The following is a 72,089-nucleotide window of genomic DNA, read 5'->3' on the forward strand; positions in this document are numbered from 1 at the left end:
GCTCACACAACAGAAGGAGAAAAGAGCTGACTCCTGACAATGTATCTTTCTGCTAAATGATCTTTTGCTAAAGTGAACTATACACAAGAGAATTGTTTCAATTTCTGTCCACATTAGACTTTCTGTGCATAAGTTACTTGCAATTGTAATGAGGATGTCTGTTTATCTTAGCTCTCATACCATAGCTCTCTGTTATCCTATTACATATTTCCACTGATTCCAAACGGTGCTTGTTGTGAGCCCTCAAATGTTAAACATGTTTCTGACATGTTGTAACATAGCTACCCTCAAGAGCTGAGACAGTCTGAGCATTTCAGTATCTCAGATGATCAGAGACTTTATTTTTGCAGAGATATTCAATAAGAACGGTGTTGAAAATCACTCATCCTTAGTACAGCAACAGCATTTTACTGACAGTGTATAAACAGATACGACACAGGCTCAAACCATTTTGAAAATACTTGTGGTCTGAATGTTTGAGCTCAGAGGGGATCAGTAATGAGGTACTTTATAAAGGAGAGGCAAACAAACACGCTACACATTTGCGTTCTTCCCCTAGCTATTGATCGTGTGGATTTTTCAAGTGTGCACTAAAAATTATTTTCTGCTGACTCATAACTGCTGTCACACAACATTAACTAACCAAACCTGGCAAGCAGCTATTATATGGAGGTGGGGGCACAAATAAATTTGTACCAGTTCTGTCAGAGGAATTCCTTACAAATATAGCACTGCACTTATTTTTTCAGACTAGCTAGACTGCCACAGAATGGAAGGAATAGAGGTCAAGGTGCTTCTCTTTTTTTTTTTTTTTTTTGGCTACCGTTCTTTTTCTTTTCTTTTTGCTTTCTTCTATCCTTTTGTCTCACCACAAATCAATATGGAATGAGATTGGCTTGCTGGACAGCAAGCTGGTACCTGATGAAAACAAATTTGATGAGACTGGATAGCAAAAAATTGAATGAAATCTTACATGGAGAAAATAGTTAAAGGATATTAACCATGTTGTTAGACCTCCTCAAAGAAAACATTTGAAAAAATCTTCATGGCTTTCAGTATCCAGCAAGTTACTCAGTAAAATATAGAGGATTATTTTTAAAAACAAATACTATAGAAAAAATATTATTTTGCCTTTGCATTATATAAAAGCATACAATTGTTAGTGGTGGAACAGTATTTACTGCATTCAGCTTCTACATTAAAAGAGTTGTCATATTCATGTCATAAATAAAACACCCACCTACTCAGCCTTAAATACCCACAGGCCCACTTTTCAGTGACTGATGACGTGCTCTATCTGCGTGACTACACTAAAGTGAGGTTTATTGTGTGTCATAATAATGCATATCAAAGATGTATATCATGAAAGCATAAGGGGATCTGTGATGTGTATCGTTCTCTGCAGTATTCCCAAGCCTGAGGGATTAGTTGATGTAAACTGTGCAGGGTCTACACCGTTTGTGGATGAGTTAGTGAAAAGACAGCACAAATGAGAGCATCCAATATGAAATAGAGAAAAATGATTCAAGGCTATACTGACTTGCAAAATGAACTGTGCCAGTTTGCACTGTTGTAAGTTCTTCTTTCCTTTATGGAATTTCTTTCTTCCCTGATAACGAATTTTCTGAGTGACAGACTCATGCTTGCATAGCAAAAAGCTAACATTTGTATCGCCCAGTTTGACCTCCACTCTATCACTGGCCATTTATGTTTCACCTAGCCGTTTTGAGAACTTCTTTAAATATATTTTCTTCATCTTGTCTCAAATCTATATTATTTGTTTAAATAATTTAACTGTGGAGACAGGGGGATTGAAAAATGACCATCACAGCTGGTGTTCTTTAACGTGCTTGGAAACAACTACTGAATGAAGCAAGCTGCTGAGCTGGATGTCCTGCCAAATAACCCCAAACACTGAGTAGGTGAGCTGGGTCCTCAGCAGAAGATAAGCATTAAAATGTTCATGTATTATTCACAACTCCAGAATATTCCAAATCTGAAAATTTGTAGTTAGCCTCTTCTCACAGAATTCCTGTGTCATGAGCTAGATGCGATTTAAACATTTTAGTGGCAATTTATCCATCACTTATGGTGATTTAAGCAGAATTCTTTACAGCTCTACCACAGATTTCTAAAATATATAAACAGTGTTTAATCCATGAGGCCATTTGTAAAGAAAAAAATAATTTATGTTCAATAAACAAAAAATCACTCATTATTTATAAAAGTCATCCTAATTTCATAGAACAATGACAGTAAAATCAGAACAATGTGCTCCTATTTACAATGGAATTTTTATAAACCCTTTTCCTGCTAAGTCATATATGATGGGATTTTTAGCTGTTTCACCAGAACTTGTAGAATGCAGGCTGCTCAGAATAGCGAGTGACTTCCTCCTAATTCAGTAAGCTGTTCAACCATAGAGCATTGACAACTGCCTTTGTGAAATCCACTATGAATTGACTTGTGAAAGTCAATTAGAATTCAGTGTTTGGTTAGAGATTCTTATGCACACAACATGCATACGCCAAGTCAGTCAGATTCTCTCAACACAGACACGTGTAGATTTATTTTACCTGCAATTTGTTTATTTACCCTATCGTGGAGTGAAATCCTTGCAATGGTTAATCCATTGTCCTTCAGCACTAGAGGTGCTGAAGCCCCCCTAGAGGTACTCAGCCCTCTGCTGCTGCTTTTCATCAGCAAGCAGAATTCCTGCCTATAGATAATTGTATCACAATGTGCAGTAAATCCATAGTGGCAGAAGTAGTCTAGACCCAGCTCAGTACTTCTATTTTCCTTCTTACTGAGCAATGAAGAATTGATTCCTCCACCCCTCGTTACCACCAGTCCTTCGAAGTCAGATATTGCCAATCCATGTCAAAATGGCTGGAGGCTTTTAGGGGCACACAATGATCACAACACAGCTGCCACAGGTTTCATCAATGCAAGCAGAGGGTATAAGGATTTTTGTTGTATGATAAGTAGTTTAACTATCACAGTGTAGAGCACAAAAAAAAAAAAAAAAAAAAAGTGACAATCTAGATTGTCTTAGATAAGAGAAAAAAAAAAAAGATGGATTGCATCATTTAGCTATCATGAGGCCAGAAAATTAAAAATAAGCAAACAATAATACAAACTGATTCCAAGCATTTCTTTTCAGGATATGTGCTTAACAAGCTGTGAGACTATATGTTTTCAGGCTATTCAAGCCTTGTTTTATTCTCTAGACTGCTCTGTAGCTCTGTTTCCCTGCTCCTTCTGTTTCTTCGATCCCATTTTTCCCTTCAGCATGGCAGATGAAATTGTTTGCAGCATGCTTTGAAGTCACTACTGTCACAAACCTTGTTTCTTTTGCTTTTGCACTTTGGAAATAGAAATGTGGCCCTTTCCACCACTATTACCAAACAAAATCAGCCAACTGTTTCTGACTGGTGTCCCCAACTGCTTGGTGCTGGGGAGCAGCAAAGGCAACCTCCCAGCCAGGGCCATGTTACCACCTGGCCTGGGAGTGTGGCGAGCAGGCACCTCTGCTGGGGACAGGCCCTGGTCTGGATCATACTGCCTGGTCTGCTAACTAGTGACTGGGAGAAGACTTCTTCCAGTGCCACAGTAGTACTTCTGAAAGTGTACCGCAGCCAAATTTTTACTAAATGTAGGGTTTAATACTTTCACTAATATACTAATGATATTTTTGAAAAATCCTTCTTTTTCTGGTGTCCCCACCTCCTTTTGAGTCTGGCTCAGAATGCAGTTAGAAATGCTGAATTATATATTTTAATAAGATCTCAATACATGATACCTAGCCACAGAAATATGAATTGTGTTCTCTTGATACAGAGCCTGATTTTGTATAGCCTCCATTACGGTGCAAATACTTTTCATTTCTGCTGTGTTGATACTCTTGTCAATATCTCTCTTAATTTTCTCTGACACTCTTCACACAGAAAAGCTTTTCTTGTGTCTTTGATTTACCTCTACAAACTGTCGTACATGACTTCAGGTGACTGAATTTGCCCTATTTCTCCCTTTATTTTCTGAGAAGAAAACTTCAACATTACAAGCATTTAACACATAAAAACAAAACAAAACAAAAACACAAGATTTCCACGTAACAGAAGTATGAGTAAACAATGCTGCTGCCCATTCTGCTCTCCTTTTACAGAATCACTTTTTAAAATGCCTGAGGCTAGAGGGGACCTCTGGAGAGACCTGGCCCAACTCCTGCTGCACCAAGGCCACCCAGAACAGGGGTGCCCAGGACCATGTTCAGGCAGCTTCGGAAGATCTCCAAGGAGAAGACTGTACGACCTCTGAGCAGCCTGTGCCAGGGCTCAGTCACCTGCACAACAAAGGATTGCAGCCTTACTTGTCAGTATTATAAATAGATGAGCACATTTCTGGCCAGTATGTTGTTGCTCTCTGGGCAGTAATATTATGCTTTAACTAACAAAAAAATGAGCATTTATTCACATAGCTACACAAAAGTGTCAGTTTATTACTTTCACAATGGAAATCGCAAAACCTAATATAGAAAGTGAAGAAATCTGGGTATATGTACCATGCTTGTGCCTGATTGTGTCTCTGCTGTCTTGTAGCCACCACCACTGCCAATAAAATTCAAAAGATAAATTGCAAGATGGTAGATAATAACATTCATCTAGCTCATCAAGCATCTTCATATGGAATTTGGTTTCCTTTTTTTAATAAAAAAAAAAAAAAAAAAGTCTTCCCCAGGTGTGTAGGAACCACGTATCATTTTTATAGATAAAAATCTTTTGGGGAGGAAGCTGTCTAGAGGCAGAATTTCAGTTATATACTCTAGTGCACATTCATATTTGTTAGGTGCTTAAGTGCAGCTCTGTATCTCGTGTCATTATTTTGAATGCATGGGCACCACAGTGCAGAAGCAGAGCTGGTGCAAAGGAAGCATTTATATCTTGTGCAAATGTTCCTGTGTGGCAAATGTACAGTCTCAAGGTCACAGCTTCATTCAGTGGGTTGAGAAGGAGTCTGGCTACCGAACCTGGACAAGCAGGACTAGATTTTAAGAAGGTTTTTGCTATGCTCACGGTTATCTCAGAGATAGAGAAGTAGGCTGGCTTGCAGAAGAGGAATAACACGGGTAAATTTCTCCTCTTTTACTTCTCAGCAAAACCAACCAAACAAACAAAAAAGCAAACCAAAACAACAAAAAACTACCATCACAACTCACAGACTAAAGGAATTTAAGAAGAAAACTCTAATTCTAGAAATTGTTTCTTCAAGCATGTGCTGTGCCCTGGGACAGAGAGGACCTGATTAGGAGTGTGGGGTGCTAGCTGGAGGTGACAAAAGGAGATGAGGGGCAGCTAGGGCCGGCTGGTCCTGGGAGTGTGGGGTGCATCTTATTAACAGGCTTTTTGAGGAGTCTGTAGCTGTCAGCTCTTCTAATCTGTTAAGTGAAGGTTTTAAGAGGCATGGATATTGGTACTACTTGTTTTCCTCCTGGAGAAGATAGAGAAGTTGCAGAAGAGTATTGAGCTGTCCTTACCTGGGAGGCAATGCACTTCCATGCCTGTCTCAGGCACTGGCTGTATAACCTGGAGCCACTCTAGTGCTGGTGTGGCTGGAATAACTGCAGTGCAGTGTTAACAGCCACAGGAAAACAGAGCTGTACTTGCTGCTGCCCTTTGCTGTGTATGGAAAGTAGCAGGTAGGAGCATCAGTGATCTGTTGTGTTTGAATTTATTAGTGTTTAAGGTTATACTAAGTATTGGGCATGTGCTGAGATGCAATTTGTAATTTTTCTTCTTCCCAAAAATATATATAAATGCCATTAACCTGTCCCCTGTGTATTTTTTCTAACTTCCTAATTTACTGCAGTGGTTTTACAGGGTCCTTTTATTATTACAATGCCTAGGTGTAGGGGGAGAAGTTATATCTCGTTCTTTGGTAATGAAACCACTCTCTGTAGTCTGGTGACAGCTGAATCAGCTTCTCTTCTTATATAGGAATATATTTTTGTTATGATGGCTTCCACCCACCCCCACCCCATTCTTTTCTTTCTCTTTTTTTTTGGCAAGCTTTTCTCAGGTGCTTCTTTTAGTAGGAAAGGAACATGCAGCTGAAAGCATAAAACTCAGAATAGATGTGACCTATAATCAATATTTTCTTCTTCCTATTTCCTAAAAATGTTTTTTCCTGGACGCTGCATGCTGCCACTTTCTTGATGCTCTCTGGCTGCCTTGAATGCTGCTGGCTACGAAGGGAGTCCCTGATATGTCTGTAGCTCTCTCTTCAGGTGGGCAGTGCTGGAGAGGAGGTGAGTCTGGGGATGGAGACCTGGAAGCTGTTCCAGGAAGTGAATCTTATTGGATTTATGAGAAGTGGGATGAAGACATGCAAGCCAGGATGGTGAACTCGAATGTGCAAGTCATTTTCCCTCATCAGCTTACAAAGATTATAATCCCCTCTTATCTGTCTTTGAATCCTTTATCCTTGCCACACTTCTTTGCCATGCTTCCTATTGTCATCTTCCAATTTTTCTTCCTGTCTTCCATGTTCATAGTCTTTCTGTAACTTAATATCTCTTCTACTAGTTTAAAATTATTTGGAAAAGCTGTAATATTTCTTTTCCTATTGTTCTTCTGCACTTCTGAACTGAAATATTCTCCAGGCTGTCAGGAGCCCGCACCTGCCTTGGATAGGGAGATGCCCACCTGTTAATTAACATCAGCATCTCACTTGGTGCAGGTTGTTAATGCCTGTGGAGGTGGGAAGTCCTCTGGTTGCCTGGCTGAGGGCTTGGGGATGTGAAACTTGGAGGTACTATGGTGAGAGAATGGGTAGGGAGGGAGCATAAGTCTTTCAGCCAGGGGTGGGGGGGTGTTTAACTGGCCTAGGTGCTGGTGGAAACACCAAGAGCTCTTGCCTCTGACCTCCCTTGTGCTCTGCACTGTTGTCAAGTAACTGTCACCACCTGCAGGTGTCCTAACAACTGAAACATCTAGCCCTTAGCTGCTGGTGTGCATCTTCAGGACGCCTTTCAACCACAAGCTTTCACCTTCCCGAGTTGCATTTGAGGTTCTAATGCTACAGAAAACAGGACTTGTCCCAACTAAAATTAATTCATTCCTTTTGATTTTTTTTTTTTGTTTGATTACAAACCTAGTTATTTAACAAAAAGCCTGGATAGTCTGATTGTAATGTTAAAGCTTGCAAAAGCTTGAATTTAAAAAGTGTATGGTGTCTCAGGAAGAAATGTGTTCCTTTGAGAGTGTGTCTCTGATGGAGATAAATGTTGGATTTGGAAAATGTTCTTCTGTTGGAAAATGTTGCATTTAGGACAGCAACTACATAGTCTTGTTTTATAGTTACATGTGCAGGTTTCATAAAAGATGTGATCAAGTGTATTTAATACAGTCTCCCCCTATTCTGTTTAGAAACTGTCTCAAAAATATCCAAGAGCAATTACTGTCCTCATGACCACAAGTAAGTACGTTGCTGCTGGTTAAGAACAGAAACCCAAGGATGTAGCCCTGCTTAATACGTCTTATGATCTGTAAAAGAAATTGTTCTTTGCTTTTCAGATGGCTAACTTATCTCTTTACTTGGTGTTAAAAGACACTTTCAGGAGCATTTCCCTGCTGCTTCTCCATTGCTCTCCCCTTTAAAAAGACAGACACGGAGCATCTGTTTTGACAGAAACATTCTCCCTTGCATTTTTGAATCTACAGCTAATACTGTATTGTTCTAAAATTAGGCTTACAAAAATTTTGTAGTCCTTCTCATTTTATACTTTAAACTTTATGTTGGGGAGGGTGGGAAAGGTCTGGTAAGGTTTATTTCTTGTAGGCCTCTTAAATTTGCTGCCCCCTGTATTTGAGCCTGCAAAATCCTAAATCACAGTAACGGGATGCCTGGAATGGGCACTGGTGGAGAAGAAGAAAAATACAGCTGATAGAGGTAGTATCTGCTATTTCTAGTTCCTGACAGCCCAGGAGTTTTCTTTTCCTTATTACCCAAGGACCGTTCTCATTGTTTCTTTCTTTTCTACTTGCAGCTATCAGTTCTGTGATGACTTAGAAACAAAAATACAAAGTAATGATATCCAGGCTGGATGGACATTACTAAAATTAGATAGCAATTTGACAGGAAACTCATCTGCATGATTGCCCTTCTCTGCAGTAGAAGATCGTAGTAGCATGATTGCAGTCATTTCTGTTGGTCAGTGTTGTTAGCATTAATGAAACTACCTATGGGGCAAGCCAGGCTTTAAGCAAGGTTTTCTCTGGAACTCAGAGAAACAAGAGAAGAAATAGTCTCCATGATATTTTGCTATAGCAGTTTCACATGCTATTGGTGGCATGCAACACAACCAGATTTCATATTTGGTTTTAGCTTGTGGTGCTATCTTCAGGGTTTGTTAGTTGAGAGCTACCTCTACAGAAAGCTAACTTCTATTACTTCCCACTTAATCCTTCCTGTAAAATAAAAATCATCTTCCTATTCTCTTGCAGTTAATTGCTTAAGTACTTGCATTTTTATCTCTGATCTGAAGATTCACTGTCAAGTGATACTAAATAGACCTTAGCTCTGTTAATTCTGTAGTCAAGATACCTAAATGGTACGATAGCTATATATAAAAGAGCATATGTTTGGTTGGTGCTGTCTAGAACAAAGACAGTGTTCTTCTTTATAGAAAATACAGTTAAAATTGGTCATGGTATTCACCCTTCCTGTCATTAAGCCAGCTGATCTAAATCTCTGTTCAGGAGGGATACTGCTCATAGGCTGATAAGGTGACAGCGCTTGTGTTTCTTTGGCTTTATCTAGAAGCCCTTAGCGAGCTCTGTATTTGAGCTAGAATTCGTGACATCTTCCAAGCTTTTTCTTTTATTTTTCTTTTCTTTCCTATTAAGAAAAATTAATTGCTCAAGTCCTTGAAATGTTTACTTTTCATCATTGTGGAAGATACTGGGGGATGCACTCCTAATCCCTTAGGTAGTATTTGCTTTATTATTGCACTGTAGTGAGATAGGGTCACTCTGTGTTACAAGTAATAACAGAATATAAATTAAGGCAACAATAACTGCAAGAGCAGAAGATAAAAAATAAACTTGGGAATTAATCTAGTAATTGATGGGCATTTTATATATTTATAAAATGCTTGTGACTATGCTTAAATATACCTTTATTCTGATCAACCAAGAAAGTGTTTTCAAATATTAAGCATATATGATTCACCTGGGATGAAAAAAAAAAAGGGAAGAATTTCATGCTTTCAGTGATAAGGTTGAAAAACCTGAATGGACTACTAACTGTATCTTGCAGTGGCCATGAGATGGTTAATTAGAATGCAATAAAAGCACAAATGGTGGTCCAAACTAGGTGTTTCTGCGTAGTTCTTTAGTTTTCTTTCTGAACCATTCCATGTCCTCAGTAAATCTCTGGATCGTCTTCATGGATATATCTGAATGACTGATCATAGGAAATGTCTCATGAGCTATCGCAACTTAGAAACTTGAGGTTATGAACTGATAACTCAAGTAGACTATGGTGAGTGTTCGACGTGGTCTCTGGCAAACTCCAGTCACTGAAAGACAGCTCTTGAAACCCAATATTGCCTCTCAAAGGCACATTACAGGAGAATGAGGAACTAGCCCTGTCTCCAACAAGCTTGTTTCCTGGATGTCATATTTGGTAGTTATTTTCTTCTGGTCTTACCGGTAACCAGGCCAATGACTTCTAATCGTTTTTGTTTAGTTGTTGTTTGAATGTATGGCCAGTTGTCCTGACAGATGGCTGCGACCTCGCTGTATTACCCTTAGTTCCTGCCAAGCTCAGCTTTATGGGAGCCTGAGCCATACGTGAATGCTGCTGTGTGTTGAAAGAAGTATTAACATGAAAGGAAAATGATCACAGATGAAAGCCTGATATATCATGATATACAAGTGTTTAATATAGTACTCTGAAGTCAAATATAACATTATCATTTAAGTACGTGCAAGGGAGCATATTCTACTTCTGCAGTATAAAAGCTTTGGGATTAAATTGATTTGAATAAATTAAAGGCAAATGCAGTCTGGGGTGATGTTATCATATTGAAACGCCTAGTATGCATTCTGCAGCAGATACTGTGTTGATGTTGACTGATAATTCTAGTAAAAGTTCCAAGATATAAGGACTTCTGGGAATCTTGGTTACATCTGGTAATCAGGGAAATGGTGTGTTTAAATATAAGCGAACTGTTAACAAGAGATTAGAATAATTTGCTGTAGAAACTTTTTTTCACTAAACTGGTAAATCAGATTGTTTAATCTTATAATTTAACAGCAATAGAAATCTGGAAAAGGGGAGATTGGAACCCATTTATTTAAATGGCTTACTTTGTAGCAGAATGCATCATCTTAGGGGCGTGATGTTAAATCTGCATCTAAAAGTCTGAATTTTCTCAGTAGCTTGTTCAGTTCATAATTTCCAAACTAAAACCTCTTCACAAAACACTGAATTGAACTGTTAAATTAGTTGCATCCCTAAATTCTTATCTGGAATGTTTCCTGTTTCCTTAGCAGAGGAAGGAGAGGGGAATGACTTTTGTATTTCTCTAAACATTGATTGCTTCCTTAATAACTAGCTGGATTGTTACAGATGACCATAGTAGCTATCTGAAAAGCAGAACTAGAAAGCCAAAAATATAAATCTTCTAACAATATTATTGTTACTGTCTCAAAGGAAGATTGAATACTTCAGTTAAAACACTGATACTATTTGTTTTTGAGTCAAACACTGAGCTTAGTTGCTGTTATGCTTGTTCTGTAAATAGATTATATTTTCTTTACAATAGATCAATGTTATTTGATAGCAGTTATTCCTTTCACTGTTTAACTTAATGTCTCCATTAGAGCTGACTGTATTCAGGAATCTCTCCCAAACTTTGCTTGGTTTATTAAACAGGTACTTTACATCTTTAGTCTAGATTCTTTACTTTTACAGAATGGGTAGTACTATTGACTTGAGTATATTGCTGTTTTTTGAAAGAGATCACTACGTGGGGAATGAAATTAGTAGGGGGTGCTGGAGTGAATTTGGGTGAGACAACATGTGGCATCTTATTAAGCATCTATTAATTACTGCACTGGATGGGATTTGAAAGTGTAGAAACTACCAATGGATTACTCACATTCATTCATTAGTCAGTAGGTCTGAAATATTCTTACTAGCATTTGTCATCACAATGCTACAGGCAAAACTTTTTGTTTTAACCAGTGTTTACATGCTTTATTTACTGTATAACTTTGAGTTATCAGTCCTGCCACTTCTAAAAATAGTAATGACATATTATGGTTTTAGGCTTATCCACTACTTAGAGTCACTATGAAAATGTGAAATGGTTGCATTCCTACTGACTATGCTATTATCTTATTTCCTTCCTCTAGCATACTGTTTATGAAATACAGTAAAAATATTGTCCTTGTATTTGATAGGACTACTGTAGGAATCCTTCTTTCCTTGAAAATGCCTAGTTGTTAGTAATTTTAAAAATATACAATCTCCAGGCACTGTGCTACAGCATCACGCTCCATCAGCACGAATATGTATTTGATTACTGCAGGTACAAACTGTGCTTCTGATAAAAGCCTTGGTGTCAATATTGTATCCTGAGGTTTGACTGTCTTGTACCACTCAAGCATAGAAGTGTAGAAGAAGTAGAGTGGGGGGGGGAAAAAAGGAAACTCAAAAACATGTATAGGAGCGGAGGTAGAAAACTTTTTCTGATAGGGCAGGCTCATCGTACTACATGTCTGACCTTCTTAGCTCTCTTTCACTTCCTAATTCTCTGTTAAGAGAATAACGGGCTACTGGGAGAAAGAAATAGAAAAGCACCAGACTCTGCCTCATCTTTGCCATATTCTTCTAGTGTAATGACTTATGGTACATTGGCATCAGCTGTTAGTTTTTTAGATTTAATTTGAAATAGCCATAACATAGGCAACCTCCGTCGGAATTAAACCTTTGTCTTATGATTATTTCTTGTAGGTCCTGTATAAACATATCAGGCTAAGAAAACTTGTGAAAATCCCTTTCCTAAAATGTTTTTTTTATCTTTTTCCACTCCCTAGCTTTAACGAATGGAGTGTCAACTCAGCTGAGAAGAATATAAAGGATCTGCTCTTTCATGTACGGTAAGAGAAGAGCTCCCTCTCTAGAATAAATACACATCTGAACAGTGGCACGTAGAGGTATATTTTCTGTCACTGACAATGTCAAGGGTGTGAGTTGCTCATTTTATCTTCAGTAAGACTTATGAAGAGTTATGTCCTTTGGGGGAGTTACATTTGGTGAATATGTTATAGGTAAATGACAGACTTTGAAATTGGGCTCATAAGGCTTAAGTTGTCAAGACTGTGCTCTTTGATTTGCTTTGTGTTCTTTTTGTTTTCATGATCTTTCTTTAGTTAAGCTATTTAACTTTATAAATATGGGTTTTCAATTTGTTTAACTATTTATCTGGACCATGAACATACTAGTAACCTCTACAACAGTGGTTGAAGCTTTAATCTGATTTATAAATCAAAAAATCAGCTACCTCTAATCTTTTCCATGTTTTCTTCTGGAATGTGAATTACATTGATTGAAAAAGTTTTCACTAGAGATGAAAACAAACATATTGCTGAACAATGGCAGATTATGAAAAGCATTAGTTAGTGCTTTATTAGAAACAGCTACAAATTTCAAAAGGCCAGGTGGCATAGTTATATTTTGAGACAGTGACTGCTTGCTTGTAGCTTCTACTCAGTTGGCACTTTTTGCTGTTTGGTGCATTCAGACTACAATGAATGGTACCACCAACAGAAGCTATTTGGCAGCAAGTCTAAAACATAATACTATTTTAAAATAACTCAGAAGTAAATAGTCCTTTATCCTTGTCACAGTGTTTGTTTCCTGCAAGCTGGAAAACCATAAACAACTTGGGGTAAGTGAAGCAAGTTTGGTTGTGAATGTAAATCTTACAGATGGCTTAGGAGCTGATCCTGTACAAATCAGGACACTGAGATCATTGATGCTAAGAATTATTCTATTCCTCTTCTGACTTTTTCATAATAGATCTCAAATGAAATGTTAATGAATTATTAATTTTGGAAACTAGTACATTCTGACCTCTTCCTTCTTATCTCCTTCAGTATTGCCCTCACACAAAGACATCTGACTACAATCTGTTGGCTGTGTTTATTAATAATGACTTTTCTTGCTCTGTGCTGTTGTATTTCTCAATGTTGTCAAGTCTGGAAAAAGCTTTCAGTTGCTTATATGCCACTTCAGATTGTTTTCATGGACTCAGAAGCCTTGATTATGTTGGGTTATCCTTTGGCTTTACCAGGTTCAGATCAATGTTGGCTGGGAATATATATATAGAGAGAGAGAGATTGCAAGTTTCAGACACTAATTTCTGTCTAAGTTTAATTTCTCTTTTTAAAGTACTTTATTCCATGTTGTCAGCTAATTAGTATATCATGGTGGTTTGTTTTGTAAACTGAAGAAAGTGTTTCTCATCATATTCTCATCATATTCTCTCTATGCCTGGCAGACCATATTTATTTCAGATATATCCAGTGATACCTTCATTTTTTTCTATATCTGAGACTTGGTCTCATTCTGCATAAGATAATACCTAGCATATGAATAGAGGATTTAAAGAATTATAGTAGAAATTAAATTATCAAACTTCTATGTACCAAGGTAAGAAATAATTAACCCAAATTTGCAAAAAATAAATCACTTAACAGCAATAATATTTCTCAAAACAATATTTAGCATCCTAAACACATTGATATGCACTGAAATAGGCAAGTGTGGGAAAATGGGCTCTTAAAGTCAGTCCTGATTTCAAAAAAAAAAAAAAAAAAAAAAAAAAAAAGGTAGTCCTTAGGAAGGCAAATAATTAAGGGTTATGCTACCTTACCAACTTCACTTGGTGTTATAGCAAGTTGGGTTTTGTCATATGCCACAAGAAAAAAATTATTACTGAATTAATTCACTGCACAAAATAGTCCCCTAATATGAAGTGTTACCAACTCTTTCCTAGGTACTTATTGACCACTGCTAGTCAGTATCATTAATTGAACAGCAGCTCCCTTCTGCTGTTGTCTGAATCTATTCTTACTAATTTCACTAACACAGTATTTCTGGCCAAAAGAGTTGAGTAACAATTCTCTAAGATTAATCATCAATTAAGCCTGGAAAGTTGACATTACACAAACTGGTATATGCAGGTATTTAGGGCTGTGTAGTTACGACATAGCCTTGCTTAGCTGTGTGAAGGAGGCCTGTTTCTAGGCCATTTTAATGAAGCTCCTGAAAAGTTTGTCTGGCAGAGGATTATATGTTTTTATTTAATGTCTGTGACTGGACAGGAGAATGGAACAGACATTTTGCAAGCACGTAGAGATGGGTGGTGTTGTAAATACTTCAAGTTTCTGAAGGACTTCTCTTATATCAAACTGGATACTGCTCCTGTTTTTCCCAAAATCTCAGGAAGGCAAGTGATGCATCTCCAACATGACATTTTTACATTTAGATGTAAAAGGTCATTTATCTCTCTTCTCTCAGTAAGTGAAAATTTATTCACATGTCAAATCTTTCATGTCAGGGAGAATTCAGATTGTGGACTCAAAACCTTTTCATGTCATGTTTCTAATTAGGTCTGTGACTCAGTCTCATGAATAATATATCAAGCTGCATATTAACATCTAATCCACCTAAATCATCAATTTATAGTAAACCTTGGCTGCAGCAACTTTATTAAAAAGTCAGAGGCTGCAACATTTTTCCGGTAGCTGTTGGAACTTCTGTAGTGTCTCTGCAAACTTACAAAGCAAAAGATTAATTTCATGTTGTAGTATTTGGGGGTGAGTGAATTTGATTAAAATCATAACAGATTTCTAAAAACGACTCTTAGGCACAAATTATTTTCATTTGTAATCTTGGGAGGAAACAATTTGTGCAGGTTCAGATGCAAGTCCTTTGTATGGTTAGAATAGATTGTGTTTTTATTTGTAAGAAACTGGTTTGGTTTATACCCGTGAGTGCTGCAACTAAAAGGTACCTGCTAATGCATGATTACAAGAGCTTTAATTGGAAATGAAATCACTTGTCACTTGACCTCATTGGCTTGGGCCTCAGTTATGCAGCGTAGTTTGAAGGATTGTCCCAGCTCTCTTATCAATATGCTGGATGGGACTGTTGGGTACGTAGCTGGTATTTTGTTTGTGATCATGCTGACAGTTATTGTCAAACAGCTTCACTCAATCATTTGGTGTTCATCACCAATTAGTCATTTGACAGCTATAATTTTTCAGTGCTCTGGACTGTAAATTATCTTTGCAAGTGTCTTTAAAATGTCTCAATTTCCCCACTGTTTGTTTTCTATCACCTAGTTCATGATAGGTTGCTGGCTCTGGCACATGCTTCCTTCCTACTTGGTTTTATAGACAGAATGATGTATTCCTGCTACTCCTTCCTTTCTGCCTTTTCCCTGCTGTTCTCATCCCTTCTCCAAAGAGTTGGGTTTACAGGAGGAGGCTTTACTTGGTGTCTACTGTGTGTTTGTGTATCAGAGCAGGGAGAGAAAAATGGAACTTAACAGTTGCTGTTCTATACCTGGTTTTTCAGTCTTTCCAATTGTTATTCCATTGCCACATCTGTTGACTTTCACGCGGTCAGAGAGCCTTTGAAAATGATACAGCTTAGATGTAGCTTCTGTCAGACTGCATCAGAATAATCAGCTTGAAAAAGACAGGTACCATGTGCTCGACTCTTCGTGCATATGCATTCTCTCTGCTGCATACATGTTTCTTCTGAGGTTGTGATCCACTCTATTGTAAAATACTGCACTGGAGATCTGTTACAGTGAGAACACTTGTGACATATCCTTAAAATATGAGGATTTTAATCTTAGTGCGTGGTCATGACTGTTCAACTAAATCTAGACAAGTTACCAGATGTGATCTGATTGTGCCTGGGCAAATTTGTTAATGAGTATCTTGTATGGAAGTGTGAGGTGTTAAAATAAGTTTGCTTTTGTTTCAGATAGAGGGAAACCTGGCTTCCAGATAGGATGTGATAGCAAACATATAGCCAATATATGCTGAACTGATAAGTTTCGATGTAAGTAACTTGAGAATGGACTGTTAGCAAAAATTGGTGGAAAACTGTGATTAATATTTCCAAGATGACTTATCATAGAATCATAGAATATCCTGAGTTGGAAGGGACCCATAAGGAGCATCGAGTCCAACTCTTGGCACCACACAGGTCTACCCAAAAGTTTAGACCATGTGACTAAGTGCACAGTCCAAACGCTTCTTAAATTCAGACAGGCTTGGTGCAGTGACTACTTCACTGGGGAGCCTGTTCCAGTGTGCAACCACCCTCTCGGTGAAGAACCTCTTCCTGATGTCCAGCCTAAACCTTCCCTGCCTCAGCTTGACACCGTTCCCGCGGGTCCTATCACTGGTGATTACAGAAAATAGGTCAGCGCCTGCCTCTCCACTCAACCTCGTTAGGAAGCTGTAGACTATGATGAGGTCTCCCCTCAGCCTCCTCTTCTCCAGGCTGAACAGGCCAAGTGACCTCAGCTGCTCCTCATACATAATCCCCTCTAGGCCCTTCACCATCTTCATCGCCCTCCTCTGGACACTCTCCAACAGTTTTACATCCTTTTCGTACTGTGGTGCCCAGAACTGCACACAGTACTCGAGGTGAGGCCGCACTAGCGCAGAGTAGAGCAGGACAATCCCTTCCCTTGACCAACTAGCGATGCCGTGCTTGATGCATCCCAGGATACGGCTGGCTCTCCTGGCTGCCAGGGCACACTGCTGGCTCATATTCAGTGTGCTACCAATCACAACCCGCAGATCCCTCTCTGCGGGGCTGCTCTCCAGCATCTCGTCGTCCAGTCTGTACGTATAGCCAGGGTTGCCCTGTGCCAGGTGCAGGACCCAGCACTTGCTCTTGTTAAACTTCATGTGGTTGGTGATCACCCAGCTCTCCAGTCTGTCCAGATCTCTCTGCAAGGCCTTTCCACCCTCAGTCAAATCTACAACTTCTCCAAGTTTGGTGTCGTCAGCAAACTTGCTCAAAACACTTTCTAGTGCTACATCCAAATCATTTATAAAAACATTGAAGAGGACTGGCCCTAAAACGAAGCCTTGGGGGACCCCACTCATGACCATCTGCCAGCCAGATGTGGCCCCATTTACCACAACCCTTTGAGCCCTGCCCATCAGCCAGTTGCTCACCCATTGGATGATGTTTTTGGTTAGTTGTATGCTGGACGTTTTGTCCAGTAAGATCCTATGGGAAACTGTGTCAAAAGCTTTGCTGAAGTCCAAAAAGATCACATCAGCTGGTTTCCCTTGATCGACTAGATGGGTGATCTTTTCATAAAAGGAAATCAAATTTGTTAGGTAGGACCTACCCCTTGTAGGTCCTTATTAACTTGCTTTTTGAAATGCACAGAAAACTGAAACTACGCTCTTATGTGAAAGTAGTGAATGTGATGTCCATGTCATGGGTTGTTGCATATCAAAATATCTATGGTACGTAAAGACTTCTATAGTTTTACTCAGCTGCGCAAGACCATGATAGTAAGCTGTAATAGCTTTTTAAGCATCTTTTAAGCATTTTTTTTGTCTGACTTAAACTTTCTGGACAGTGGCGTAGATCTCAAGGACTCATAAAAAGGGGAAGTGACTATTCCATAACATTCTGAAAGATCCCCTTAAAAGAGCGGTTATGTTTGTAATGTCAGGTTAGAAAAAGAAAGAACATGATTGCATAGACCTCATGGACTGTGCCTTCAGGATCAGAGCTTCAAGCTATAAAAGAAGAAGGGTGAGGCACTTCTAAATGCCTAATATATGCTTGTCACAAACTCCAAAAGTTAGAATATACAGGGTGCACATAAGAACACTAGTCTGCATGGGTTGATGTTTGACCTCCAGTATATTACACTTCTCCTGGTCCTGTCAGTACTAGTAGTAAACCTGTTAGTGATAATTTTCTACATGTGAATCTGAGTGCTTTATATACCTAAAAGTAGCATGCTTGTTGTTCACCATCACTGAGAAGTTGCAATTAACTTAAAAGGGTTGTCCCTGCTCTTGAGGATAAAGTGCTGATAACAAAAAGGTGCCAAAAAAAAAAAAGTAATTAAAACTGTGGGGGAAAGAGACACATTTTTTCCTGCCTGTGTGCACACCTGTATGGACTTGGTACAACTTTTAAAATTTGCCTATAATAAGCTTCAAGTGTTAGACCTTAGGCAGTACAAATTGAGCTAGGCAGTGAGCTGAAAGATTTGTTTATTCTAGCAATTAGAGATATTCATTTCATATAGATGCTACTTGTGATGAACTTGTGGAGTTCATCCTTTAACTCTTCAGCAGGTAGAATTTTCTCCAGTGGAAGTTTTGCATGGTTAGGGACTGTTTCTTGAGCCTTTTTATGTACTAACAAGAAAAACATACATATTGTTAGCTTGCTGTGCTCTTAAACAAATGGGTGAATCAAGTTCATAGAGCTTAAGAAGACAAATTGCATTTTCCAAGGTTGCCAGCAATTCTGCATAAACAGCTGGTGATTTAGTTGATCAATGGCAAAGAAAAGTATATCTGTTCTTGACTCCTATAAAAGGAACAGGATACACTGTCATATCTACTATTTAAATTAAAGACTGTGACAGTTGATTTTTTTTCTATTTAAATTACGTCTTAACTGCATCATGTTATGAACTACATAGAATTAGCATATACATTAGATAAGCGTGGTACCAAGCATGAAGGCTAACATCAGCTTATTTTGAAGCAGTGTTGATGACAACAAATAAGTACTTTGCCTGGCACGCTTTCCTAAAGTGACTCTGAATATACAGACTGAGAACTCCAATCTCATTCCATCTTATGTAGTTTCAGTTGTGATGTATTTTGCCTACATCTTGCTGATTTCTGTCTGCTTTTGTAAGCTGAGTTGATGTTTTACTTTGTTTTTACTTAGCAATCCATTTTCTTTCCACCTTTTTGATATATCTGGGCTGGGCTTTATGTTCTCATTCTTTTTCTGGAAGCTGTTTTAGTCTGTTCACTTAGAGTGGCTGATTTAAAGCAATTGAAAGATTAGGATAGTGGAGAACAGAGATGAATTGAAGTAGTTCATCTTTGTCAGAATAATCCTGTCTCTCACAGCTGTCCCTTCTGCTTTAAAAAAAAAAAAAAAAAAAAAAAAAGCTGGGCAGAAAGCTAAACTTCCAATACATAAAAAAATTGGGAAGAGGCAAAGTGAGTAAGTATCTTAAAGGTGGAGAAGAGAGTACACTTTGGATGGAGGTAAGAACATGAAAACACCCAATATTACATAGGGATCTGTAACAGATTATCAATTCACTCTGAACTGTTAACATAGCAGACCCTGAAGCAAGAGAAAATTCTTAGGAATATATTTTTCAAGGGGTAGATATTGAAATTTTTTTAAAACTGAGGAAAATGAGATAGAAGGATATCTTCTCCCAAGAAAAATAACTAAAAAAAAAAAAGTTTTGGAGGAAAAAGGTGCACACAGGAGAAAAATCTGTATTGCAGCTCAAGTGTTTTCCTGCTAAATGAAAATTAAAGAAGATTTAAACTCAGCTTTAGGATTACTAAAATAGTAAGTGGTTGAATGCAAGTAAACTTCCCTTTGGGAAAATGGTGATATTAATATTTGAAAGGAGGAAAGAGAATACAGAGTATGGTTAAGAGATTGACAAGAGTGTTAGTAGCTACTAGGTAATGTATTTCAAAGAAGTATTGAGCTGGCTGTGATCAAAGTCACTTGTACATGCAGAATTTCCAGCTAAAAAGCTATAGGAGGATATGGGTCTGATATAGCCTGGAAGACTTAGAAGCTATTCGTTATCTGAAAACAGCAGAATAGCCACCATTGATCACACTTCAGCAAAAGCGGAGGGAATCAAGGTCATAACAAAGTACGTTTGCTTGATCCGCCAAAATCCTGAGACTGGAAGAAATGATTGGTAACATAAAAGCAGAGGCTGTTGATAACTTGCTCCAGAAAGATGGAAGGCCTGCAAGCTTCTAAGAACAGGAAAAGTCAACACCTTAATCACTTGGAAGTTTTCAGAGGAATTAGATGAGATATTTTCCTGGCCCTGAGCAGACATGGTGTTTCTCTGCTTGCCCCTCCTAAGAGCTCGCTCTTACCATCTGCTCTGTGCTGAAGCTTCCAGTCTGTTATGTTGAAGCAGTCTCCAACTGGTCTCCCAGTCTAGCAGAAGCACATAATTTTAGGGGTTTGGTGGGGAAAGGACACAGAGATGGTTCAGATGCATATGTAGAGTGAATAATAACAGTGACTCCTCTGGTCTGTCTGACAACCACTCTGGGAGAGGAAAGCAAGCAAGTGATGGAGGTCAGGTGTTGGAGCAGGCTTGTGGGGTGTTATTCCTTTTCCAGCTTGTATGTAGCATTACAGTTGCAGACGTAAGTTCAGAGTCCCTGTGATGTGATTCAGAAACAGGCATTCAGCTAAGTTTTGTGTGTATAGAGATTTTTTCCATGAAGATGTGCTGTGGGGCATGTTCAGCTGTGCCAGACACTGCCCCCAACCTGTCACTGCAATCAGCATCATGCAGGGGAAGGGCCCCCACCTGTGACGGAGGTGGACTTGCTGAGGGAGACATAACTTTGAAATTTAAGGAATAAATTACAAGAAATTGAGAATGTTTGTTAAATGCAGCTGACTTAACATAGCTCAATATAGCTGTTTCGAACATTGAAGGCTTGAAATTTCTTTATTTTCCTTAGAAAAATGCTTAACTCCCCATCTTTTCTGTCATATGACCTAAACTATAAAGCCCTTTGTTGCAGAGGCTACCTATAATACATTGTTCAGTGGTTATGTCTTAGCTAAAAACCATCGATTATAATGCTTTCTTTTGCTACTGTTGCACAGTTTTACTATGCAAGACTGGCAAGTCTGCAACATATGGCATGGCTATATTGTCCTATAGAGAAGGAAATAACTGTGTATGACTTATTTGGATGGTGTAGTCTGAAAAGAGTCCCAAGAGTTACTCTTCTAAAACTAAAAGCCAAGGTGTTTGATGTGATGTCAAGGGCTGTTGAAATATGTAATTCATTCCATCTGCTGCCTTTGGTGCATGAGAACAACACGTCAGTGCCAGCTGCATATGCCTAAAACAGAGAGAGGGGAAACCTTGGCAATCATTCTGTTTACTGTGATATGTGTAGAGTGCCAGTGAGCCACAATTTCTCTTTTATTTTTAGCCCATGTGTCCTGGTTTTCCTGACATACCAATCTTAGAGGGATGCATGCTGCATGCACCCAAGCTTGGGAGGCTTTCCTTGTATTGCCGATGTTGGGGTTCTGAAAATTCACACCCATTCACCAACTTTCTCTTGCCATCTGTCCAGGAATTCAGCAGCTCAGGCTTTCTTATTCTGGGCTTAGCATTACAAATTTCTTATTGCTTTCGTTTTTCTTCACCTGGTCCATCCAAGCTTATCAGCTACCAGTTATTCAGAAAGTGTAGTTAACAGTGAGTTTAGTGACCTGAACAAATATTTACAAAATAGTTGCTTTTTAAGAATAAAGATCTTCTCATATGACGTTCTTAAGTAAAATGCAAGGCTTACAAGCATAGCTATCTTATCAACAAGCCCTGAGATATAAGGTGTTTTTTTGTTTGTTTGTTTGTTTGTTTTAAATCTCAGCCTTTGTAGTCAAGGATTAATAGTTCCTTTCAGTCTCTTGTCCTTCAGGAGCTGTCCCTTCTTCTCCCTGCCTCTCCCCCAGGTAGAGGATAATATCCCTGGGATATTATATCCAGGGAAAATATCCCTGTTGGCTCACTAGTATGGATATTGTATGCAGAGGATAAATTCAATATATGAAATAATTCTTGTCGTTAAGTAATTCCCCAGTTTTAGGGAGGCTTATCCTGGGTAGCTTTAGGTCTTTGTGAGATGTTAAAGTGGTCCAAGAAGAGTCAAATGGAAGTGGAACTTGTTCTTTTCCTTGAGTATTTTATTCATATAAGTAGTAATACTTATACAAGTAATATAAAATATTGTGTAATAGAAGGAAGGAAAAAAATATTATCGATAAAATCATCCTCTTTCATTTATCAGCTAATTACTAAGGAAAGAGCAAACTAATCCCATAGTAAATTTACCTTCAGCCTTTTCCTCTTTTTCCATTATTCATGGAATGGTGGTGCATGGAAGCTATTTTGTCTGTAATATAGGAACAAGGATTTGTACCTATAAAGAAAGACCATGTTGATGAGAGGTCATGGGAAGAATTATGGAAAAGGTACCACAGGACTATGCAAAAAAAAAAAAAAAATGTTCACAGGCAACAAGATGTTGGAGTAATAAAGCTGCTGGGTCTTTAAAAATAAAAAAAAAAATCATTCAGCTGTGTACACACAAGTGTAGTTTTGCACTACAGAGAAAAAATAAGAATTAAGATCCAAAGTAACTTCTGTGGCTCTGTCACTGTACCCCAGTATATGCGTGCATGTAGTCTCAAATCCGCGTGCCGTTTAAAGGATTCAAGCTAGCTGCATCCTTAAGCAACTGTCTGAACTGAAGCCAAAGTTAGCATGCTACATGAATCCAAATTGGGAGAGGGGTGTTTAATGGCACTTCATGGGCTATTGGGTGTTTTTATCCTGAAGCTTTGAAAGCTGTTTTGGACTTTCGCCTCTAATTTAAGCTGCATCATGCATCCTATGTTGCTCAGCAGTGACTGACAAATATTTCTGCACTATGTGTTGCCAGTATAACAATAAACCCAGAAGCACATGTGTGTAAAGTCTTAATCTTCCCTTATACGTCTTGCATGCTGTTAAACACAGTTTATACATATCTCTACAACTATATGCTCTGGCACAGTGTTTGTGCGATAAGTGTAATGAGTTTCTGGTCCATCAGCAGATTCCTCCTTGGAACAAATATTACTGTACATTTAACACTATACAGCTGATATGCAGTCATCTCTGCCACTATGACACTGCATGAAGTGTATTTGGAGAGAAGTGAAGATAGGTTTATCTATTGCCAACTATGTGGGAAGTTGAATCACAGCAGGTGAACTTTATTTACCTAAGGTGGAACTTAACCAGAACACCAAGGTTAATATCCTCTCTTTTGCAAATATGCTACAGGTTCATTAAAAACTGTGGATAATCAGCAGATCTGCTGAATGCCACTTCTTCTGCAGTGATTCAAAGGCACATTTTTCAAATGCTTCTGCAGTGAAAAGTTATATAACATTCAAACATGACAGTTAAAGTTGTTGTCTTTTAGTCAAAGGATTGGGTTTTGTTTCTCAGAACATGTTGTTGTCAAGTACAGATTTGTTTCCTCATGCTTATTTCTCAGTGATGCTTCATGTACCTTGAGTACCAGTTGATCAGCAGCAAGGTGAGACTACTGTTTATTAGTTCCTGTAGGCAATTTAGACAGTGGATAGCAGATATGATTGCACATAATTGCACTGCAGGCAATAAAAGAGGTGAGTAGTTACTAGTTCTGCAAGCGAGGTGCTCAGAACTTGAAATGTTTTAGCTTTAGGACTGCCATAACTGCCTTGGATATCACTCTTTTGTTTATTTAGGGTGGCTATCAATTAAATTCTTGAGATTTCACATGATGAATTAGAATAATATCTGTTTTTTTTTTTAAGTAATTTGGAATATTTGTGCTTTGTATGTGCAGTTCTAATGGAGATTATACAGAACAGACACCGTTGTTCCATGGTACCAATGTGTTGATGAGAATTTTATTATCCATTCAAATATTGAACATATTTAGGTTAATGAAGCTATTCAAGTCTTAAAAATGACGAATTTTAACAGGAGAAGTTAGGCTTTTTCAGAAAAGATCTCAAAGCTCCCCTTAAGGAGGCCTCTGTAATGGAGAACCTTTCAAAGTTTCTTGCACAAGTTTGTTTTTTTTTTTTTTTTTTTTTACTGATCTTCATTTTGAGGTGTGATTTCTGGAAGAGTAACTTTTCATCTCTTGGAAGAGAGAAGCCCAAGAAAAAGTGGATAAGGAAGTATCTCAACATTAATTTTTATTTATTTCATTGTTCAAATCTAAAGATAATATTTTGTGTGGGTATCCTATGTTTGTAGTGTAGAATCAATTTTAATAGACTAGGAAACTATTACAAGTAAAAAGGTAAGGTTGTATAATAAGGAATAATAATGTTGGAGGCATAGGCACATTATATTCCTCTGTTCTCCCCACCCTCAAAAAGCTTGATTATCCATAGGCAACATTTCTGCAAAGTATAAGTAAAATAGGTGAACATATCCTCTACTAATATATAAATTCCAAACTACTTGATTCCTGTAGTTTTGAAAAGATTCCTGTAGTTTTGAAAATATACGGGAAGATTTTGCAGAAGAAGGAAATCAGTTATATGCAGTGTTCTGAAGATATTACTGTAGCCAAATCACTTAGCAGCTTGAGTCCATTTATCTGGGAAAACGTCTTGTTTGTCTGACCAGATTAATGTGTTACTCTTGTATTTGAGAGATTTGTTTTCATTAGTATAACTTGTATGTTGTTGACATAGCTTATGGCAGACTAATTTCATACTGTAAGAAAGGACTGGCTAGAGCTGAAAAATAATTCTTTGCCCCTTTGGCTTTGGGATTTATATGCTTATTAGAAGGTATTTTATGCACTAGACCTTAAGATTTTGTAGATTCTGAAGAGAAAACTTGATCCATTATTTCCTGTAAATGTTTAGGTTTTCTTGGGTATTTTGTCACATATTAATTCTTCCCCAAAAGTAAGGATCTGTTTTCAGAATGGGTGAAGAAAGTCCTGTATTCCAAAAAAAAAAAAAAAAAAAAAAGCCAAAGGAAAAAAAACTACTTTTCAAAAGAGGTGTGTTTTCTTCTTAACTTGGTTAATTAGTATCAAACTGCATTGAAATTACATTATATTTAAGGGGTCATGAAGGATGCCCTTAATATTTATATGCAGCCAACTTACAGAAAAATCAAGAATGTTAGTACTTAAAAGCACTGAATGAATATCTAGAATTCTCTGCGTGGGCAGAGCTTGATTTACCTGTGAAATTTGCTGTTGCTCTTAAAAACCAACCAAACAACAACAACAAAACACACGAGCTAAAAACCTCACACTTGATTGCTAAGGGTGCATAGTGGAGATACCAAAATTGGCTTTAAAGGAGCAGTGGGGAGCCTTAATGGGCTACTTGCCCTCTCCAGAAGGGAGTGAGATATTTCTGGACCAGAGCTTCTCAGTATACATGCACCTGGCTCCCAGCAGGATTCCCAAGGGCTACCAAGAGCGTGGGGGGAAGGGGGGGGAGGGGGTATGTGTATGGAATTTATTTTCTGAAGTCACAAGCGAAGATGGTAGATATTGCTATATGGTTTTACTACTAAGTATGGCAAATTTTGTGCTACAAGCACAAAGCTATCTGTGCACAGGTGATGCAATGCGAATCACCAGAAAAGTGACCTACCAATTTGGTGATCAAAATAGGTGTTATTTATGCCTTTTACTTATACTTAGCTTTGAGAGCACAACCTGTTGTGAAGTGTTTTTTCTCTTCTGTGGGAACATATATTACTTGAAAACATCAGCTTCCCAGCTGCAGATTTTTCTATTCACTATTTGGTGCAATGCTTACCAAATTATTTTTAGATTTTAAAAATCTACACAAAATGTCAACCTATTCCAATATTTATCTAGCCTTACTCTTACTAGAACTATTTTTTTTCTGAAATAGACTACGAACATAAGTCCCAGATGTGCTCTCTGAATCTATAAATTGCTCATTGTGAAGAAAATACATTTTTGTATAAAAATGATGGATTGGTGAAACATAATGGCTTGCTGCTGTTGTTATAGTTAAAAATTTATTTGAAATTATTTCATACTGTTTAAAGTTTGTACAGCTTCCATAGGGCTAGACAGATGAGAAAAGTGTACTCCTGCAACTGAAATAGGGCAGCTCTAAAGAATTCTGATGTTACATAGCTCTCACATTTACTTTTAGTGTCTTTACTCTGAAATGGTGTGGAAAATGTGGAGTGCTTTCTCTTTGTTAGAATATTACAGACATGACTTGCATGTACTTGAACATCAACACTCTTTACAGTTAACTGTTCACATATACAAGCAAAAAATAACTGAAGTGCAGATGCTATTTTGTTTTCCTCCTACAATGAAGACTCAAAAATAGGACTGAATATCATTATCATCTGCAATGACACATGTGATGGCACACTTGTTTTGAACAAGACATTGGAAAGAGTGACTGAATTTGTGAGAGTGACAATTGTGACAATTGGTAATTGCAGAGACATTTCTTCCATCGTTTTTGCAGGTAACTTAGGCTTGCTTTTTTATTAAGAAATTAGATAGTTACTCAGCTGAACTATGGTCCCTGTCTATTCAAAAGAAATTATTTGTTAATGGCCAAAGAGATTTCACTGCCAGAAAAATGAGCAGGAAGCAACATTTCATGATGACTCCAAGATCTCTGATTTTATACTCAAAATGCATATTAGTGAAAGCTGAAACTATAACACCTCTTGAACAGTGAGAGGAAGGAATTTGTGTTATTCATATATCACATGATGGTTTAAGTAATTTTCTTCACAATCTGTGACTCTAACACTGCCTTGTACTGGTGCTTTTTGGAACCATCAGTAGGGAACTCTACACCTACTGCAGCTCCATCACCTTCTGTCAATGTCATTACTCTTATCAAACATTACCAGTGAGCCTCAAATTGTTTTGATGTTGTTTTTAGGCGAATGTTTGATCTGAAGAGGCCATAGAGTTAATGGACAGTGAATGGATTATTGCCTTTTTGAAGTGTCTTAAGGTGGTGACAATTAGCATATGTTCCTGGAGTACTCTTATACCATTATTGAATTTTTTTTTTTTTTAATTTCTTTTACTTTCAAATGTTGAGAAGTGTTATATTGACAAGTGTAACATGTCAAAGAACAAACCAAGGTGTGTGCAGTGAAGAGGGAAGGTAACTCTCAATCATAAGCCTACAGATGTGAGATTTTGCTTCTGAACCTGAAAGCCACTATTCATTTTGGGTGAAGTTTTTGTAGACCAATGGAGCAGGGACCAGACTTCACACTGTAATCCGACTTCAAAGCAACCTTTACACTAGAAGAGGTGAAAGGTGCGTTTGTATGAGCCATGGAATACAGTGCAGGAATACAGTACCACACAGTAACTTCCAAGATCTGTTACTGTATAGCTTGGAGTGTGAATTGTTAAAACGAACTTCAGATTTCAGGCACGTTTCACCCCCAAATGCAAAATATAGTTATCTCTAAGCAGGAGGGTTAAGATTTAAATCAAAACTCCTACTTCATTCAGGAAGAACTCAAATCCTCATGAAACAAAATCTAAAGTCTTTAAGAATATAATTTAGTTATCTCAAAAATTTAGTTTTTGCCAGTGTTGATAGCATGTGATGCACTTCTAATCATCCTTTTTCTTGGTTTTATTTATTATCTCCTTTGTAAATGAAAGGAACAGCTCAGTTTGTTAGACCTATGTGAGGGTAGGAGCACAGAAGTCAATCTTACATCTCCTTTTGCTAGTAATTTTGGGAAATCAAAATGGTTAATAGGCTCAAGAAGTACTGAAGCAATGAAACTGATTTAGCTCTTCTATCTGATTCCTGTATGACTGAAAATCTATGGTAATAGTTTTAATTTAACATATAACGATATACTACTTGGACTTTTTTTCTCTGATTAGTTTGCATATTTTAAGTAATACTACTTACAAATTTTGTACTCAGAACAGTATTCACAGAATCTTAAGAGTACTGATTCTCATATGCATGTAAGATACTTCTTGATTATATATATATATTTAAGTCAGAAGTCAGACTGGAGGGAGCAAAGTTGTAGCTGGATGCCCAAGGCAGCTGTAGTCTTGTCAGTTGGTATTAGGATGAAATGAAATAATAGGAGAAGTAATATGGATTAATGATGTCTGTGGATTTATGGAAAATGCCCTGTCAAATAAGCTGGCTTCACTTTCTGACAATTTAAATGTGGCAAATATTTCTAATTGTGAAAATGATCTATTTTCATCTCATGCTGCATAACATTTCTGATCGTGGAGGAAGAAGTTACTCCTTTATTTTATCCCTTATGTGCACCTGAGAAAGGATGAATGCTTGTTACAGTTCAAAACAATTGTTGCAAGAAATCTTATTTGAGAGAAGAATAATTGTGGAGATTTTTTGGTGCAAATTGGTACAATGTCCAGTATCACTCAATATCTAGCAATGATCTGAAAATAAAGTACAGGTGAAGGGGTTTACGTGGTTAACAAAAAGGTAAGTGAATCAATAGTGAAGTATAAATAAATCTGAAGAGCTAGGCAGATTGTGTGGTGCAGATTGTTCTGACAAAATGGTTCCAATTCAAATAATTACTGTTAGTAAAACCCAATGTGGGGTTACGGATATAGTACCCCACGGTGTTGAATAAAGATGCTTTAGTCACTTATGGACTGGAGAGGGGTCTGGGCTTCATGTCTAACAATTATCTTGATTTGAATATAACAGTTTTCTGATTCTTGAATAGACAATCAAATACAAGTACAAATACAGAGGCAGCTTTTGTGACATTGAAATTTAGAATGAAGTTAACTGGGGTTTTAGTGTATGCACTTAAAAATTAATGATCAACGTTAGAAAGGTGGGGAAAGCAGCTTCCTTCTGGAAGTTCTGAATAGAGCAAATATTCCTGTAGAGAATCATATTTAAAAAAAGTTAAATATCTAGTCATCTAATATAATTATACATGTGTATATTGAATTTATGTAATATATTGAAAATCACATGTAGTTTGCCAGTGTGTCCTTACAAGGAAAGCAACAGGTGAATTTTTGAAGGGGAGCATTTGTCAAGAGACAGTGGCAGGAAGGTGGAACCCCAACAAATGGGTGATTGGACCTTTTTCATACATAAAGAGGAATCTTTGGAACATACTGTCAGAAATAATTAGTTTAGGTTTTTTGTTTTTTGGTTTTGATGTCTTCATAAGAAGCTTTGGCACCTTGAGAAAGGTAATAAATATAATTAATTGAATCCTGTAAGGGAGAGGTAGCTGGTAAAAGTGAAGTCTGGTTTGCAATATGCAGCAGGATTACAGATTTCATAAACTAACAAATCATCTTACCTCAAATATCTTGAATTTCTGCAGCTACGAGGTAAAATCCTATTAACTCAACAAAAATAATAATAATAAAAAAGCATCCTTTCATTTATAAATATCTCCACTACATACTTTCTTTTACCATTAATATTTAATTGCTTAAAGTAGCACCACTTTTTTTGCATTTCCATTTTGTGTCAGATGCATAAGATGTGTGGAAATCAAAGAGAACTTTCATATGTCCATTCTGCATGCATTCTCCTGCATGGCAGCTCCTTGACTAAGCAAGAAAAAGCCTTTTTAAAGGCTTAAGCGAAACAAAAGCACAACTCTGTTGTGTTGAGCATTGCCTTACATCTAGCAAGTAGTTTGATCTCCTTTCACATTGCAAATTTGGCCTTTAGGTACTTTTGCAATTAGACTTAAAGATAATTACTACACTTGATGGTGTATCTTCAATGTATGTCCTCATAATATCACACTTATAATTCTATGGACAAACTATGCAAAGCAAGCTGCATGTGTCTTTGGAGGGTTGGGGAAAAAATAGGCATAATGAACAATGAAACTGTCTGGGTTGGCATCATGCTTATTTGGCTCTGTAGTTTCATCATTTCTGTTGAAGTGGAATATTTGGGAGTGGTTGCAGCATGTATACCAATTTGCTTCAGCATATCATTCTTGCTGTTGTTTAGTACCTGGCTTTGTATTTCTTCTAGATTCCATTGTATAATCATACTCCTTCCCTTCTTCTCTACAGGCTTTCACAAATAATTGAAGCAAACGTGACAGGGTTTTGGCAGACCATCTGTCATGTGTGGTATCGCATCCCCAACAAAGACAGAGCGGTCTCATGATAAACAAGTAGACAGATTAAGGACTTAATGTTCCTAAACCTTGGAAAAAACAGCTTTTTCCTTTCTTTCCATTCCAACCACATTGATTGGATAATATAATCACTTTCTAACATTTCAGTATTGATGACAATTGTCAGAAGTTCTGAGTAAAGAAAATAGATAACCAAAAAAATCTCAAACTCATGATATTAGGCACTCATACTTAAGTCTTAGTGGCTTAGTGACTTTACTGCTTAAGGTGAACAGTGTTTGAAGTGAAATAGGGAATTCTTCACAGTAAATAACTTCTGCAACTGGCTTTTGATTTTCAGAACTTATTCAGTTACATGTAAAAGTAGGCATACTTTCCAATTAGTCTCATAAAAATATTGAATGCAAATATATTGAATGAAAATATTGATGGAAATGATACTCCAGGGGATATCATATATTTCAATTTGTCATTATAGTTAAATAAGGGTTTAAACCAATAATGTCAATGAACACTATTGAAACTCTATACAGTGATAAAACCAGAATGAAATGTTTGCATTTGTCAAAGAAAATTTAATGTACTTTGCAACTGCTGTAGCAGGCTTGAGTTTATTTTGAACATAAAGTTGAGTTTACATCATTAACCTCATCTGTCACCTAGGAATTATTGCATTACATACAGGGCAGTTGACCCTAAACCTGATGGGATGATTGTTCACAGTAAGGATCTCTTATGTAGCATTTTATCACAACTTGTACCTGAACTGGCAATACAGCTTAAATCCACCTGTTCCCCTACTTACACTGAGAAACAGGTACAGATCAGATTGTGCAGCTGAGCTATGGGCTGCTTTATCCTGCAACAGAGCTAGGAGATAAGTTTGAAATCTAAAGTCATCTTGGTGTTCTTCATCCTGAGTTTGTTTGTACTTAAAGAAAAACTTTATCATGTTTCCCTACAGATTGCAAAATGGTCTCTGTAAGTCACTCAGAGCTCAAGGGTGAAAAATGGGAAAAGGCCCACAGACTTTGATTAGGAGTCTCCCAACCCCTCAGTTCTGATCACTGTCTCGTTTGAAACATGCTTCATGTATCAAGGAAAAGGATACCTGGAAGTGGAGGGCATTACTGCATGTTCTGTGTTACATAAAAACATGTGTGTTACATGGTTCTGTGTTACATAAAAAGCAGTTTGATATGGCCTAAAACACAAATTTATTAGCCAGCTGCAGACTAGTGAAGCTTGGAAACTTTTGTTAGTTAAAGGTCTGTTGATATTGTCAATATCCTCTGTGAAAAGGATAGATCATACTCAGGAATGTTCCTGTAATTTAGATATTGGAAGAGAAAGCTTTCAAGTGCGACCTGCTGAGCATATTACCCACCTTCATTTTACATAAATGTTTGTGACTACATTTATTTGCCATCCTTATAAAGCTGGTTAAATTCCTGAGTTCTGCCCTACTTGTATTATTCTCAGTATGTGCTGTTTTCTGTTTACTTGCTGTGAATGTTTCTTGAAGGTATTTGGAACATGCCTATCATCAAGGCATATGTGTGACTTCATACTTGGAGCATGTTTGAAAGTCTGAGTCTTGCATCTCTTTTCCTCAATAGGAGTGCAGCCATGCCATGTGTTCCCTTTTTGGAAATAATGTCAGTGGCAGATAAGCTATTCCGTTATTTTGAATATATTTCTAAAAATCGTATGAGCTTTTGTCTTACAACTTCAGGTTCCTTTCGCTTTTTTATAAACCCTTGGTACTTGATCATTTTATAGCATTTGATACAATCCTCAGTTGCATTTCTGTCACTTTGTATCTCCATCAGTGCAAAGCAATTCTTAAAATGGTCAATATAGCCACCCAAGTCAGAACGATTCACTTTAACTCTTTCTGAGAAACTGCAAATATACAGCAAGGTTTTATGATGTTGAAGCTTCTCTTAGCATCTCTAAAATCTTCTTAAAGCCTTTTATTGGCTCCTCTGAATACTGCTCTGATATTGTTTAATATATTGGCCTGGGACATGAACAGTCCCAAATTAGGGGAAGTTTGTCGCTGAAGAAATGTCTTTTTACTGGTACTTGGTGTTGCCAAGTAACATACTAATTTAAATCATTTTTCCAACATAGAAAATGGGTGCCATAAGATTTCCTGCATTTCTTTCAAACACATTTGTGGAACTGATGTTTTTCACCTTAAATGCATTTTCTTTTTTTTCTTTAAAACAACGCTATTTCTAAGTTGTGCCCTAGACTTGACAATCTAATATCATGCTTGTGTTTCCTCAGGGAATGAGTCAAACCAACACCTGCAGGAAGGTCTCTTTAGACTTGCTAGAAAAGTATTTCGGCAGTCACCTTCACTTTCCAATTGATTTCTTCTATTGATTACACCATTTCAGTATAACACCACAAAGTGTACTATTTTGTGCTCTTTTTCAGGGTACTCCTTTCATAGAAGCTCCTTATTTCCTCTCAAGTTTAGTGAATTACAGTATCTCTAACCCTCCTGAACGCTTTGCAAACTTACGCCCGGTTATACTAGGAGAATTTCTCCTTTGCGTTCTGTCATAATTCAAAGGACTTAAAAAAAAAAAAAAAAAAAAAAAAAAAAAAAAAAGTAAGTACCAAACAGGATCATGTACTTATATAAAATGCTTGTATTGGCTTTAGATTTTTACATGTATATCTCAACTTGTGAGAAGCCCAGTGTTTTTTCCCTTTTCCTCTTGGGCCTGACAAACTCTCCTGTGTTTTGTAGTACCTGTGTTCCTGGCTCTTTTTTACAGGAACGTGTCTATAATGGAATTCTGTAGAGTTTTTTCCTCTTATTTAGCGTTATTTAGGATATGACTAAAGTTGTTTTTTATTGTATAAATTGTGCCCATCAGAATCTCTAGGCACATGTTCATAAATTAATACATAAAATTGACCTAGTTGGCAAATAAAGAACTTGCCAACCTTCTCTTTGCTTCTGCAGCCCAACCCCTCAGGTGAAAGCCTGAATAAATAGATAAGCCCTGCAGCATGCCCTGAAGGCTTGTAAACTTGGACTCTGCCAGACTATTGGGGTTAGGGAATTTATGAGAGTACCTTGCCATTGGGCAACAGAACATATGCGTTTAGGGCTGTTGGTGAGAGCAGATAGCTGACGTCAACTTTAGGAATAGGACAGATGGATGTAAGGGTTCAGAGACTTTTAACTCCAAGCAGCACCTTGAAAGCTGGTGGTTTACATGTAGTGTGATGCTGCTATAGGATCTTTGTTCTTGCAAAAGAGATGGTTATCAGCACACAGTATTTTTCGAACTTTTTCCACCTGGAACACCAATATAGCATTTTGAGAATAAGTAATCAGGCCCAAATACAGAGAAGCAATTATCTAATTTGCAAAATTTACATTTAAAAAAAAATAATCCGCTTTATATTGCATTTCTGATTCTGTTGGTATTAAAATGAAACAAAACAAAATCTTTATGCTTATTTCCCTAGGCTGGCTAGAGTATAGTGCTAAAACAGCAGAAGGAAAAGGAGCTCTTTATTTATGTTACTTCTTAATAATTAACATGGAAGTTTGGTTTATTTTGGCTTGATATCTTTTTTTTTTTTTTTTTTTGGGGGGGGAAGAGTGCAGCTCATAAAAAAATATTTGTAATAGAAAAATACTTTCCATGCATACCATATGTTATCTATACTATAGATTTTCAGTGTTTTTTTTTTTTTTTTTTTTAATGCAGGCTGTTAGATATTTAACAGAAGGGAGGGAAATAATTTGACACTGAAGACCCATGCTCCACTGATTCTTTTAAGTAACTTTTTATTTGAAAAAGAAGTAGTATGGCAATACTATGGAACTCATGCTATTACTAATGTAAATGTACTCATCGCTCATTAGTATAAACATGCTTTTAACGAAGTGAGGGGATAGCACTAATGTAAAGTGGAAATAAAGCAAGAAAACTCAGTGAAAACTAATCCTCGATTGGGAACGTGACCTGCTGGACACGCCTGTAACATGGTAGAATGTCTCTTGTGCTTTTAAGGCTGATTGCAAAGGAAATCTTAAACTTAACATAACTTTATTAATTCTTTGCAGTTACTCTAGGGGTTTATGCAGTTTAATATCCTTCAAATATGTATACATATACTAATTGCAGTTAAATCTGCCGATGGAAAGTAGGGAAAAGAAGTGGTAACTTTAGAGTGGGAAGTGAAACACTTTAGATATAAACTGACTTGAGACTTTTTGAAAAGAGCATTGTGTGGGCTACTTTAAGGTATATGCTAGTATCAAAAATCTTGATATTGAAAAGTTGTAGTGAATAAAATATTCTTGCAGGTGAACCTGAAAGTAAAGACCTAGCAACTAGCCTGGTGAGTCTAGTAAGTACTGCAGTACTGTCTTTTAAACAACAGCATTGGTTATCCTTATTCATCTCATAGGGTCAGGATGATGTCTTGTTCTATGGTAAGAGTTGCAATTCAAGTTCTCTCATAACATGTTTTAAAATAAAAGCAGAGTATGAAGAGATTGTTACTTCACTTTGTATTTTCAGCAGTTTTATTTGCTATACAGTAGACATTGTACCTGAAATCTTTGAAGTGCTTTGTATTCACCTGGCCAAAGTTGTAGGAATCTCATTGACATGACTTGTATAGGAGTAAGTTCAATGTGGAGGTTTTAGTACCTTTTTTTTAGCTATCTTTATGCATAATATCTTGAAGGAAATGAGACCTAATCTGATTTTTCAGGGCTATTTTGATAAGAGAATTGGCTATTTTCAATTGAGTGATTTGGATGGTGTTTTATATAAGTATAAAAAGACCTTCAGAGATGTCTTGAAGTGCTCATTGTGATGAAGTGTGTAGGATTTGGCTTAGATTTTTGAAAGAAAATAGTTATCTTTTTTCCTAGTATATTAGTGTTGGACAAAAGCTGTTAAGTAAGCCAAGTTTGTTTTTTGCACATAATTGAGAGAATAGCATTTTTGATTACCAGAACCGAAATATAGTAGAACCCTTACTGTGACACTGTCTTGCACTAAGGGACTTCGAGAGACCGTAGTTCCAACAAGGCATTCACAGAAGGCCATTTATTCTGAAGTCCTAGGATGAAAACAAAAGGTGAATATCAGGATAGAGAAAGCACATATCAAAGTTCAATTTCACTTTTTTTTTTAAAGATGAGGGGATCAGTAATCCATTGGTAATAAAAAGAAAAGCTTTTAATGCTTCTGAACTGAGCAATAATCTTTTCTTAATCGGCATTAAATCTAATGTGAAGTGACATGTAGTGTCACAGAAGTAGCAGAGTATTATCTTGGTATTTACTTAGTATTTCTGAAGAAGTTGAAAGACAGAAAGCAATTGACCCCATTACCCAATTAAGTAAATAGCTTGATTTTTGAAGTGACTTCTGCATAGGCCAATATCTAACTATCATTCTGAGAAATAATAGGCTTTGGTTGCTTTCTTTAAATGTTTTTTTTCCAAAAATGAGTCTAGAAGATTCATAAGATGTGGCTGAATCCCATTATAAGACTAAGGTCTCAGCTTGCACAGATGAGGAATAAGGAAACATTTTTTTCTGTGAATCCTGGAAGTTTGAAATTCTGGTGTGCTCTATAGAATAGGCAATGAATTTGAAAATATAAGAGAGAAGTCTGACTCAAATTTATAATCTGTAGTTGTTATAAGTTGTTGATGAACTTAGTACAGAAATCAAACTTGGACAAAATAACACCTAAACACACTATAGCATTACTTAAAAAACTAAGCAGCAGAATTATTAAGCATGTAGCACTCTTTGATCTTACCCCTAAATATGTATACCAAATGGTTGATCTAGTTATCTGTAGGGTGGAACTTTTTCAATGGAAAACTGTCCTAAGTTTTTGGGAAACTTTGGGTCAGTACTTCCTCTGGCTAAAATTGTTCTATAATGCTCCATTAAGCACCTGCTTCTAAAAATATATCACAAAATATTGGTCAGTTCATCTTTTCTGATGATTAGTGACATCTTAGTTTTATTTTGCATTTTTCTTATTGCTTTTCTTATACACTAGGAAAGAGCATCATTCCCATGTTCATATATCACATCCTTACACTAACTAGCAGTTCTGTGTATGACACCGTCATTTATATCTTTTAAGGATAAGTTTACCCCAGTAAAACAAGAAGATTAACGTTGTTTCTCAAAACTAGGCCAAATTTTTCTTCCAATGAAAAATATGAATGAAATAATTTTTCACTTATGAGAAATCTTCTACAAATAAACTTGTTCCTTACCTCTTCAGTGCTTATTTTCCTTTCATACAGAATTTTCTGCTGTTTTATTTTAATTAAGCAACAGATTAGTGTAAAGAAAAGAAAGTTTTCTAGCAATTTTTGAGAAGAATTTTTCCCTTGAATACTGCTGATTTAGGTGTTTGTTTTCATAAACAACTTTAGATATTAAAAAAATAATTTCAGAGTAACAAGATGTGAAATTCCATCCTGTTTTTCATGTGGTAGATGTATAAAGAATGAGATTGTCTCAGTGAGAATGGTGGGAGACACACTTTATTTTCCATTATACCAGGATTTAATCTTTTCTATTTATATTTCGGTGCATTGTAAATACTCTGGTAAACATAAAACCATAAAACTCTACTGAAGGAGTATCATATTCCAAAGGGTGAGAGAGAGCCAAGGGCGTAAGGTGCAGGAACAGGAGTTAAATGAACTACTCATCATCTCCCACCCCCCACCCCCCCCCCACCCCCCCCCCAAAAAAAAGTATTTACTTTTGTTTAGATTTTTTTTTACCTTTCTATAGGTTGCTTTATCTGATCATGGTTATCCATCAATAGTCTAAATGTGTACAGCAGTGTGGAAGAGCGTTACCCTAGTGGTAGAAAAAAATTGTCACTGAGAAATGTCATGGAGGAAAAAGTACGTTTTCCTAGAATTCTAAAGACTAGATTTACTGTAAATGATTTGCAAACTTCCTTCCTTGAAGTAAATCAGTTTAAAGGAAAGCTATTTTATCAACTTTATTTTTAATAAACTGTTAAAAATAGTACACTATTTGAAAGCTACAGACTTTCTTCCAGCACAATTAGAAAGAGCGGTGTAGAAAATTGAAAATAAATTACTGAAAACATTACTGTACATTTATGGCTTTGATGCTCCTTTTCCTTTTACAACAATGCTCTTTCTCATCGTATTACACATTTCTAAAGTTCAGTTTAAGATGGAACATAATTTATTAAATTATATTTTTTCATTTAAATGTGACCCATTAATCAGAATTATTTAAAAAAAAATAAAATTAAAAAAATTGGAATTTCAGCCACGAACACATTTCATGCATTCAGCTGGGGTACTTCTCTCCTGGATGCTGAAAGCTACTAGGTGGAAAAAAAAAATCCAAATTCCTGGGATAAGGCTTACCTGTGAAAGTTTTCCAAACATCTAGGTCTTCTAACTTTATTAATATAATTACAATTAATTTTATTAACTTTTTCCCTCCTAATAAAAGGAATCTGTGTATATTTTTTGAAAGTAAAATACATACGTACCTCTTTGGAAATTCCAAAGATGTTAATGTTTTGTGTGACTCTTTTTGTAAAGAGTCTTGGTTGGCTTCTCTGAGTGACCTGTTGTGAACATATGTGTAGGAATAAGTTGTATTAGTATAGGATTCAAAAGGCAATTCTGATTTGCACATCATAACTCAGTACTGTTTAATGATTTTAAGGGTTGAGTGTATGATTTTGTTTTCTGGAAGTTGAGTTTGTGTGTCTCAAATAAGAAAAGTATGCTAAAAACCACTGAAAACTCAGGCCATGGACTCTAGTCGGCCATGGACTCCTGTTTCCTTTGTCTCCTACTACCTTTGGAATCCATGAATTCACCATAAATCCATTTTGACTGTTTTCTCTCCTAAATATTATTTATTTTCCAGTACTGTCAGTTTTTATTGAAGCAAATGAAACTTATCTGAGATTAATTCATTTGTTACTGTCTGTAAAATGTCTCAGTTTCTCTGCTGATAGTGTCTACAGTGTGTTTCATTCAAATACAAACTGTGCATGCAAACATATATAGTTGTACTTACATTTTCACCCATAAATCAGCAGAGTAGATGTAAAGCATTAGATATAGTACTGAAGGATTTTTTCATTTATATTTAGCTTCCATTTCAAACCATATGTTTTTAATGACCTTACAAGATTGGAACGGATTCCATAATCTGGTTTTTACCTTCCAAGTATAAAAGTTTTCTATTGTCCTCAAAAATGGATGGCAATATTCAGTATCGTGCTATGAAAAATGGGTAGTACATTTTGTTTCATATATTAATGCCTTTTGTACTTACCTGTCAAATAGAAGAATAATAATGTGTAATAAAACTGAATATGTCTTCAGGTTCAGTTTCAAATATAACCCTTTCAGAACACATTTGGATTTGCTTTCATAAATAACATTGAACATGATGAGTATATACACCTCCAACACACCAATATTTTGAAATACATTCAATATTTATTCTAATATTCAGAACTCAATATCCAGCATTCAGTACTCCAAAACAAAATGCTAGCGCAGTTTTACCCTGTTGACCATTTTGAAAGCTTATGTTGTTTCTATTTTCTCATTATCCTACAGAGGATTGTTTTTAAAATAAAATCTTTCCCTGAAAGTCTGCTCTCTGTTTTCATAAACTAGAGTGTTTTCTGCTTCATATTCTTCAAATATGGACGCATAATACTTCAGTTACAGTAGTTCAGCAGTGCATCGAGCATGCCCATAGTTTTTCTGTGGGTTTCTTTGTGAAAGCTAGTTGTCATCTTCTGCAGGCCACTCCTTACCTTGAAGGAATTTACTTTTGATGAAATAGGGAGGCTGAAGACTAGCATCACTGTTACTGTCCACTATAGGTGATTTCTCAAAGTGTGAGATTATAAAGACCAGGTGGTGAGGAATATATTCTACTGGAAACTGAGGCAAACTATGCTCAAGTTACTGAAGTTCAAGTCACTAACCCTGGTGAGACAGGACCAAAATTTAATAGTAGAAGATCAGACAAGGGAAAACACTTCAAAGTAACACCTCATATACAGGGTAATTCTGTATTAAAAGGATGAGTGAACCTCTAGCAAGTCTTCCATCAGCTTTTGTTTCTGCCATCTCTTGCTCTTAAAATGCATCATTCCAGAAATTTCTAATAAATGCATCTTCTTCAATTATGCATCTCTTTCCCAGTGTTTGTATTGTACTACTATATTTTGATTCTGTCAACTGCTACTTAATATTACCTGATCCTATATAATCTGTCTATATAATGATAACGTATGTAAATGAAGGAATAGATGTAATTCACTTTGTACTTGTTACTGATGCATTGTATCAATTTAATGTCAGGCTATACGGTAATGCATCTAATAGGCTTTTCCAAATTTTGTAGAATGCTTTTCAAATAAAACTCAAAATTGGATCTGACAATCAAGGAGAAAATTCATTAATGCTGTGTTTTCACCCCTACTGCTTCCTCTCCCTCCCACTGTTCCCCTTCTTTTCCTCTGGGGGAACAGGGGGGCCTCAGGAAACCCACCTGCCCCCCTTCCCCTCAGGTATGTGTGAAGGCATCTTTATGACTGTAGTGTTTCCAAATTTCAATGACATTGAACAGCCTGGAAGGCAAGACAATAAACAAACAGTCCGACTGCATTGAGAATCGAGTGTGTCCATGAGAAAGTAATTTAGTTTATAGTGTGGAAGAAAAGTAACTGAACAATAATTAGTTTACTATATTTTTTTATAATAACATTATAAGACTAACAGAACATAAGTGGAAGATGAGTGAGGGATTTTGCTTTAGTACTATGGATTGTCTCAACCTTGGTATAAACATGAGAAGATTAGCTCTTTATTAATATGCCTGTTAGCAAAAGATGAAGTATTCCTGGTGTTCTTCAGTATAACATCCATTTTTTCTCTTAAGAAAACAACACTCCTTTTCCAAGCATCAAAGTTAGTAGAAGGACAGAAATATACTTTCTTGGGTAATGATGCTCAAGTCTCTGACAAAGCAGGAGGAATACCGTAGATGTATTTTCCTTTTTTTGGTAATGGCCAGGTTACTGCTTGGCTTGGGAGAAAGGCATATTTTAACAAGAGTCAAACATTGTAGTAAACTACGCTTGATAAGCAGATAGAAAAAACTTTCTGAGAATTAGCCAATGTGTGTTCTAATTTGTTTTGAAAGAGGTTTAATATCAAAATGCGAAACTGAATACTCAGAATTTGTGGTTTCTTATATTTGACTATTTCATATTTTTCAGTGCCAAAGACGAGGAAAGTAAGAAATATTGAGTTTGTGTAACTTGAAGTTTACTTTAGAAATTTCCTATTTCCTTACAGTAAGACAGTTGGTATTTTTTTCTCTCAAAATAAAAAGTTAATCTCTAACTAGAATGATTTTGTTCTTCATCTGATAGAGCTGAATGTTACTGAATACCAAAGAAACTGGTAAACAGTGAAGTGGCTTTATCGTCTTCATGTTGAAGAACTAATATAGGCAAGAATCACAAAATCATTCAGGCTGGAAACGACCTTGGACATCTCTAGCCCAACTTCCTGTCCAAAGTAGGTCAACTATAAACTTAGCTTCAGATCCTCAGGGCTTTATCCTGTTGGGATTTTGAAAACCTCCATGCATAGTGACTGTGCAGTCTCTCTGGGCTGCTGTTTGCTGTTCCTCTACTTAATTTTGTAGTGACTTTCTCCTTGTTTCTATAATGCCATCATAATGGTGTGTCAGCTTGCTATGCAGATTGTGTTTATCTTCCTCATTCTCCCTCATGAATTGTGAAATGAAAGCTGCTTTTAGATTTATTTTTTTTACAGATATATCAGCAGTTTGTGGATGATTGCTGTCACAGGTACTGTAGAGTTCAGTGAGATTGGTTGTATTTTTGGAATTTCCACAACTCTCATGTGATAAAATTAGTGTTATATATACAATGCATAGAACACAGTTTGTTTCTGAAACAACGAACTACCCTATAATATATACTGAAGTGCATCTTTTATGACACTTTTAGGAACTACTTGTAAGGTGATGGAAGGGCCAGATAGATTTATCCATTTTCTAGATGAAATTGTTGTGATATCGCACATAAAAATGGTTAGCTACTCATCTGACTGAATTCCATGCACTGTGATCCTCGAAAACTCGCATGTACTTCAGGAGGAGCCAAGGCATCTGCTTCTTGTGAAGGTGTAGAGGATTCACATAGGAAAGTCCCAGATCCAGTTCCATAAAAGTTTAGAGGGTAAAGAACAACGTCATATCTTGTTAGCATTTGAGATGAAACTCTGCATGAGTAGGTAATTTTAAATAAATTTTGCAGAGAGCAAAGGAGCTAACTCACTTCTAGAGTAAAATTTATGAAGTGTGATAACCAGAGTCTCTGTTGGATTAGATCGGGAAAAAAGTGTTAATACCTGCTATATGCCCCAATGAAGGGGGGAATTTATTTCTTTATCTATTCAGACATTTATGCTCCATGTAATTGTATGTTTCCTTCATGAGGTTTTAGTAAATGCTAGATAAACTTGGGGAAGGAAAAAAGCAATGTAAATATCCAAGTGGGTAGATCTATTCCAGGCGGGGAGGAATGATATGGTCGTTAGGATGAAGTGGAAAGTGGCTGTGATATTTTAGGTTGTAGCCTCGTTGTCAAGTGAGATTTAAATAATCACGCTGCCTTAGGCTGTATAGCTCCACTGTTTTGTGTGAATACACAGCATTAACTATGAGGCTTCATGCAAAGCATCAGGTCCATCAGCTTTTGCTGCCATTCTGCAGTGCTCACAGATGCTGAGGGAAGTGCTCAGGCAGCTCCACTGACTGTAATCCCTTATTCATGTATGTGCCCTGAATCTGCTTGGTCCTATCTGCTGTCTCTAATGACAAAATGTTCTTGTTGTTTGCTATACCTGTTGACCCAGTTTGCCTGCACTATGAAGCTTAAGGCTTTTCTTATGCATCATTAATATCATTTATTTGTGCAGATCTTGTTTAGAGGCAGCAAATCTCTTAAAGTCCAAAGGAGGTAATGATGGAGCTTGTGTTTCAAGGTAAAGCTGGGTGACTATGCACAATTAGCTCTGTGTGATAGTTGGCTTGTAAGACTCATTAATGGTGAGTCCAGTTTTTAAGGACTCGTTTGCTACCATGCTTTCCAAGAAAAAATCATGAGAAATACAGGTCTTCTGGTGGTTGTTCAATATTAATTGGACCTACCTTGGCCATCTGTTTTGAGAAAGAAGCGTTGGTTTTAACTGTGTAAGATTTTTGCTGTATGAAATCCAAGTTGATGGAATACTGAGTTGAAGAAGGAATACTACGTGTTCCCAAGCAGAAATATTTTCATGGCTATTCTATGTTTTAATGAACTGTTGCATGATTTTTTTCTTTTTAACTGAACTAACATTTTTAGACTGTCTAGTTTTCTTTTCTCACTGTCGAGGGCCACTATTTGCATGTGCCAGGTGACTAACTGGCATTTATTATAAGCAGCTGTTCTGGATAGCATAATTTTGGGAGTTAGATGTTGATTTTTGATCTTTTAATTTTCGATTCCTATGTGATAATGCATAAGTAAGAGTAGAGAAAAAAATAAAAGCTTTACTGTTAACAAATATGTAACAATCTATCTGTATAAAAAGAAATGTTTTTTAACCAGTTTAGTGGTCTAATTCTAATGAAATAAGAGTATTGGAAAAATGTCTATAAAATCAAATACAGATTAGAAGTCCTGTATGAGTTGCAATTTCTCCCTTGCTTTTCAAATGATACACCTCATAATAGCTACAATTAAATTTTAGTGCAAACTGTCACAGGTGAAAATGCATTGTCATAACTAGTAATTTATGATACCAGGCCCTTTCAGTTATTTTTTATAGCTACAGTATGCCTCATCTACTGCTTCTACCATCACTTGTGATGGATCTACACGTGCATTTAAATGACTTATAATACTCTTGATTATAAGACCCAATCACTTTGAGATTTTTTTGTTGTTATACATCATAAGCTTTGAAATAAATTGCCAATGTAGTTACTGTTCTGGAGACATGAACATTTAGTAATTGCCAGCTTGTGATGATATAACGTGAAAAGACAATCTCATGTTTGATAAAGTAAGAAAGCAAGCTAGATAGCTTTTTATGGGTTTTAGAGATTTGTATTGCTTAGTGGTATGTTGCAGGACAGAATGTTTTAATATAGTATATCAGGACAAATGCATTTCTACTTCATGAGCTTTCCAAGTTCCATGGGTGAAAAGAGAATCATCAAAACACTAGTCAATGGAGAGTAATAGAGGCAACAGCTGTATCAGTACTGCAGAAGTATGAGGCATGTCTCTCCCAGCACATCTCAAAGCAGAATGAAAATGTGCTGCTTCTCCACTCCTTTACTTTGCTGTGCAAATAAGCCTGGTCACGCTAGCATCAGGTTCTCTCCTCTGGATACTTAGAAAGCAGGGACTGCAGAAACACGCCCTGATATAGATATAGGTTAGCCTGTCTGTAAGAATATTCTCATATCTCGTCTTGATGGGTCACACCTTGATAAAAGTAAGGGAAGATGGGGCAGCCAGCTGGCTCACCATGTAATTAGGAAATGTCTCGGAACAGAAAAGGGCATTTAATCTTTATTACATATCGTACTTCTCAAGTGATATGTGGTTTTGCGTATCCCTGATCTCAATAGCTGCCTTGATCCAGAGCAGAGCAGTATTGAGGTGGTTTTATTCTGATCCAAAATCCAAATATTTCTTCTTATTTTATCAGAAACGCTGGCAAATATAAAGCAATAGCCCAAATTAACATGCTTATGTCCGCAGTAGACAATGAGAAATGAACAGGGAAAGGAGATGTCTGTCCGTACATTACATTTTCAGATTCCAATGCTTTTTGTGTTCATGACATATATTGGTTATTGCCTGCATGAATGCAGAAGTGAAGCGAAAGTAAGATATATTCTCCCAAGTATTTCTATCATAATGCTGAGATAAGGAAATATAATTGTACATCGGAAATAGTATAGAATAGGTTTTGTTTGACTGTGTAAGCGTAATTTATGTTTTTAATACCTATCCTTCCTTTCTATGCCCTTCTACCTGTACTTTTTTGCTATATGTGTCACTAGCTCTACAGGCTCCTAGCCAGTCCTCAGCATTCCCTTTACCTGTCTTGAAGATTTTTTTCAAAGTAGCATGGAACTCAAGTTAGAGAGCTTGAACAACTGTGTAGCTTTTTACTTTGTTTCTAGACAATATTTTGTCAGTAAGCAGGTGACTTCAATGACAGCTATGTTTGTGGATATGCAATTGGTCCCAAAGGAATGTGCCACAGGAGATAATTTCTTGTCATCTGTGAAGATATGTTGAGGTAAAATTAGCAAGTGAAGAAAAATATGAAATTATATATTTAGCCCAAAGAATGAAATTGAAAACATATAGAGATACATACATTTCTGCAAAACTCTGGGGAAAGGAAAATTATAACCAAAGCTTACAACTGGTTTATAAAACCATCTGATTAAATGAAAGTCTGTGAAGGCTGACCTGTTTCAATTAAGATTCTTCAAAAATGGCTAGTGTCAGTTTATCTTTTCCCCTGCAAGATCTATATTTTGGCCTAATGGTTTAAAATGAAGCAAAGGCTGTTTGTTCAAAATAATGTATCAGTCTTGAATTATACTAATACTAAAGTGGGAGGTGTTCCAGAGGCTTCTGTCATGGCATACCCATTTGATGTAAAACCGGGGGAGAATAAGTTAAGTAGTCCAGGTTATTACTGCTGTTGTCTTTTTAATATGTAGGAGGGATGATATTAATGGGAATCTAAATTAGGAAGAAGGGTATGGAATTGAATCTATGATACAAAAAAGGACATTATCGTGAGTACTGAGGTGTGCTTGAGCTGACTACAAGACAACATAATCTTGGACCATTAAAAAGACAGGGAAGCAGAATGGAAGCTTTACGTCATTGCAGGTTTTTAAATTAATTTTAATTTTCATGCAATTACTTAATGTGCCTGGATAAAATGTTGAAGTCTAACCTATAACCCTAGTCCACCCAGACAATATGACACTTTTGGCTAACTTTTTGAATTGCTTTGATGTCTGTAAGAATTAAGGGAAAAGTTTCAACTATTGGGAGATAAAGTAAAAACATTAATCCCACAGCATGCTGTATACTGTGAGCTAATGTATTTAAGCTCATAAAATTGCTGCAGGGGATGAGGTAAGACAATAAGGCATGTTACCCTCTGCATTATTGCATAAGCTACAAAAATCTTAGAACCAATATTTTAAGTGTAATTCCTCATGATGCAATTGAAAGTATTAAGAGCTTGAAAATACTTCTGCACAGGAAGCTCCTAGATAGTACTGGTAGCATAAGATACCTGTAATACCACTTGGAATTAAGTGTGCTTTAAATGGTATAACCACAGGAGCAGATGCGCATGCGTTAAGCTATCAGTCTTACATACAGCTGAAGTTTATTTTCAGGCTTGTAGGAAATCTTGATGGAATGTGTGACAAGTGGTCATTTTGCCAGAGGTAGGATGAATTTGCATTTTACTTACAATAACTTCATGTAATTTTTTCTTTTTTGTGAATTTTTTCTTTTGAATGTGAAATGAAAGTTGATTTCATGATCTTATCTTACCAGGTTGACAGCTTTGGTAAACAAAACGCTTCTTATTGTCTTCATTTCTAAACTGGAGGAGAACCCATTTGTGAGAAGCAGGTTCCTTCTCCATAACTTTTTTCCTTCTGAGACTTGTTTGATTACAAATGCACCATGGATATGCCTTTCTGTCTTGCATATTGGGATAATTGGAGAGAGTCTGAACTCTAATCTCATGGGTGCTTCCATGTGCTTATATGGTATCTGAGTTGTTCTAGGTTTGAACCATTGTTTTCAGACACAACAGAAGTTCAACTGTTGTTTGAGTTGTTCTGCATTAGCCTGATGGAGTTTATAGTAATTTAGGAGTAAGTGTAGCTCTGCTTGTAGCTCAAGAAATCATACTTGTAAATACATCAGATAGCCAGGAAAAAGGGACGCTAGTGACTTTCACACAGAAAGAGAAGGGTTTGGTGATAAGATATCTAGATATTTTGCTTACTCTAGTGTGTTTGGAAACAAGGACTTATAGGAATGCATAACATGAGAATGAGCCAATATCAAATATCCTGAATTACTGGCATGGAAAGATTAAAAGGCTATCAATGGAGTGAGCTTTTAATTGAAGTTGGGCTGATTGTAAATTTTTCTGAAGGAGTTCCTAGCAGCCCAATAGTAGGAGCTACTACACCCTGGGTGTAACAATTTGCTCTAAAAATGCTATCATATATAGGTAAAGAGATTGTAAAATAGTTGCCAGAAGATCTGTGTCATGATTTTGACCCTTCTCTTTGACACCTAAAAAGACTATGGATTTTTTCAAGCAGGTGGCTCTGGCCTCTGTGTCTCCTACTTAATCTCTTGGAACATTTTACATTTGTTTCAGTACTAATAGTTGACCTCCTCTGCATGCAGTACTAATCCCCACACAGGTCCCATTTCTCCCAGTGAGATGTGTAGCTAAAACAGTGTCCTCAATTAGTTTGTGACACTGGAAAATTAAACAGAGGTGGTGGAACTGAAACTTTGCATGTTTTCAGGATGAAGTACTTGAGAAAATGGTCTCTGCCAAAATGTTCCTTGCAGCTAAAGTACGAATCTTTTTCAGAATGTGCTCTGTGGATTTGTGCGAGAGCAACTAATTAAATCTATAACCTATTCATGTTGATAACATGGAGCAGTATGTTTGTTCTCATCTTCTTATTAACTTGGGTGTTCAACCTTATAGCAATTAATAGCAAAGAAAGAAGAGGTTTTGAACTACTAATATGCTCGTAGCCCAGTGTTTTCTTTAAACCAATATACTGCGCTCTAGGGGAAAAAGCGCATTAAATAGTAGTGAAAGTCTCAAGCAAAGAGAATGCTATTCATTTGAAAAAAAAAAAAAGAGATCATTTCTCAAACTACAGCTGCCAAAATTTCATTTGAATAAGTAAAGATGCTATGAATGTACTCAGATTTTACAATTTTTACAACTTAAAATACTTTTACAATTACAAATATAAAGTACCATTGAGATAAAACAGAGGAAGTTGAGGCTGAGTACTGGAACACTGATGTAAAGTAAAAACAATTTCTTGCTGTATTTTTTCAGAGAAATGATGTTCATGGTCTTTGCCCAATATTTGAAATGTTTCTGTTCAAACTTTCTAACAGTAAAACATGGCATTCTTTCATTTTAATTCATGTTTTAATGCTTGGGACACTGCTTTAAAACTTCATTCAAATGTCCATTTACTTGCTTTCCAATGTAAAGTGTCAGGAACTTTTAAAGTTTCACTTCAGATTCCATCTTTCTCTTCACTTCTTAACGAACCTGCCTGGAGTTTTGTGGCTTTCCTTTTTCCCTGACAGTCTGTCCCCAAAACATCAGGTGTATAGCCCAGGAGTGCAGATATGAAGGCAAGATTCTTGCTATTCCTCACAGTCCCTTGCTGATCTAGGGAAACAAGGTGCATGTGCTTCATTTCCACAGGATTATAATGCTGTGTTTCACTGGGTGAACAAAGCCCTCTAACGACCAGCCATCGTGTTGTACTTCCATTTAATAATGGAAAGAAGCGATTCCAATCCTACAACACGGAACCTATTAATATAAGAAAATGCAATACTTTTCTTTGGAAAACAAACCTAATCATTCTATTCCTTCCTTCCCTCCCTGCTACTTCTGTCACAGATATTTCTGCTGTGTTAATATATTTTGTAAAACATTTTCTAACACTGAAAATCCAGAAGTCTGAAGGTTTATGTACATCTCATTGAAACATTTTGCAGGTGTTAATGACAAATATTCTCTCCCATTTTTGGAATGTTTGTAGTCTCTCTAATTAGATCACATTTTTCCCTGAGTTTTTCATTTCCTCTGAGACTTCTGTTCTATGTACTTGGATATATTCTGCAGGCCATTAAAATATCTATCACTGAGGGTAGGTTGAGCTGCTGTTCTCAGAATGACTAGTCTAAATGGCCATCTTCTCTTAGCCTGAATGATGTCTATTACTACTTCTGTATTATTTATTATCAAATAGATAAATAACAAGTGTATATATAGCTAACACATTAATAAAACCTTCATCTCCTAAAGACATGCAACTAATCCTGCAGCACAGTTTCATTTTTTATAGTGAACTCTGGCAGGTCTCTTCTCCTTTTTAGTTTATATTTCTCACTTTCTTTGAATGAAAGTATTTAATTTCAGAACAAAAGTTAAATTGCTGTGATGTTCACAGCCAGTGTCTTTCCAGTGTTGTAAGTCTATGCAATTGAAGTTGCTTGGGCAACTTAAATTTGCTGCACTGCAGTACATGGCCACATACCGATTGTACCTGTAAGGCACATCCCAGGTGTTCTGGCTGGCTTCCAGGTCCAAATGATATCTTTGGCAGCTTCCTCATGGATGTATGGACAAGATAGGTGGTCCTATACTTCTATGTGCATTTAGTGCTAGTGGAGGGAAGCTATTGCCAGTTTTAAATGGTTTGGGTAGCAAGACTACAAGGCCTACACTGGAGCACACCTGCACTGCATAGTGCAGAGACGAAGAATCTCTCATAGACAAAAGTTAAACATCAACAAGCAGTCTTTAAGTATTGCTTAAATATTAAGATTAGTCTTGCTTTATCCATCTTTCCTACTTTCAGATGTAGACTGATTTATTCCTGGGTTTTGACTAGCAATTTAGAATTCATGTGGTTAATGCATAGCAATTCCTATATTTTAATACTGCTTAATGTGCTAAACAAAGTCTATTCCATAAGACCCTCCTCATCTTTGCTGGATGCTACGTAAAGTTCAGTACTACTTTTGTTCTAGGAGGCCCACAGGAATGCTGAGGCACCTCCACGTAGCTTGTTATGAGGTTCTGTACCTGCAGAAAAAATGTTCAGTGTTTTGTTTCCTTTTCCTTTTATAAGTATTTCTCCTGTCTTAAAGCTCATCCTTGGAAGTGGATCTGTATGAGTCTATAAATAAGCACTAAAAATAAAGTTCAGTGTTTATGAAAAGAATAAAAGGGATAAGTTGCAAAGATCAAAAGCTGTGTTCTGCATGACAAATTAAATTTCTTGACAAGCAATAGGGACCATGTCCTTTCAGCAGAGGCTCCTAGTACATCTTGCACAGAAATTCAGGCAGTGTGTTGTTTCTTTGTTTAGGGTGTGGATTTCTTCAGACAAAGTACTGTCAAGTAGAGTTTATGGGATAATTCAGTCCAACTTGCTTTGTCAGTAGCCATTAAAGTTAAAAGAACTTTAGAGTTTATTTTAAACTTCATATGAGGGCTGTTTATCTCTTTTTTAGATTAGAAGATTGATTTGTTACAGTCTCTTCTAACAATTATTTTATTTTTCATTTAGTTGGACTTCAAGTATGCAGTAGGGAGACTGTTTTTCTTTGCTTCTAAAGAATTACTACACAACAACCACAGAGTATTTGTAAGCTGTATTGTAGGATCACAGTGATAACTATCATTCCTTTTTTTTAAAAAAAAATATGAATTTTTCTTTACTTGAAACAGGCAGAAAAAAGATAGTTGTCAATATACCTGAGACAGAAACAGCAGCCATGGAATTACCTGACTTTCCAAAAACTCATTAATATGTTGCAACTTGATTTTTCTCACTAGGGAGAAGCAAAACCTAATATAGTTTCAAAACTGAATATAGCTCAAAGTCCATGAGTTCAAAGTACTCTAGCTGCCAGCTTGTTACTAGAGGAATCTTCTCCCAGTGTGATTACTGGTGCTGAAATATTTTGTGCTTGGGTAGCACCCGGCATGAAGCAGCAAATCTGACAATGAACTTTTTGTCAAGGAATTTGAATTAATTTGTAAAACATCTCCAAAGTCAGTTTGAGACTTTCCATATCGTGCCTCTTTATAAGGATTTCACATGTCCAGCAGTGTCACTAAGGTCATATTATGCTCCATCCCTGGACAGACTTAATGTTAAATGGGCAAGAAAATAATTGCAACGGGTTATAGCATTCTAAGTTTTTAGTTAGTATTACGTGAGAAATGAAATAACTAAGACTTCTGTAACTGAAAATAGCCTTCTGAGCCAACTTTTAATGGTTTCAAAAACATATTTCTTAATGAAATGGGAGTAGGCCATCCTTACGTAAATCTTCTGTGACTATAATTTTTTCTCTCAAAAAAAAAAATCTGATTTCTTGCCAATTTGTGATTGAATTAAATATTAAAATTAATTTCAGCTAAGATGACCAAATTCCAGATATTTTCCTTGGCATGCCACTCCATACTTGTGCTAAGCATATAGGTCATCTTTCACCAAAGGAAGAAAGATTATATTTGGCTTCACACACAGTGATAGCCTAATTTAACATGTGGACAGCGAACCAGACTGCTCAGCTGAAAGGCTGAGAAATACAATTATCTGCAAATTGTATGGGAGGTGATGAGTTCACAGGTGATTTAACCAGAACTGATAGTGATTTAGTGATCAAAAAGGAGAGGTGACTCAAGTGTTGTTTAGGAATGAAAAACAAACAAGAATGAGAGACCCATTGTAGTTTTGTGTAGGAAAAGATGAAGAAAAAAAAAAAAGAACAGGTGCAAATGGAGTACCTTAGATTTCCATATGAATGTGATTTCACAATCTTGAAAAAATGAGAGTTGCATTTAGGATTAAGTCTAGAAGAAGAATGTTTGATTATTCTTTGCCAGACAAGATTGTGAGTTATTTGAGATATGTGTGGGAAGTGTTGTTCAGTATTCATAAATGCGAGGTCAAGCAGTGGAGGGGAGAACTCTTGCATCATATGGCTTAGATGATGTATAGTTAGGAAGCCTACCCGGGCATCTTGTTAGACAGCTCAGTGGAAAGCACTGCTCAGGGCACAATTGTGATTTGCAAGTCTAGAAATCACAATATAGTGACAATTAATTTACTAATGTGTCTTATGTAACAACATCTGGAACAGTAGCCAGTACTAATTGCTATATATGTATATAAAAGTAGAAATATCGAAGAATTAGAGGTAATCCGGAGGATAAGAATGGGAACCATCTCTCATAAGATGTTTAATATGTTATATGGAAATTTATAAGAAATAAGATGAATAGTGTAAAGAAGATAAATCAGGTGGTATTCATGTCTTTTTGCAAGAAAAAAGGGGTGGATAGCCTTTTCAATGTGATAAATGCAAAACCATAAGTTTTTCCTATTGGAAAAAACAATACTTATTGAGGCCATGAAAATGTAATAAATGCTCTGTCGAGTCAGTGTTGGTCATCTCTCCCATCTTGTATGGTAATAAAATGCTGTTTGAGGAGAGCATCGTCACCTGACTTGTTTTAGTTTCATGTATCCTTATAACTTCCACATCCAGAGATATTTGGGATGTTAGAGGACACTATTAAGGGTTTCAGTATGTCTTAATGGATCTGTGATCACTGAATAATTTAAATTTATTTTGTAATATGGTAAGAGTTTACCTCTTAAATTGCCTCTCAAATTCTGTGAGGACACCACCAGCTGTGTAAATACAGGCCTTCTTTACCTGCTCCAACTAATCTACTATTTTCTTAAATAAGTGTCTTCTACTAGTATTGTGGGATCTGCTGAACAAAGTTCTGCCTCCACTGTCTTTTTTGTGAGTTCAGAAACCTTGAAGAGCTCCCCATCAGCCTTCTCCCCACAGACTGAGGAGCCTCAGCCTTTCAGTCCCCCTGTAAGGCAGCTGCTCCCCCCCCTGCAGCACGCTTTGCCGGCCCTTCTCTGTACCTTCTCCAGCACCATCCACTGCAGCCAGTCAATACATCCTAGCAAAACACTGCTGCTCTCCAAGGCTCTCACTGGCCTTCCAGCAATGTCCAGCCCTTGTTTTGTGACCTTTCCAGCTGCTGCTCTTCAGCGAGGGGATGATTTTGCCAAACTGTGAGTGGTGACTATGAGCTCATGTCTTCAGCTGGAAGACAGGTCCTCATCAGGTCCAGCATTAGGTTATGGTACTTAAGTGCACAACCACACATTCATCTCCGCTGAAGGTCTTTGTCACTTTTTGCCTGTTGTCTCAGCTTTTTTTTTTAAGTCTGTCTGAAGTACTTTGTTGTTAGATGAGGCATTTGACTCCAGAAAGACTTAGTTTTCTCTCCTAGTTCCCTTTTCCAGGTTATTTCTCTATTTTCCTGCTTTTGAACTTTTGCTTAGATCTTCCTCCCCCTTTTTTTTCCATATTGCTTTGGTAATATCTAGGAAGTACAGGATTCTCAATATTTCCCCTCTCACCCCTTTATTAACTACAGTAAACCCTCAGCAGCATTCTTTAAAGAGCTGCTGTTGTTGTGCCCATACATGAGGTACAGGCAGCTTAGTTGGGATTAGGCTCTTTTTTAGTCTATTCACTTCAGGGCTGTCTCCCTCGGGAAGCTTAGCCTCAGGCTTTTATGTCACTGATAGAGTACTATGTGATATAAGGGGAATTTTTCCCCCTAATGTTAGTCCAGCTGTAATGATAGAGGAGCCTGTGCTGGTGTTTGTAGCAGTGCCTGGTCCCTTGGAGGTTCTGGAGTTCAATGGCTGCCTTTGTCTGTTTTGTACTTGAATCTTCCATACTTACGAGCATTTGTCTGTACAAAACCTCCAAAACTGGACCAACTGCAGAGTCTGGGTGGCCCACAGCCTTCCTCCAGGTTATATAGTTCAATCTGTCAGTTCCCAATGCATCTTTTGTCATCATTTTCTTCCTGTAATTCTCTGTTGGAGGAATGTTTTAACATAATAAATCATAGAATCATAGAATGGCCTGGGTTGGAAGGGATCATCTAGTTCCAACACCCCTGCCATAGGCAGGGACAAATAATAAATTTCATTCTCATTGTGCACAAACCTTGACACAAATAATAGTTTTTTAAAGTATCTGGAAATTATCTAGACTTACTCTGTGGTGTCTTTATGTTGAAGAAGAAATAAAAGGAGATTTTTGTTAAAGGTATAAAAGGTAACAGTCTTTTATAAATGGATTTTCTTATCTTTTCCACATACTACTGAATTATTTTTAAATGTATGTTTGATTAAAAGTCAGTCTTAGAGTGTGACGGATATTCATGCAATGCTCCTGAAAAAGTTGTTGCTGTTTATATGATAAGGCTGTGTGCAATGGCCATACTGTTCTCAAGTGCACTTTCTCAGAAGTATGGAGCTGAACTTTCTGCGAGTTACATCAGTGCAATTAAGAAACAACTGGAAAAAAATCACTGTACATACTTCAGTTTTGCACTGGTGTAAGTGAAATGAAAAATCTCTCCCTGGAAGGCTTTGACATTCAAAATGAGCACTCAGTGAATATTGAGCTCATAATGAAATTCCTTGCTTCTGTCAGAGGTTTGGATTTCAGTGTGTTCAGGCGATCTATCACCTGCTGATGTCAGAAGTGTATCCAAACAGAAAAAGGTTTTCACAGACCGTTGAGACAATAGCCCGGTCCCAAGCATCTTGGCAGAAATGTGGACATGTTCTCTTCTCATAATGCACAGTGCTGTAAAAAGAAAGAAGTAATAATTGGATATTTCACAACAAAAATAAAAATCCTTGAAGCAGTTTCTTGGGATAGCTAGGAATATTGAAGTACTGATCCAGTCTGTACTGTTAAGCCTTACAAACCAGTAAAAGGAGTTTGAATATTGGTTTTCTTCCAAAATTTATAGGGAATTCTGAAAAATCTGAGCTTCTGCTCAAAGATATTTTCAAAATGACTAAATGACTTTTTTTTTTTTTTGGGGGGGGGGGGGGTTAATCTCCATTGAAGTCAATGCAGGTTACACTGGTCTTTGAGGAATATTTTCAAGTTAAACATTTAGTTTAAGCAGGTTTTGACAGTTCTGCTGTACCGTATAGACACACACTAAAACTGAAAAGCAAACTATACTAGGATTGCACACTGAATCCTGCTTTTTCCTTGCATATACATTCAATCATGGTACTCCATGAGGACGTCTGTCTGTGGTCCTTGTTTTTCCTTGATAGCTTTTATAAATTTCTGAAGTCCTTCAATTCCACTTATTTTTACTTATCGAGCTCTATAGGTACCTTAAAAGAGGCTGTAGCAAGGTGGGGGTTGGTCTATTCTCCCACATGCCTGGTGACAGGATGAGGGAGAATCAGCTAAAGTTGTGTCAGGGGAGGTTTAGGTTGGATATTAGGAAGAACTTTACGGAAATGGTTGTTAGGCATTGGAATAGGCTGCCCAGGGAAATGGTTGAGTCACCATCCCTGGAGGTCTTTAAAAGCCATTTAGATTTATGGAGCACAGGAAGTTCCGCACCAACATGTGAAAGAACCTCTTCACGGTGAGGGTGACAGAGCACTGGAACAGGCTGCCCAGGGAGGTTGTGGAGTCTCTTTCTCTGGAGATATTCAAGGCCCATCTGGACGCCTACCTGGGCAGCCTGCTCTAAGGAACCTGCTTTGGCAGGGGGATTGGACCCGATGATCTTTCAAGGTCCCTTCCAACCCCTTCAATTCTGTGATTCTGTGATTTAGAGCTTAGTGACAAGGTTTAGTGGAGGACTTGTTAGTGTTAGGTCTGAGATTGGACTAGATCTTGGAGGTCTCTTCCAACCTAGATGATTCTGTGATTCTGTGATTCATGGCAAATACAGGAAAGAAAGGCACACCATCTCTTTGACACTATTCCTTCACCTTCCTAAAAGCTCACAGAGCTATTGATCATGGCATTTGAACACAGAATTATGAAGCAATTATCTCAGTAATAGCCTCAGTGAAAATCATGGGATTTTCCTTTTATAAATGGTACTTTCAGTGTTGATGTAGCTGAGAGTGAAGTAAGAACTACAGAGTTCATAGAGGTATTAGGTCAAGGATGTTCTTTCATTTTTGCTTTTTCCCATCCACCAAGAATTCCATAAATCCCAGAGAACCTTAAAGATTTTGAGGCCAAATTGCTTTGTTTGGAGCAAGGCCTTAGAAATCACTTGGACTGATTAAGTGAGAGTAATTTGCATCAATCTGCTCCTGCATATTTGAGTTATAACTATTTCTCTTGTTCTTTAAACTATGAAAATGTGATATGGTGCGCAATTCAGACTGGAAAAGTATGTTTGATTTAAGTAACAGGTTTGGGTTTGAGACCATAAAACAAAATACAAATTTTCAACTTGCAACTTACTTTGTCACAGTTGCTCATATTCATATTCACTACTTGGACATGTTCTGTGTGATTGATTTCTTATCTGCTGTGACTTATAGAGAATGGTTGCTTGCTTCTGTATATGCAGAACTGAGACCGGTGCTTCATGTGAATGTGCTCAGGCTGAGGAATATGGACCCCAAGCTGACTGATGTTCCATCCCTTTGCTGAACACAATACAAATCTGTGTTTAAAACTTTATCATTTTTTTTCTAAATATTGAAAAGGAATTTTCATTATGGACTGAGTCCTTAATGACACCAGGAAGAAGAAGACAAGTCTGTCCACTGAGGACCAGGCTTGCTTGCAAGTTTAGAAAATAGAGTTTTTTCATAAAACACTGTCAATAGAAATGTGATTTTTAGAACAATAATTCTTGGGCTAGCTACCTTATTTTTTCCCTATCAAGATTAATATTTAGACTCACTATTTTAATCGATACTTCTTAGTAATGGAAAATAAGTTGTCATGGTAGTTGCTCAGCAAATAATGCATCCTTGCTATAGATAGTCACTCAGGTATTCCTGTGACTGCCACTCAAATAGTAAATCTGATGGTGCCATTAACAAGACAACATAGAGTATGAGAATAAAACAATCCCTCCTTCCAATGGTATGCTCTGTGCATTCAGTGTTAACTGACAAAGTTAAAATTGTCACTATGTTTTAATACCATCTAACCAGAAGATAGCATGTGAAAACCTTTCTCCTCGGGTGTGCTGCTTTAAGTGATATAAGGGTAATAGGTGACAGAATTTTACTTGTTATACTCTGAGTACATAGAGCATAGAAAACAGTATGTAAAATGCAATTTGGTATTTATAACGTTGTATTTAAAAGAAAAAACTATGGCATCAATTTAAAAAAATCATTTTTTTATTTAAAAGTATTGGTTGAACTGGATATGCCCAAGACTTCCTGATTTTTTCATCGGAGATTTTTCTCTGACTTGTTTACCGTGCATTTTAGTTCTTCCTCGTGTTCCTCAAAGGAAAAGGTATATGGGTAGCCTTGGTGCACAGTAATAAACTTTTTTTTTTTTTTTTTTTGCATTAGAAGTGACTATGGGTAATTCATTCCATTTGGTTATATCCTGAAACATAAATGTCTTTTTAAGGTCTGTAGAAAGCAATTATAAAGCTGGTAACTTTGAACTATTGAACTGCATGCCCCAGTGCTGTTGGCAATGCTAAAAATGGGAATATTAGATTAAAATTTTTCAAGCAGAAAGTTCTAATAACTCAAGTAATAATATTCATTAACTTCTATTTACACCATTTTAATCTGAATCCACATTGTATGTTTGTTTTATTTTTTTCAGAAAACCATTAAAGCCTTAGCCAAATGCATATTTCACCGTATACGCTAATTCAGATTTGGTATAAATTATGGTTAAATTATCAAAGGTGGTACACTACTGCACAGCTTGGGGTTTTCATTTGAATGGGGGGAGCATTAAGTGGTGGCTTAGTCCTATAGTGAGTTAACAATTACAATGCTGTGCACTGTAACAGCACAAAAGGTGACCCAGGTCTATTAGTGCTGAGTTGAGCTTGTAAAAATGATGGTGTGATGAGGCATCTGAGCCTTGCTTGGGCTGCTTGAGGTTGTGTATGAGGAGATGACTTGCCTTGCAATGAGACCTGGAGATATTTTCCCTAGTGGGACGGTCAAATGCTGACCATGGTGCTGTGAGAGCAACATGAAGAAAAAGTGGGGTGTTTGTGTTGAGAGAGAGAACTGATAGGAGAATCTATTCAAAATGACAGTTTGATATTTATTTCATTAAGTTCTGCCAAACTCTTCCAGTTGTTTGGTTTTGTGACCGATCTCCTTCCCATTCAATACAAAATGCTCAAATCTGTCCTGGAATGAGTTAAAGCCTTTCTGACTGCCAAGGCTTTGGGCATGGTGCCTGGCAGGAAATTCTCTCTGCTCAGGAATTGATAACAGTGCAGGATTTGCAAAAGAGAAGACAAAAGACTTAAATGTTGCTTTCTTGGCGTCCTTTAAGAGAAAACAGCAGGAAAGAAGAACATTGGTGCAGATGTGAACAGAGATGAGGGTATCCAGGTTAAGCCTGCAGCTTCTTTATTAATGTAGGAGTGCAGAAGCTGATATGTATATATTGCATAGCTGCATGAAAAGAATGAGTATCATGGTACTGAGATGTGATCTTATTAATTTTCCTTTCTTAATAGGTTTGTTAGGATATGACTCAATGCTTTTGCTTGGCTACTCAACACTAGTATTGTCACGGCTTAGGTTGTTCACAGTAATAGAGATTCATGTGGGATAAAGGAAATGAAGCTGCTTTTCATTGTCATTATAATTATTAAAAAGGCTTTTCAAAGTCCTATCTTGCTATCAGTGCCACAGATCAGCACACCCCTAAAAAGTGATCGAAGAGCAGTGTCCTGCAGAATACATTCATCCCCTGTGGTGCATCATCAAAGTATTACTCTATTAATTGCTAATGAAAACAAAACAAAAAAAAACCTTTGGAATTGGCATTAGTAAGGCTGTTGCTCAATAACGGTGTTATAATATATTGTGTTGCTATAATACCATTATACCCCCACCCCACTCCTTTTGACTTTGTTTTTCCCCTGGCTTTAGCGAATATAGCTGCTGTCATCACAGCTACAGTCATTTCACTTAGTAGCTGCACTTGTTCTGGTTAGGGCAGACTTGTAGATTTCTTGCACGTGAGGAGCATCTTGAAGCAGTCCTTCAGATTGTAGATGATATAGCTGTCTTGTTTTTATGCATCACAGTCTGTGCTTTGATCGTCATCATGCACAACTGTGTTGATAGGAGTAATTCTGATTTTGGCAGTGCCATTAAAAAAAATATCCACAGCCTGACTTGATTTTTCTACTGCACACTAGATCACCTGACTTCAAGATTAAGATGCTCCTTTTATTGTGAAAGGTTTCAGAATTGTACAACTTCTTGTAATAATTTTTATTCACTGGTTGGGTATTGTGGTAAAAGCTTCTTTCCATTTCAAGTATGAAACACTATTTTTGCATGATGTCTACAGTTTCTGAGCCACAGCAGTATGTGTGGCTTTGCTACATCTCACTCCATTTCTAATATCTTACAGTGTGTTATGTTTCCGTGTGTGATAGCACTCACTGGTCACTAGTCTAATTAACATCTGCCCATCAAGGTCCAGTGAATACTTTGTTCTTTGATGCCCTGAGTATTCTGTTCAATTTTAATTTTAAGTGATTGTTTGCTTTCAGTTCATCTCCATTAAGACTGCATCCTTCAGTATGTTATTTCCATCTGTGAAAGCAGTCTTTTACTGTCAAATATAGCCAGGTTACTCACCCATTAATTGTCTCGGAAGGTCCCTAATTCCTTTATAAACCCATTTTCCTTACAATGCAGTACTTTGCTTTAGGAAACAATAGGTTTCAAACAGCTCTGTAGCTGTAATATATATATATATATTTTTTTTAATTATTTTTTTTTTACTCAATGCATCCTGGAAAATAAGTAGCTGTCTGGATGCAGCCTGAGTACTTGCATCTGCAGTGCCAGTTATCAAGTTCCTTAATTCAAACTTGATTCATAGCAGATTTCTTGAGTTATTACTGAAGCCATCGATGGATTGTCTTTTGTCCACTTGGTTTTATTCTTTAACACCATGTATTATCATAAACTAGACTACTAGCAGTAATAGAAGTAGATGCAGAAGAAAAGAAATCCTAGCGCTTGTTTCAAGCCCCTGGATACTTTAAGTAGCTTTGCTAAGAAAGAGCAATCATTTATTTTTATGCCAGTCTTCTGGAGACAACACAGTTCAGTGTGCATAGCTACAATACTATAGTCACAAATAATAAAGGTAAGAAGGCTGTTGTGGCTTGTCATAAGGGCAGCCTGGTTCAAGCCTTACTTTTCTTTGTAACTGTAAATTGAAAGATTGTAATGTGACTTCAAAAGTGATGTCTGTGACTTCTTATGGAAGATGTATGAGAAATGGACATGAGAGAAACCATAGGAGAGAGCCTGTAGAAGGCAAAAATTATAGGGAGTGTACTCAGAGAAAAGTCCCCAAAACATCACGAAGCAGGTGTTTGGTAGTATTGAGTTTATGCTTATAAAATGAGAAGCTAGCTGCAAATGTTTGTACTTACACCATTCGCTGCTCTGAAATTGTATGTAAACTTCTGTAAAACCTTTTCCTCTTGTAGACAGGATGTGTAATGGGTTTCTATCTGGTTGTATTACTCAAGGACACAGATAGAGGCGGCAGTCTTGACTCAAACCATGTGGTGAGTGCTAGTAGATACTTATTGTTAGTTCTCCAAGCTTGCTAGCTTTTTTGAGGGAAAAAGTCCTGGAGTGAAAGAGTAAGGAGACCACGTATTAATCCCTTTGTTTCAGGTATCGTTGGTTGGCTCTCCCAGCTCCTCACTGGATAATGATAGAGAACCAGTGACTAAGTGGAAGGATGATATGACAGCTCAGCTGCGTAAAAATAATTTGCAAGGGTTAATATACCCTAGGAGTAGTGCTACAATGGGAAACAATAGCTGAGTAACAGAGAACTCCAGCCTAGAATCTGTTGCTCCTAAGAATGTTCCTAAGTAGCATTTTAGATACATAAACACTGGAGAAAAGAGATGCTAATGGGTCAGTGTTTAATATTCTGTGGAAATGGAATTGGTATCCCAATTTGTGAGAAATGCTGATGTAAGAAAAAAAAAATTGTCTGTACTTGATGTCTTACTAAAAATTCTAGAAGATAAAAATGAAGGATTTAATTGTGATTTATTTTATATGCACAAGTATTTTCACTAGTTTCTGTAGGATTGCTCTTTTGACTTATTTTTGAAGTTAATAGGCTGCTCTTGCAGAATCCCAGAACAGCTCAGCTAATAGATAGAAAACATGATATACCCTGAACAGGCCTGGACAGATCATTGGCACAGACAGTAGTACAACCATTGTCCCATCTCTCCATCCTGTGACTTGAGGATTTGATTTCCAATGTTGTCAGCTTTTTCATATACAGTATATTAATTTTCAAACAATAAAACCAACTTTGAAGCAGACTTGGGACTTTGAGTTTGAAAGGAAAGGAAAGGAAAGGTAGTATTTGACCTAGACATGAAAGAACAGAAGCTGATGTCCAAACAGTCTGTCAAGAAGTTGTGAAGGAGCTGGATGAAGAATGTTTAAAAATCATGTTTCTAATGGCTTGATTTTTATTATTTTTATTTAACTGATAAACTTTGATTGTTATTTCAGCTTGTGAATTTGGACCATAACAAAAAAACAATTTAAATGTTATACAGTTGGACAGTAGCTGCAATTCTGTGTTTAGACTTATTAAGCATTATGGTGCATTTTTATAAGCTCCCATTCAACTTAGCTCAATGTTTGTTTGTTTATTTTTCCCAAACCTTTTTTAGTAACACTGTATACAGCTACTCCAGTTCTAGATGCATACTGGTATATTAAATTTATAATGTTGAAAACACAAAGTCCTGCTAAGCACCAAGTGACTTGTTCTACTGCTGAAGGTGGGGACATCAGTGGAAAGAGGCAGTAAAATGAGTATTAGAGAGTAATCTCTGTTCTTATGCTTGGGAGACACATTAGCTTGTAAAATTGAAGTAAAAATTTCCATCATATATAAATGTAAGTGCTTCCTGTATCAATGTGTATATATATAATTATATAATTATACAGTGTGTCTATTATATAATTTCTGAAACTCAGATACAATATAAACTCTGCTACCAGCCTATCCCACCTTTTGTTTTCAAGTGTGTTAAGTGTCTGAAATCAAAACCAGGACCCAGTTTGCATACTTCACAGCTCAAGTTCACGTACTTTGCAGCTTTTTCCTGGATAGATTTTCTCTCTTTCTCTCTCAGATTCTGTGCATTATGAGACTTCTACCCTGTGTGTCTTCAGAGTGACCAACATACTGCTTTTCTCACCTTTTCCTTCTGCTATTGAAGTATAGTGGTACATAATGCTCAGATTTTAACTAGTTTTCACGGGAAAGTCATAAAATGAGCAGACCCAAAACTGTACCTTTGTTCCTTCCTTCCATTACTTTTTATAATTAGATCCCTAAGTACTTCTGTGAGAGACAAATATTTAAGTGATATTTCTTCCATGCACACAAACCTCTTCCTGCAGAAGTCTGCAGAATTATAGCTCTATAGCAAGAAAGAAAAAAAACTCTTCTAGACCATTAATGTGTATCAAATGTGTTGTATGCTCAGCTCAGCTGTACAATTCATTCCTTATACTGCTGAGCCACTGAGTTTGAGAACTCAGGATTCCAACTTGCCATATTCCTGTTGTGTTCAGTTCTAGTCGTTTTCTGTTTTGTCCTTTTTGTATTGAATTTCACATTTTTTGCTTCATGTCTTACATTTTAAGTTAGTCAGCAATGCTAAGATGATTCACCTTTACTTAATTTTTACTATCAAGAATTGCTGAGAGAATAAAATAAGATGTAAGAATTGTTCTGTTTTCAAACTACTAATACTTATTCATAACCAAATGCTCTCAAACATTGGTCACATCTCATTAAAGCTGTGCTTGCACAATAAAGTTGCAAGATACTCTAGTAAGTAGCAGATATGTAACTTAGCAAAATATTCTGGTAACGGCTCTTCACTTCTGCTCCCATTCCCATAGCTTCAAAAGAACTTGGAGTTGGAGTTAACTTTGGGTGGGGGGGAACTCAGCAACAGAAGCTGATAATATATTGCATTTTTAAATAACAGTTACTGATAGGTTATTTCAGGGAACAAAATACTGCTAATTTCTGAAGTTTAGCTGGCAGTTGACTATCATTACAAGAAGCAGCACACTTTCTGTTCTGAAGTTGAATTTGTCATGCAGCTAAGTTTCACAGCCAACAAGCTGCTTCAGGGAAAAAAGTTTTTTTTTTTGCTTAATGCAGAATACTGTTCCTACTGCTTTCCCTTCATAGTATTTCTAAGTTGAACAGTGGTGTTTAGCAAAATGATTTTGATCTATGGGATGAATTCCTCTGATGTAGGAGATAGTGGTAATAAGTACCATATTATATGCTTTCATCTGACAAGCTTCCTTTTTTGAAGGCCACTGTTCAGCAAAGTAGTGGAGGTGAAGCATACCTTTTAGTTTGAATGATGTGTTAGACTTCTACATATACCTGAATGCTTTGCTGTGAGGCATTACATTTTTTTGTACTATATAGCACCAGCGACCTCAAGGCTAGCTGAACATCTATGTTAAGTATACATTTAAAATGCATTAAGCATGATCTTAAAGATTTGCCAGGCAATGGTAGAGTAGTGAGCAAGGTATGTGGTGCTGTGGTTCATTGAGTCCTAATTGTTTCAAACTGTTATTGATCAGACAAAATAAGACTCCACTCTGTTTCCGTTAATAAATATTGGAGACTATGGGTTCAGTTGTTTAACAACTCCTGAAATGATTTTTGTTACGTTCAGCTAGAACAAAGGGTAAGAAAGAAATTAGGCTGAAAGTAACTTAGGGAACTGAATAATTTCCAGCATGATGGCAAAAGAGAAGCATCTTGAGGAGCTGGAGGGGACAACAGTGGGAATCTAACATTTTAAGGGAGTATATCAGCATAGCTCTGCTGATTCCAATAGTGGTGAATTTGTTTTCCATCAGTTATAGATGTATCAGCAGTTGTGAACCTAGTTGTTTGTCAAAAATATTCTTCACTTTCCCAGATTCTTAGTATTGTCATATCTCTGTGTGCATATGTGTTTCTGTAAATCACTCCAAGTCAAGTGTTGACTTGCATCTCACTTTTGAGGTTGGTGTCTCAGGGATATACTTTCGCATATTCATGGCTTTGCATATTAATGATCCTTTAATTTATTTTTTTTTGATAATTATTTCTTGAATAGTTAAAACATACTGTCATATTCTTCCTTGACCAATGAATTAGTTCTGCAAAATTTTTGCATTGATATGTGACCATGAATCCTCTGCTGCTTCAGCCTGATAAAAGAATAGGACAGTTAGGAATATTGTGGGTTGTGTGTGTGTGTGGAAATATTGTCCAATATTAGCATTGAGGAGGCTTTTACTGTTAAAAATGACAACATCAAAACTTCTGCGTGGGCTTCTTCAGCTACCCGTTTCCTTATGCATGAAGTACCTCATACAATTAATTAATCCTGAAGCCTAATACTTCTGGGAGAGAGAGAGAGACTTGTTATGAAGGCTTTCAATATTACTCCAGGGAAACTAAATTCTTTAGTTAGATGCCAGAATAAAGAAAGTCATGCCAGTAGCATAAAAGGAGAAGCTGGGAGACAGCATGTCAGATGTCATTGCTGATTTCCTTGTTCCTGTAGAGAACATGGAGCTATGCTCTTCATGGAGGTGCACAGGCAACAGGCAAAAAACTGGAAAATGGGAAATACCAACTGAATATGCTGAAAATTCTTCTCAGCCTTGGGGGGTGGCCAGCCCTGGGGCAGGCCGCTAAGAGAAGTTGTGGAATCTCCATTCTCAAAGATGGAGAAACTAGGTAATTCTCAGCAATCTGCTGTAGATGGATCTTACTACACAAAGCCCCTGGACATCTCTACTAACCTAAATCAGTCTGTGCTTCTAACATGTGCAGTGGTACCAGCAAATAAAGCTTCAGTGTTGAATTTCTATTCTTTTTTTATTATTTTCTTCAGTGGTTTTCAGTGTACTCTGTTATACTTGGAATCTGTGAGCTATCTTTTGAACCAGAGTTCTTGTTTTATTCTAAAGCTCTTGTTGAATCCTTGGGGGTTTAATAGTCTCTAGTTTAGCTGAAGTCAGTAAATCAGTTCCTGCACTGTCAGTATTTGAGCGCTAACTACTTGGAGATGGACAGGTTGATGGAAGTACCAATTTTTTTTTTTTCCTTTAGTACTGAGGAATTGAAGGAATTAAATAGTCAATGCAAAATTATAGTGAGATTATGAAAATAATCTGCAGTTGATATGCACAACTATCACCCTAATGAAGTTTGCAAGTGATTCTAGTGGTGGAAAACAAGAATCACATGAATACCAGTAAATTCTTTGCTCTAAGTTATCTTACAAGATGACATGAACTTCATTAGAAAGAGAAAGAACTAGCACAGAAATGTTTTTCTGCATATAAAATTCTCCATGTAGCAGTTATAACCAGAAGCCAAAACTGTAGAAATTTGCAAATATATTGCCTCATAAAGTGGTTCTTCAAATGGTCAGCATGCCAGATCCTCCAGCCATTACTGAGTTGGGGGATTAAAATAGCAATTTTTAGTGACAATTTTAATAATAGGGAAATCAAATAAAGTTGAGGAAACAAATACAAAGTCAAGGAACATAAGCACATCTGAATATATGGTCAGAGGTCTTCTGACCATTATTTCAAAATTACTTTATTTTGGACTCAGGTATGAGTTTTTTATAAACTTGCTTCTATAACACTGGAAGTGGTCAACAACTGATTCCTCAATGGTAACTGCGATACACTAATGGCTCCTTTGTTGGCTACAATAGATTTAGAATGGGGTGTTGTCATTGCATGTATTTTTAAAAGAGAAATATTATATGTGTAGGATTTTTTTTTTTTTTACAGATGCTGTGGTATTTGAAAAGAACTTGTTTTATTTTTGTGATTAGTTTTTTGTCAGTTTACTTGACTTATGTATTTGCCTTAGCTGTATGGTGCATAATTGTAGAGTGCAGATGAAGTGAATATGTTCACTGATGTAATGACTACAAACTCATACCAATGTAAGGCTTGCATTGGTTTAAAATTAGAGGAAAAGCTATTTTAAGTTTTCTTTTTTTTTTTTATTAGAGCTGTTTTGTTTATTTCAGCATAGGTTGAATTGCTAGTCTTTGAAAAAGCAGTTGTTGCTGATTGCTGACATTAAATACTACCTTCAGAAAATGAGTTGTTTTTTTCTCCAAAGTACAAGCATGATGCTTAAAAATAATAATTACACAGATCAAGAAGGAAAAGTGCATATTTTTTCTCCCACCGTAAAACCATAGGAAAATAACAACTTCATACTCCGAGCTCAAAAATCAGCACTCAGGTGGGTAGGAACATTTCCCAGTAATTCATAATCAAATGGTGCCAATCTTATCTAATTTTCAAGGTTTATTGAAAAAACAAGACAACTAACCTTAGACTTTTTGAATTTTTTTTTTTAGAAGGTAACTTTGTTTCATTATCTCTGTCGTAAAATAATTCAAGGTTGTGCAAAGGTGCTTGACCTAATTTTACAGTATCTGTGCATCCCAAGCTAGCTTTCACTTCAGAGAGACTTGAGAATTCATGACTTTGGATTTAAAATTGACCAGCACATCTACTTTTGATGGATGGTCGTTTAGTAGACTTCAACATAAAAAAATTTGAAGTAAACAAAGTCAAAACCCTGGGCCTCCAAGCAAACTTGTTTTCTTTGTCTATTTAAAACAATAGTAACGGCTAAAATCTTCAGAGTAATTATATCATGGCCTCATAAATCTAATGATGCCTCATTCTGCTAAACACACCACAGTTATGGAAATAAAAGGCTAATTTGCACAACTGTAAAGTGCCTCATAAACTGTATAGCAGTGAAGTTGCATGAAAGACTGGATAACTTTCATCTGACAAGAAAGAGTAGGATGCTGAATCTTTTAAGTCAGAGCTGATGGGAGTAGTTTCCAGACTTTTCCATACTCCTCCCTCACTCTCCAAGATTCTCCTGAAATTGTTAGAATGATAAATGTCGTAATGGTAGACATGTAACTTGAGTAGTTTAGAATACAGTTTTATTCTAAATAGGAGATCCAGTCTTAACCTGGTCTGACAATGAATAGCTATTTTTAATGGTCTAATTTAAAGACTTTGTGCTGGCTGGTTTCATCAACAGTGATATGATTGAATTTAAAAATTACAGAACTGAAAAAGTAGCATTAGTGCAATATATCTGCAGAGATTGAAATAGAACTTTCATCATACTTATTTTATTGTCAATGGATGCTACAGCTTCATCTTTCAGAGGGATGTGAGTTTTTGCAAAGCCCCTTCCCTTCATCAGTCATTTCACTAATCATGACCAGGCTGAATAAGCTGATTGCTTTTCTGGAGTTAAGGTAGAAGCTGATTTCCATCACGTGCTCTGTTTTGACTGCCAACACTTCTGTTTCCCACCTGTTTAATTCTGGACATTGCACTACACTGAGACAGATGGGAAAAAAAATAATCCTCAGAACAGGTGAATCTGAAGTTAAATACACAAACTAGCATATTCACATAACCTAGCTTACAGGAGTTTACATACTAGATATCTTTGGCTGTCTAAATATACTAGCTGGCTGAAAGAAACAAGCAATTTAAGGATGTGGATTACTTTAAATGCTTGCTTTGCCATTGTTTCCTTATTCATTTTCCCTTTCTAATGTTTTCGAAATAGTTACTATTGTCTTAGAGGATAACATTTAAATAATACAACTCCGGATAAGTTAGCTGTAAAGGTAGAAAAACATATATAGATAAGCTAGTTGAAAAGATTATAGAGAAATATGATGAAAATTAGAAGAAAATATTTTGAGCAAGAATGCATATGCTGGCTTGAAATGCTTTGAAATAGAATAAAGCACTCAATGGCAGTAAAACCCTGTCACTGCACTGAACTTGAGAAATTCCATTAAACAAGGAAATTTTAAATAAAAAGATAAAGCTTAAAAAATGGGAAGGAAACTTTTGAAGACAGTTTGTGGGTTTATTAAAGTTCAATCATGAGCCAATTAATGTAAGAAAGGTACAAACTGTTTTTATTTTATTTGATAAAACATCTAGCATTATATTCACCCTCAGGGCACAAGAGTGTGACAGACTGCTTTGTTCACCATAAAGCTTGCTTTTCCTCTCTGCTCTTACAGTCTGTGGTTAAAATACTTGCAGCGCTAGCCTGGATTTTGGTTTGTTTTATTTTTTTTAAACAAAATCAGTTTACAAACAGCTAGCAGTACAATTCAATGGTTGTTTCCACCTGAGAAGCAAAAATACAAACAATACATTCTTTTCTTAAAATCAGTGCTTTGGAAGCAAAATAACTGTTTCTTTCCTACAGAAGAGTTCATGAGGGACAGTTTAATTAGAGTGCATAAGGAAAACGGATTAGAGTTTTGGATTTGGATATTAATTAGATTTTCAAATGTTCATCCTATAGTATCCTGTCCTCCTCACTGGAAGAAAATGAATTAAGTAACGTATTCTCATACCTACTATTAATTTTTGGTATTGTTTGCAGAAAAAAAAATGTTAATGCAAGACATTAATTTTCCTCTTAAAAAAAATATAATTTCATTACCTATTTTTATGAAACTTGAGGAAAAAAAAAATAATTCTGAAAAGAAATAAGGGGGGAGGATAAAATTTTTGATGAACTCTAATTACCAAATTATATCTTTTTTTCCACAATGCATTCACTTACTAGACTGGGAAGCTGTTTCTTTTATAGGACCTTACAGTCTCAGGGAAAGTGGATTTTAGTAACAACTGACAGACTTAGCAAATGAACAATTTATGAAAAGTCAACTTTGTTAGAATTTTTGTGCTCAGTAGAAACCTTTTTCCCCAGTGACTAAATAACATTTCCATTGGTGGTAATGTGTGCAAAACGTGGTAGCGAAGAACACTGCTCCTCTCCATTTTCAGCTCCCTGTTTCCCCGACGAAAGGAAGTTGTCATTCTCTGCCTGGAGGTAATACAGCTCAGATCTATCAAAATCTTCTTTGTCCCAGGGTAGGTCCACTGATGAGTTGCATATCTTGAGGTACCTATTTCTTGTATTCAAATAAGGTCTGTCTTTAAAATGAGTCTGCTCAAAATAAGTATCTTAATTTGCTGTGTACAATGACCATCCTAGTCCAGTGTCTGTTTCTTACCAGTTTCCTAATGGCAAAATTACTCTTTACTCTGGTACTTTAGGGTATGAAATAGATGTAGTTTCTTCCTTGGTCTGTAAATACTTGGTTTGTAAATAGAACCAGTGTATACTGATGTACTGGAGAAAAAGAAAAAAAAGAAAAAAAAAAAACACATTTAAGTGAAAAACATGTATCTTCATTTAATATTTTAAGGTAGGAGATAATTGACAATTCTCATCCATAAACTGTGGATATGTGAAAGGTAATGATGATGGGTTCAGCTATTATATTTGAATTTTTACTTGTATCTTAGTGTGTTGAAACAGTATATATAAAACTAAGATATATTGTGGGGAAAAAATGGTATTTTAAGTGAATTTAACATGCTACTTCTAGACTACCAAAGAGTTTTGCATGCATATGAACCTATTAGCAAGGTACATAAAATATTACATTTACTCTGACATAGCAAATAATTTTACCATTCATAATTTGACACAATCAGCAAATGTAATAAATAGTTCAGAATTACTTTGTTCAAAAAAAATCAGAGCAGCTGTGAAGCATCTATTTGAGACTGCAAAGGAGCCAATGGAAAGCATATGTATTAAAATAATCTGATTAGAACAGTACTGCAGACAGCTAATTTAGCAAGTGACATTTTGGGTGTATAGGGTCAAAGATTAATAAGTGAGATTGTTGCAGAACAATCCAAACCAGTAAGAATAAGTTGATTTTAATTAAAACCTTGTATTTCTAAAAGCGATGTGGAATGTGTGGAGAGTTTGAGCAGCTGCAGTGTTTCACGTCTATGGAATTTTTGATACGGGCTGCAGATTTCAGTGCCTATGTCTACGTTTTAAATATTATCAGTTTTCAGATAATAGAAAGTATAATTATTCCTTACAAAAATTACATGGCACAAAGTAGAAAATGTCAAGCCAAGGAAGAGTGGACTTCTTTTTGATTAAGGTAGATTTATTCATTATTTCTTTACAGACCTTCAGACCTTGATAAACTGGAAATTTCAGAGATTTAAATTATGACTTAAATAATCTAGTTAGGCCTCTAATTTCTTTACCTGTTCACTACAGATGAGTAAGTTGGAAGGCTTTATCTAAGATCAAGAAGGGAGGAGAAAGACTGGGCAGTTCAGGGTTAAAATGTAATTTCTGTTCTGAGAGCACTACTGATAATTAAAGTGTCAAAGTATTTTCATTTGTGTTCCAAAGAAAGAGCAGAACTACTGGCAAAATTCTGCTGAGATCACATCTGATTCCTGACAATATACATGAATCAATAAACAGTTGTATTTCTGGTACTTGAGAGAATTTTGGAAGTAATTTGTGTTTGTTCCCAAGCAGAATTTGACTGATAGGAAGTTTGTATTGATAACAGTTTAGGATGAAATACAATTAGCAGGCCATGTAATGATCTCTAGACCAGTTACTGTAAATCCAAGGAGTTTAGGTTTAAAAGAAATACAAACATGTTAAAGACTGAAAATGCAAACTTAATTAAATGGTCATCATGCATTTAATTCAGTAATGTTAGTGATTTTTTGACTATAGCATCTTGAGTACCTTAGTATGCCAGATTTGATACCATTATTTTCTCCAGATAATGCAACCAATTAAAAAAATGTCTTGTTTTCCCTTTGATCAGAGGGCATATGGACAAGAATGAGGTTTCTCTTCTGATTGCTTTTGTCATTCTCCTTTTCCCTGTATTTTCTACAAAAAAAAAAAAAAAAGTATATGAAGTATACCTCTGAAGTGTTTTCCTATTTATTCTTTTGAAGCATGCAAATTAATGGTATTTTTTTCTCAAAAGGTAAGCTGAACTAGTTGCAAATATTCTCTAATCTCTTCAGTTTTTTGATAATCTCTATTTCAGAACAGTAGTAAGAAATAAATACATTAAATACAGTCCTCTTTTTCTTGCACAAAGAAAATCTCAAAGGGAAACGAAGGGGGGGGGGGAAGCCCCCCACCTGTCCTAAACCAAAACCTATTCAAAATCATTTTTGAAATTCTTCAAGATTTGTTTTCTGAGGCATTAGTACAGGTGAGAAATATTTTACACCTACTATTCAGTATTTAGTAGAGCATAATCCCTTAAAGACTGTGACCTTGCTAAGCTCCTTAGTTAATAGAGGTACAGTTCAGCTTGAGCATCACAAACAATAGGAAGAAAACATAATTGTACACACTTCACCTCTTTCCACAGTCTCTTCCCAAGTGAGGAACACATCCAGGTTAGCAATTTTTCCAGAGGAAAAGCTGAACAAAAATGTCATCTGTCAGAATGCAATGTAAATCAGCCTTGTTTCATTATCATTAGCAGTGTAATGAAACATTAGCACTTTTAAATTGCACTTTCTTTGGGTATTCTGTTTGGAATGGAGGCTGCAGTTGAGGTTCTCTATGTTTGCATGTGTGTATATCCATATCATAGAATCATATCCATAATACGTACATGTCTATTATATCCACTGTCTTCTGCCTGAGTTGTCTTACTATGAATGGAGTTTGACCACAGAACTTCTTACTCACTTTGCTTGTATGCATTGTTAAGCAATCCTTCCTACAAAGGAATGAATAAGCAGGAAAAAAGAAATAATAATTGTTTTATAAACTATTACATTTTGCCAAGTAAACAGGAAGAAATGTATGGAAAGACAGAAATATCTCTTTAATACAAACAATTCAATTTTGGGAAGGGAGAGGGAGGCACACAGAGCAGAGGGGAGAGAGATTCTGGTGAAGACTTGATGCTTAAATAAATATAAAGGGAAAAAAAAAAGCCTGAGATGCCAGTTTTTATAACTAAAATTGGCTACAACTTTTATTTCTCTCAGTTAGAACCAATATAAAAGCTGTTAGGCTTCATATTTTGTGGTATATTTGTCTCTTAATCATTTCCCAAAAGTGGGTGTTAAAGGAGGTTTATGTATCCACTCAGAGAACCGGTGCTCTTCAGCGTTTATATCTGCACAGTGCGTTACTTTTACAGACTTCCATGAGTTTTGTCAACAGTGAGCTCCAGTGCCTCACCCCACTCTGCCTGAGCACTGCTGGGGCAGGAAGGTGCTTCCACAGGAGCTGAACTCGTTCAGGAGGGAGTCAGACTGATGTGTTGCCCCAAAGGCACCGGGGATGAGATTTACTTGGTGTTTTAGCCTTGAGTTGTTTCTTAGTTCGCAGAAGGACAGTGGCAGAAATGCTGCACATTTCAACTGGGGACGGAAACATGGTGGGTTTGATAGCCTGTCCATATTCATGAGCAGGCTCTGCAGCTGAGGTTTCTCTGACAACTCAAATTCTTGAACTAATCACTTGGGAAACCTTCCAAGAAAGCAGCCCTTTATGTAATTCAGTTGCTTGCTTGCATTTCCTTTCACCAATGCTTCAGAAGAAAAATGGTGTTAATGTGTCCTATATGCACGTGTGTGTATGTGTATATATTTTTTAAGAAAAGTCTCAAGAATAAAACCAAGCAAATATGTCTCCTAGAATATCACCATTTCTTAACAGCCAAATAATAATTAGTTATTAGAATGTGAACGAACGAGTCCAGCTCCTAGCTTTTTGGCATAGGCGTAATTCACGGGTGAGTGTATCAAGACTATACAATTAAAAACCATAAATACAAATATGGAAGGGATTAAAAACTGGACAGGTTAGTTACACCTGTCATACACATAGCTGAGCATTTCGCATAAATATTTGAT

The sequence above is a fragment of the Cygnus atratus genome, chromosome 6 (genome assembly GCF_013377495.2).
Source record: "Cygnus atratus isolate AKBS03 ecotype Queensland, Australia chromosome 6, CAtr_DNAZoo_HiC_assembly, whole genome shotgun sequence".
NCBI classification, from domain to species: domain Eukaryota; kingdom Metazoa; phylum Chordata; class Aves; order Anseriformes; family Anatidae; genus Cygnus; species Cygnus atratus.